A 72,089-nucleotide genomic window follows, 5' to 3' on the forward strand; every position below is an offset into this window, starting at 1 on the left:
ATTTGTTATGCATGACGTTGAATGATATTAATGTGATCCGGACCTAGAAGTACGTAAACCGGCTGTTGTTGTTGGAATTCTTATTGAAATTGATTTGTATGTAATGCTAGGATTTATGGTTTTCAAGTAAGCACATGAATGCCGGTGCATCAATTTTAGAAAAAAAAAAAAACCAATATCATTAAATTGGTGTACATCATGTATGTAATCAGATTTTTACATCGGTCAAATCATGTTATTGCATTCAATAGATTACTAATAAGTTGTCAGATCCACTATGTTAGTTTAATAGTAGTGTAGCTATTCAGATTGGTCCAATACTAGTAAAGCCTATGGAAAATGGCGGCTAGTATTGTCTTTAGTGTTTGTGTTTGTCAAGAAAAGTATATATAATTGTTTGGTTTGATGAAAAGTTCTGTTGATTGCTTTTGACGGTTACATGTTTGGGGGAGTTGATGTAACCATTGGTTCAAATGTTGGTCCAATCAAAATATTAGCACTTTATATCAAGGGTCAATTGCATGTATGATGGGATTAGGCCTAAGGTTGGTCCAATGACATTTTGAGGTCATGAGAATATAGAATATAAAAAAAAAAAGTTGGATGGTATAAGATTTGTCAGCTAGTTGCGTGTGATCACCTCATCAAATTTGACTAATTGTTCTTGTTAACATGTGAATTGTCAATGGGACATATGGGAGCTTGTATGTGTGCCACAAATTGTAATCGGATAATGTCCCATATGTATGCCGCATATTAATGACTCGCATGAATATTTAGGATATGATACAAACTGCTAGCGCTTCCATTTATCGAGAATTAGGGGTTCGGAATTGAAACTGTTGCTAAGATGATGAAGTTGCAGACGAAAACACAAGGTGTTTTCGCCAAACGTTATGTCCGACGAAAACCCTTTGGTTTTTGTCACATGTGTTTTCGCCGTGCATTGTGTTTTCGCCCAGTGTCCGTGTCAGTTAACTCAGTTAAGTTAGTTATTAACTTGGGTAGATATTAACTTTGTCAATTGTGTAACTCTATTATATATGGGAATTCTGTTAAATTTACCATGACTGCTAATGAATACTCTTGTTAGAGGAGACTGGGAAATCTACTAGGTGAAGTGTGAATTATGTGAACGTGATTAACTGTTTGCGCCTTACATGATGTTAATCGTCCAGTACACTTAGAGATCTGATTACATGTGAAACTTTACAATTATGTACTGATTGATTATACGTGCATACGATAGGACTCGATTGATTAATTGCAAGCACACAGTTAAGCATACCGAGCAAACCAAGGTGAGTTCACACAGCCAAGGCATGGGGTTCCCAGGGTGGGAATGGGATTGGATTACTTTATTGTACATACTCAGTTGATAGAACCTAACGATAAGAATACGACTAGACTAGTAACACTTATTGAACTGATCTTCGCACACCTGCCAAGGGTTGGCCGCGATATTATGACTGACTTCGCACACTTGCCTTTGGAAGGCCGCGAACTGGGATTTACTAATCTTCGCACACCTGCCTGGTAGGCCGCGATACAGATAAACCTAGTCTAGAATACACGGGACGAACATCCCCCTAATATCTTCGCATACCTGCCTAGGAGGCCGCGATGGAAACTAATACGATACATGACATAACGAACGAACATACTACTACTCACGCTATACTATTACTGAACTGTTAACTGTGAACTCGCTCAACTAGTTGTTGACCATCTGTTACATGCCTTGCAGGTCGTTAGATACTTATGGAGCTTGCACAGGGAGGAGCCGGTCGTTGTGGAGCATGGATCGTGGATGCCATGTTAAATCATTTAAACATTTGAACTTATGTTACACAATTGGGTTTTCACACTTAAGCTTCCGCTATACTTATAAACTATGATTATGTTTTGAACACCTATCGTATTGAATGATTGGTTTACATTTATTATAATTGATATTAATTACATGTTCGATATGATTGGTGGCTTGATCCTGGTCAGTCACGCTCCCAAGTGGTGATACTCCGCAGGTGGATTTTGGGGGTGTGACATTTATCAACAACAAGAATATGAGAAAATGCATATCAAACTCTCAGAAAGCCAATACCAGATTTACAATCATAACAACGTACAGACGAGGTATCTAGAACATCAAACCTTGATCTGACATGAACAAAGAACAAATCTTATCGGACTAGATGAGCAATCATACCTTGATCTGATCAAAGTGTCTGAAAACGGGATCATCTGGACCGAAGTATCTAGGATATCTAACCATGATCAGACAATAACAAAGAACGAATCGGATCGAACTAGATGAACAATCTTGCTTTCATCAAACAAAAATGAGACAGAAAGGAGAAAGGGGCGAAATATCTAGAAGACGTGCAAGTGTGTTAGGGTTAGGTTTTAGAAGTGCTTATATATTATCCATTTGTTAATTTGGGTGGCCAATATACGATCCGAACATTTCTTACCCATTTTGTATATGATGTTTTGTTTAATAAATTAAAAGCAAACATATTTTAAATGTCGATGTTTTAATATTAAACACTTAGCTTTTATTCAAAAAAAAATCTTTAATTGTTCTTATAATGAGGAACGATTATTTATATACATGAAAGACTAATATACTTTAGTGACTCTCATTGCAAGATAGATGAGATTGCAAATATATGGCTTTTGATTTTGGTTGTTATTGGACTATAATAAATTAATATTAGTTTTAGAATGTTTGTTTTTAGAATGAAAAAAAAACTTATGTCATTGTCATATGGATAAATATCCGTCCATCAAACAAGTAGATTTATCCAAAAATGGGACAGGGAATCGAAAAAAAATGGATGCAAATTAATGTTTCTTGTGTATTATGATTTTATAGGTTCATACAAGTCGAAAAGAGGCCATCTTTAAGGTTAAAGAGAACGATCCAAAAGCCGAAAAATTAAGGTCATCTTTGATTGTTATAACACTTTCCTCCAGTGTTGCCTACCGTTTACTTTTGCATTAAAATGACACAATTTCATTTTTTATCACGCTTTTGTTAATAATGTTGTTTAGACTTGTGTCCACTTAATGTGGGTGTTTAGGATTGCTTACTTTGAGCTCCTTTAAGTTTTTGACTTATTAAAAGTTAATAGGTCATTTTGTAGTGTTTGGATAATGTGTTGAGAATGAGTTTTTGTGGTTTGAAAAGAAGAAAATGAAAAGTTATATGGTTGTAACTTTTTCAAATAGGAGATGGAAAAGAAGAAAAGGATAAGCAAACCGAAACACCATCAATATACATTATCTTTGTTTGTTACGTTGTTAGTGTAACCCGTCCATTAGACGGGTATTAAACTAGTTTTTGGATTGTTAGTGATGAATTTACTTTTAATATGCGTTGCCTAATATACTTTGATGCAACTATTTTTATAGCATTCAATTATTTTACTTATGTTTAACAATAATGATAACTATTATTTAGTTATTTATGGGAAACGTTAATGATATTAAGATGGTTGTCGATTGATGTAAAATCCGTATCAATATCATTTTTAGCATATCATGACTTTGTTTTTTGCCTTTTATCTTTCAGTTGCTACCAAGTCCTAATACCATAATGAACCAAACTAATACCAACCGAATTTCCGTCGCAACGCGCGAAAAGATTCTGCTAGTTAAGTTTTAAAAATAACTATCAAAAACAACATAATATTAACATAACTATTTTTTTTACTAGGATTTCAAATTAGATTTCTTTCTTAAATATAATATCACCCTTTAACTAGGATTTTAAATTAGATTTCTTCATTAAACATAATATCACCCCAAATATTATTTTAATGAAGTAGCAAAAAAGTGAAGAAAAAAAAAGCAAAAACCATCACCATCGTCTTTTAAATAAACCTGTAACTATCATATAAGCGTTTTAACTCACTTCCCCTCTTTTTCCATCGTCACCACCACAAACCATCACCATAAGCCACCTTCATTTTCATAGAGGGAGAGAGACAAAAAGAAGACATAGTTAGAAATTCAAGAAGCCCCAAAAACTCACAAGACAGGGGGAGGCGGCGTGGTATTCATCGCTCCCCTGACCCTCCAACTCAACTCCCTAGATACCGTTTACAGAACCATAATAGTATAACACCTAACTTAGTGGTTGAATAAAATTCTAGTAACATTGTGTGATTCAATAAAATGTGAATTTAGTATAATGCAAAGGGATTTTTTTTCTTCTAAAGAAAAAGGCTTTACATGTGATGCATTTTCAAAGGTGTATAATTAGTCAAATTGTTAATTAAAGCACTTTTTAGAAATATTTTTTTTTTTGTGTTTTATTTATTTACTTTACTTTTATTATTTTGCTACTTATGGTGGGATAACTTAAAATAGTAAAAGAAAATAATTACATAGAAAGACATATTTAAAAAAGCAAAATATAAAAAAAACATGGAAGAAGAGATATATGATAAAAAGAAAAAAAAGTTGGAGTAAGAGAAATATTATTAATATAAGTGCAAAACTAAACCGAGAGAATATATTTAATAAAATAAGTTTATTAAAAAGAACTTTTTGTGCTTTGTTTATTTATTTTATTTTATTATTTTAATTATGGTGGAATAACTTAAAATAGTAAAAGAAAATAATTACATAGAAACACGTATGAAATATAAACAATATGGAAGAAGAGAAATATAATAAAAAGAAAAAGTAAAGTTGGATTAAGAGAAATATTAAAAAGTGCAAACATGGACCAAGAGAAACATATAAAACCGAGCAGCTAGATAAAGAGAAATAAAAATAATAAAAAGAAAAAAATAAAGTTTTTTTTTTGGGTAAAGGGTTACCCCGGTGAATTTTATTAAAAAGAATAAAGAATCACGCAAGTGTACCAAAGTAGCACACAAGAGCTAGACTTGGCATACCAAGACTAGCACAACCAAACAAACTCAAACATAACAACCAACCCACAAAAACCAAAAACACATCAACCAAAAACTAAACAACCCGAAGCCAAACCTTGGCAACTAAAAAACTCTAACGCGAAAAGACTCTAGCCCGGATTAAAAGTGCAAACATGGACCAAGAGAAATATATAAAACTGAGCAGCTGGATAAAGAGAAATAAAAAAAAGGTGGATGGCGAAAGATGTAAAAATAGAATATAATGAAAGAAAATAAATAAATAAGTAAAAAAAAAGCATTATAGACACTTATGAATGGTTACTTGGTTAGTGATGTTAGTGAAGTAGATAAGGTTTGGGATAGTAGGAGGTCATAGGTTCAATCTTGATGTGCAAGTTTAGCAATTTAAAAAAAAAAGTTTAAATTGAAAAGAATGTTGACATTTAGATTGAAACGGTTAAAAAACGAGACCGAATAAGGATTTGATTTGATTTCTTTAAAAGTCTAATTTTCTTTTTCTAAAAACATCTTAAACTTCCTTTTTACTGAAAGTGTTGGTGAACCTTATTTAGAAAAAGAAAAAAAAATTGAGTTTTCAGGAGAAAACAAGTGCTATCTGATTTTTAATTGCTCCTAAATCTACACTGTAGGGCCATAAAAAAAAAAAAAAAAAAACCGTTAGCTTTCGGACTTGAAAGTTTTTGGTTTTTGATGTGATTTCTGCTAAATAATAATAATCGTATTATTTTATATATTTATGTGTAACATGTTTATGCTGTAATACACTAGTCTACAAGCAAATATTCGTATTTGATGGGGTACAGTATTAGACCTGACCCGAGCGGTCGGACTTCCCGTTACTTGTTGCTTTTATATTAATTATTTATTATTGTTGCTTACTAACCCAACTGCGAGGCCCAACGCGATGTAGTTTACACTACTTTGGGTTGGGGCTTGTAGAGATAACCCCTAACTGGGCCTGGCCCATTGAGGTTAGGGGAGACCCATATCCCCTATATAAAGAGGTGTTCACCTCATTATTAGAGGGAGGAGATGGAGCCGCCCCACTTTTGTAGCTGGAAATAGGAGAATCTTCTTCTACCGGCGATCTCTACAGCTCCACTTTCTTCTCTTCTCCATTGCAGATCTAGGTTTAAGAGGAAGAATAAGGTGTGATTCTTCACCCCCTCAGAGAAAGCGGTCCAATCATCCCGACGGTGATTCCGTGTTTCTTCATTGACGCCCACCGAATATTTATACATTTGTTGATCACATCTGGTTCTCTCTTCTACTCTTCAGATCTGTATGCTTGAAATCACACTCTCGATCTTCAAATCGAGAAACCACACAGGTGTGTTCATTTAAACTTTAAAATACTTGATAACAGTCCGCTCAATGTAATTTTACACACAATATTTTGTCAAAAAAAAAAAAAAAAAAAAACTCAAGATTTGGGTTTCCCTCAAGATCTGGGTTTTCTTTTTTCGGTTGAACCCTTTTTTCTGTACGAAAATGAAAATCCAGAGATTACTTTTTCATCTCCCTATCTATTTCAATTATCAGATGTAGTTGAACAACTTAGGCATTATTCTTAAAGATGTTTTTGTTAAATAAAAAAATTGAAAATCTTGAGATACATTACATATCATATGGATGAACATTAATTCCATTTTTTATTGAAAAAAAAAAACAAAAAGGTGTTTTGACAGTTGTAAACATTTCCAAACAAAACATGCACTATGCTTTTAGAAAGTAATTTGCAGTGGGAAAAGTTACAATTAATAGTACACAAGGTATTATCCTTTTGCACATAAAATTGGGTGAAGGGAACACATCCTGACATGAGCCAGGAAAAGTGTACTATTTGTTCACAACGGTACATCTTCACACCCACCATTTTGTCGTCATGCAAATTTTCGATGCACTCCAAACATCCTCCATTAATGGTGGATAACCATCCTACTCAAGCAACTCCTGGCCTACAATCACCATTATGCGACGTCGCGCATCAACAACCACCATGCGCGTCGGGACATATCTCTGCACCGCGCGCACGCAGACACCTCATGGTGACAACCGCGCATCCTCAAAGATGAACTGCCTCCGCCAATGCGCACATACGGCATGACTGCCCGCCACCATGCGCATGCGGATATCTCAAGGAGACGCTCGTGCATCCTCATGAGAGCATTATCCCACGTCGTCGCAGGTATCGAAGACACCAATTCGCCTAGGAAACATTACAACTTACCGCCAACATGCGGCGCGAGTAAGCTTTGTGACAACCCTCACTAAACCAGGTATCCGTACGATTTAATTAATAATTAATTACTGCTTGATTACTGTGCTTAACTGAAATTACTGATGAACTGCTACTTGACTGTTGATACTTGTACATATCTGCATCATACTTTGATTTCCGTGACTACATTATTTACATACTGACCTCTAGTGACAAACATGATGCACAAAAGCACAGTAGCACTATGAACGGATAACCTATTGAACATGCTGATAAAGCCAGCATCAGGCAGATAATGCCTCTAAGGCCTGTATGAGCCAGAAATATTTTACTACACCCATAGTGAGTGTAGGGATACAAGGGTTGTAGAACTGCGTCTCTAGGAATAAGTTACGATGACTGGATGTGCCTAAAACGTACACTGAGCACAAAACACAGCACTTTAATCAAAGATTCAGCTTTTAGCTAACTGATAAAGTGCCAAAACATGAGGAAAATATTCCTGACACTTTGAAGAATAAGTTGTGTCACTAAAAATGTTATTAACGACACTTAAAAGCTTTGTTAAGCGCTTTAACGGATTACTATCCAACCGAACAACCGGACTTTACCCGGAACATGAAAATTTTGACATTAACATTATTGGTCTTTTTCTGAGCCAGTTAGGGTCCCTGAACACCCTAACACCCGCTTTAAATCACTACACACAACTAACCGAGTTAATCACTTAACTTAACTAGATTAACCAAACTAAACCCTAACTAGCTAGTTGGAAATGAACTAGTACCCCCCCCCCCTTCTAACAAGGCCGTCCCCTAGGGGACATACTTGGTACTAGTTGGATTATTTTAATGAAATATGTTTAATATCTAACCTACATATAATCCAATGGATCAAGAACTTTAGAATTGCCTATAAGTATGGAGCCTAAACACAAGAGATTATTCACTCAACTCATCACCACATCACAACTCTCTCTCTTTCTCTTGGTTCTCGGCCGAAGACACCCCACCCCCATCCATCATTGTTCGATCTTGATCATTCCATTCCAATCATCTACAAGTGTTACGGGTCACGCATTAGGAGTCTTGGAGCAAACGGAAGGCGAAGGACCTCTCTACCTAGCTTTTATCCACGCGTTTTTCGCATAGATTCTTCCCTAGCCTTGAGCTAGAGGTATGATACTTAAAACACACTCTCGAACCATTCTAAAGTGGTTAATAAGATATATGATGATTAAAACTCGGAATCTTGCATTTTGAAGCATTAAAGTCTACTAAAATTACAAATATTGTTGGTTAATAGCACATAAGGGGTGTAAAAGTTGTAGTAACTGAAATTTGTGGTTACCTAGACCCGATCTACGTTGTGGTAGCTCGGATCATCATTTAACCCGGTTTGGTTAAGATCATGGATCTTGACATAAGCTTGTTTTGAATGAGACAAGGGTTAAAAGGTGAAACTCTACCACACGAGAAACATGAACTTGTGTAAAAGTATTTTTACTTGTAAAATAGTGTTTGAAACTAGCGGATCTACATATGTACAAATGGTATTTTCAAAGAACCACATATCAAAGAAATCATGTTTTCTAAAAGACGGATTTTACACTAACAAGTATGATTTTTATAAACCACAAGTGTGTAAACACTTGCGAAATGAAAGGTTCGACAAAATAACAAACTTTGTAAAAGATGACGAGAAGTTGTAAAGATGGATTTACTTTAAAAACGAGGTTTTTACGAGATCGATCTACTTTATATAAAGATCCACAGAATATAATGGGATTTACACTATAGATTTCGGAAAAACTACAAGTTCATGCGATTATGCGATTTACATACTTGTCGACTAGTTTGATGTGTTGGAAATTGTTTGATTGAATAAAGAGGTTGTTGAAATTGATTTTGCAAAAGAAAATGATACGCTTGAAAGCGTGGCCACCTCCAGTTACAGAGGAAACTCTGGCGAAATTTTCCTAAAAACCTAACACTTAGAATTATTTACACTACAAGTGTTAGAATTATTTTTGACATGTTTTCGAAATATAAATTTCGCCATGACTTTATTTACAAAATATCGGAGGTGGGATTTTCACAAAACTAAACGTGATAAATATATGTTTAGTAAATATATTTTCACCACACTGTTTATGATTATTTTGTGAAAATACATAAATATTATTTTTTGGAGTAAAAATAATATTTACGAACGTTAACAGATCCAAATAATACGAACGCCTCTACGATGATTATATAAGTTACACCGGTAATTACTATTACCACACGAATGATAAAACGTAACTTACGCATTATACGGAAATATTCATGAACGCGTATTTTATCGACGTATTATTTTTGGAGAAAATTATGTGAAATGGAAATATAATATTTTTGAGAAAAATATTTATATTTTGGAATTGGAAATAAAAATATATTAAGTGAGACTTAATGATATAATTCGAACGCACATGTATTAAATCCCCCATCCTTGGGAAGGAGATTAACTACCAAGTACATACGAAAAGTAAACCCGAAATAGTTGTCTAACTATTTCCCAAAAACTTAAACTATAAAGCTAAGGCATGGCCGTCCGTCTAATAGAATTAGCACATGTAGGTCGTTGCACAGCCGCCTGATTTGGAGTACTTGGTAGAGACGCACCGACTGTGAGTTCATGTCCCCCTTTTCTCTTAACTGTTTTCGGTTTTCTAAACTGCGGGGGTGAAATACATGTTACTATGATTACGAGTACTTTTTACATGGTATGATTAGCGTAAGGAGGGTTACTACTTAGATCATGTGAGTGGGTAGGCGGGAACTGGAGGCCATTAATCCTCATTGTAGGACCGAGGGACGTAAGTGTCACACCCCGATTTCCACGTGTCTCACCAGTGGGCCCGGTGGGGGATTACCGTGACGTAGTTGGCAACAATATAGTCAAACCACACAATATGTGAATGCACGGCGGAAGCAAAAGATAAATATATTATATTCCGAATAAAAGTAATATCCAAGTATTACAACGGAAAGTAAGGGATCCACAGGCAGATCTATAAACATTGTTCTACAGACTTTAGACGCCTAGAATTTGCAAGATTCCTTATTAATGTCCTGAGCAGCTTCCAGCCTATTACGTACTTGTACCTGTCACTTAGACTTTTGAAAATACGTCAATTTTCACTGGTAAATACACCCAACTGACTCATTTGAAAAGAGTTTAGGAAAATTGGTTTAGATGCACCAGGCACAAATTATTTTGACACTTTGATTAAAATGCACAGAGGCAAAATTAATCTTTTATAACTTGAGACAATCATAATTATGATCTTGTATACAGATTTACATGTTCGTTGTACGTTCAGGGCCCGATATAGAAACCGAGTCATGATTAATAGACACATCACAAGTATAGGCCCACTGAGCGTGAGATACCGTTTCCCTTATGCAACTGTCAGGTGTATGCCTACACCCCGTGCATAAGACGTGACCATTTTATAATACAATGATGTCAAGGATATCCGGGACATGGTCATTAACCGCTAAAGGCTTTTATTTCAAACAATACAGATCAAACCGGGTTACCTCAATAACTTAATCACAATCCGATTAAATATTCAATACCCGACCAAGCGGTATTATTATACCGTATCCCAAGCCCGTATAGGGAAATAAGTTAAGAGTATTTACCTGAGCTAGCTCCTGTCTTAAAATAGCAAGAATAATAACTCAGCCGTATTCACTTAAGTAAGCGTAGGTACAATTTACCGGAAGGCTCTAGTCTGGAACGATGGTATAAATAACCAATTAGAATGCTAACGGGTCTTTAATTAAGCCTAAGCTTAGACCGGTTAGTCTTTAAAGAATTGTTACGGTTTAATCGCGTGAAAGGCGAAAACCGTGAATGGAGTGTGATTTTGACCCAACAAGTTTGAAGACTTGTTTCATATGGGTATAACAATCATACTCTGGATTTTGGGGTTAAAACAATATAGTTTGACCCGTTTCGGCTAAATTATGTAAACCAGTTACATAAGCCGAACCGTGCGCGCAATAGGCGCAACGGGTAACCGTGAGAGTCTTACGCTTATTTCCTAAGTCAATATGCCTTAAAGAGGTTGTGGTATCAGTAGGATACCTTCCGTGATGCCCGTAACGAGTTTAAGTTAATATTATGCCCCGTAGGGGTGTTTCGGTCATTTTAAAGACTTTTAAAAGGGCTTTTCGAGTTCTACAGGAAATCTGAGTTTCCCGAACAGTTTATAAAGTCTAAAATACTTTAATTATTATTTAAAATCAGTGGCAACTGGAATCGGGTCAAAAGACCTTGTAGAACTCATGTTTTGGCCGAAAAGGGCATATTCGGTATTTACCGAACCGTAGCCATAACCGCAAGTTATGAGCAAGGTAAAAATTATTAAAAATCTTTAAAATTCCCAAAATATTAATTTATAACAGTGGGTAAAAGTTTTGGTGACGAAATCTTGGTTTAGATGGGCGTTATGCTAATTGCGCCGTTTATTACAAAAGTTGATTTTAATTGCGCTAATTAGCATAACTCTCATTCTAGACCTCGGATTGACGTGAAACTTTAAGGACATGCTTATAATTTATTAAGCAAGGTTCTGGTCCGTTCACGTATCCGAAATACTCGTTTTAATTTCAAAAGGCCGTTACGGTCAACTTTTAGGCGAATGACGGGAATGCGCAAAAGACTCGGATAACTCATGAACCGATCACAGAGGTTCATTCCAATATGTGACCTGGTCCTAAGAGAGTCCTAAGGCATATCTATACCTCACTTAAAACGGGTCAGAACTGAAGTCAAAACAAAAGTCAAACTTTTGCGACATTCGGCTCCGAACCGGTTCAATATAGCAAATGGTCGATTCAAACGAGCGCAAACAAGTTTATATACTTATTATCATGTTTTATGATTATCAAAACAGGCTTCATATCATTTATATCATAGATTATGCAAGAATCGTTAAAATGGAATTCTGTTGACTTTTTATGCATTCGTTTGACTCGATTTTTGACATAGTTAGAGTGGTGATCGTGGGGAACCCTTTCAGAGGTTTATTACCCACATAAATACCAACTTATAACTACTTTTGATTCGAGATATGACTGAGCTATTTAGGAGTTATATCGAAGCCAAACCGTAGTTACGACGGTTGAATTTTTAGCTATATACTAAGCAAAAACTAAACTCCAAATGTTCTAAACAACTTACAGAAGTTTGAGCACGATTTAGATGGCTAGAAGAAGTCTTGGGAGCTTCAGAAATGATCAGAGAAGTTGTTTTGAGTTATGATTAAGTTGTGAACTTAATATGGCCTTTTATAGTAGTTTTCACCACAACTTTTTGACACACAAGTCCCCCAACTATCCACAACCTTCCAACATGAGTTCCTAATGCTTAGGGGTTGTTTAGGGACCAATTGGCAGGGTTTAAATGCATCTCATGGCGTTTAGAAGGCTGAACAGCCAATTTGAGCATGTTTCTGCATCTGGGCGCCTGACGCGGCCCGCATGGAAGATCCATGCACTTTGTACGCGGGTCGCCTGAGTTCAACATCAGACGCGTACAATTTAGGAGGCTCGCGGCCCGCCTCAACTTAACCCAAAACGCAACGCGGCCCGCGAGAGGGTTATTTTTCAAAGATTTTAAATCTTTTGTAATGATGACTAAATCTTTGTAATAAATAACAAAATCTTTAGTAATTATTAATGAAATCTTTAGTAATCATTAACTTGACCTTTCGGGTTTTGAAGGGGTAACAAAATCTTTAGTAATTAATAACGAAATCTTTAGTAATCATTAACTTGACCTTTCGGGTTTTGAAGGGGTAACTTTGCGATTTGGCCCTTGATTATTTACAACTAAGGGCCTCGTGTTATTTACTCGCTTAGTTAAGTCCCTGGTTAGTTTATTTAATTATTCTGAAAGCCTTAACTTTCATTATTGACGCTTTTAACCCTTCTCATACGAATTCGATCGAAATTTCTCGTTTTAAAGCGGAACTTCGCAGAATTTATACAATATATTCTAGTGAGTGTATAATACTGTTACAAAGCCTCGGGAGCGTTAAAGGGCCACTCAGAGGTATAATTAAACATGTTGACACGGTTAACCCCTGTAGCTTGTAATCTCTCACTTTCTTCCGCGTTTCGCTTCCGTACGATCCATGATTTATTACCCTTCGTTGACATTTATAACCCTCGAATTTACATACTTTCAAGGTTTGTCAACTTTAGTCCTTTATTTAATATTTAATGCCACATGTAAACTTATGACACGTGTTAACACATTATTGGACCCAAAATTTCGAGGTGTTACATCCTCACCCCCTTAAAATAAATCTCGACCCGAGATTTACTCAAACAAATTAGGGTATTTTTTCCTTTCATCGTGGCTTCAACTTCCCACGTGAATTCGGGACCTCTACGGGCATCCCATTTGACCTTTACTATCGGTACATGCTTCCTTCGAAGCTTCTTCACCCGTCGATCTTCAATCGACAAAGGTTTTTCCAAAAAAATTAAGCTCTCATCTATATGCACATCTGTGTGTGAGATCACCAATGATTCATCAGCGAAGCTCTTCTTTAGATTGCAGATGTGGAACACATTGTGAATTCCATTGAGCCCTTCTGGTAAGTTTAGCTTATAGGCAACTGATCCGACACGTTTGATAACCTCGAAAGGTCCTATGTATCTCGGGCTCAGTTTGCCCTTCTTACCGAAGCGCATCACCCCCTTCCAGGGTGATACTTTTAGTAGCACCTTTTCACCTACCTCGAAGTGAAAAGCTTTACGCTTTTGGGTCTGCGTAATTCTTCTGCCTATTTCGGGAACTTTGAGATGGTCACGAATCTGAACAATCTTGTTCATTGTTTCGAACACTATCTCTGGTCCGGATAATTGGACATTTCCGACTTCCGCCCAACAGACGGGCGCTCTACACTTTCTACCGTATAATGCCTCGAAAGGCGCAGCCTTAATGCTGGTATGGTAGCTATTGTCGTAGGAGAATTTAATTAACGGTAGGTTCTTATCCCAACTACCACCCAAATCGATCGCATATGCACGTAGCATGTCTTCCAACGTTTGAATAGTACGTTCACTCCGACCGTCTGTCTGAGGATGGTAAGCCGTACTAAAATTCAAACATGAGCCCAAAGATTTGCTGGAAACTCTTCCAGAAATACGACGTGTTTCTAGTGTCCCGATCAAAGATAATGGACACAGGCATGCCATGCAAGGCTACGATCTTATCAACGTATAACTGGGCTAACATGTCGGAGCTATAAGTCTCCTTGATGGGTAAGAAATGAGCTGACCTAGTCAGTCTGTCGACTATAACCCATATCGTGTCATTTCCTTTCCTCGTTTTGGGTAACTTGGTAATAAAATCCATTGTTACACATTTCCACTTCCATTCAGGAAGTTTAGGCTGTTGTAGCATGCCAGACGGCTTTTGATGCTCAGCTTTGACTTGCGTACAAGTCAAGCATTTGGCTACATAAGCGGCTACAGACTTTTTCAGGCCTATCCACCAACAATTTGCCTTTAGATCCTGGGCATCTTACGGCAATTCTTAGTTGTTGCTTAATTAGGGTTGCGGTCATTAATATATAAGCAATATGAACCGTCTTTCTTATTTAATAACATAAAACCTTCAGGATATTGAATCAGGCTATATGAGCCTATGTCTTAAAACTTACTTAATCAAGGTTTTGATTGTTCCATAAGCAGTATGGAGTTTTCGTAATACTCCAGCTCACAGCGGGATGTTAATATTAATTCTACCTGCCTTCCAGGAGGTAAGCAGGGAAACTTATGAGAAGATAATCTAGATACAGGGAGACTACAGAGATTTTTCATATCTCAGGCTCCAGTTCGTTCATTATTGTTTGTGCCAAACAAGTGACACATATAAGTCCACGAATTTCCAATTCGGGAACATTTACTTGGGCAATACCATTCTGGATATCTTCTTTGAATACTACTAGTCGACATTAGGACAATATGACCATTGGGATATCTCAGGGGTTCCATGTATTAAACCTCCATACTGATCAGGCATGGAAATAATCTATGGGACACATTAGGATACGCCAATCCTCATATGGTACTTTTATCAAACATAGTTTGGCATTCGCAGGCAATAGAAAAACAAATGAGAAAAATATATGAAAATAACATATGTTGTCGTATTCTATGAGAGGAAAGAGTACTCCTAGATTTTTCGGAAGGATTTCTTGCCGATACGAAAAGAATTGGGTACTAAGGTTCCCTTGGTAAATTATACCTTGCGGATAATATAAAAGTTTGCTAAGCTTATGGTTTATGAAGATTTATGATTGCCTGTATTAAATCAGGACACTTAGCGGAAATTATCATTGGCAAAAGAATGATGAACATACTTGATGACATCGTAAACTGCCTTTTGGTGTTCATTAGGTGAGTTCAGGCATTTCTTCCTTTAGCCCTTTCCAGGCTTAGAATGTATTCTCCAGGTCCCTACATTCCGGGGAAATGATGACCTGTTCCTTAGCAGATGTCACACTGCCTGGGTTTTGGTTCTATTCGACACTGCCCCTAATGTCTTTGCTAGTAATTCTTACATACAGGCTCTTACCGAACCTTCGTTGCTTTTTATTAAGCCTGTATTCGCTCTCTTTCTTAGATTTATGGGAGTTATCTTCCTCCTTTGGTTCGTCCTTCATATACGAAGTGTGAACCAAACTCTTTTCATGAGCAATTGGACATGGTTTTGAATGAAATTCAGAGCGAGGAGCATTCGGCCCTTGGATTGTTTCATGAACTTTCCATGGTCCTTTCAACTGCTGCGTCAACCACAGCCAGGAGATTAACTCCATTAATATTGAGGTTTACGTTTGTAGTTTTTATTAACTTTCGTCGCATTAATAGTATTGCGACTGTCGTCTACCTCATCCGAGTTTTCCATACTCGAAACTTGGTACTAATCACCCAGATTTAACAATTATTAGTCATCATTCTGATGACCTGACTTAGATTAGCCACGGCATTCATAAGCCGTATGGGTCATTCTGTTCTGAACATTCTTAGTGAATGCTGTTTGAATGCATACCTATTATATTTAACTTAGGTCATAAAGGACTATTAATAGCACTCCAGGTTTGGAGCGTGTCCAATACCTGCTTGACAGGGGACCCTAACATCGCAACTGTCCTTGCCACAAGGACGATCATGAATAGCTCAAAGGCTATCCTTACATGGCCTTGGCTATATATATGTATATACAAAGATGGCACAGAAAACTGTCGCGAGGGACGTAGAAGGATATGGCAATAAGCCCAGTCTTGAAGAATATAAGTAATCATATGGCACGAAGGCCTTGTCGTAATGACATTTAGGTGTGGCACAAATGGCCTTGTCTCTAGGATGTCTATAGGATATGGCACTAACACCTGTCACCAGTGATGTTAACATTTAATATGTTAACTTGTCACGAACGACGTATTAAAGCATGGAGGCTAGTCATAGGTGACTTGTAGTATAAATTGTGGGTTTGTCACAAGGACATCAATTCATAGGTTGCAACCTCATTAGATCAAGAGTCTTAAGGCTTGAACACAGTTCTTCACTTTTTGGACAGGGAGTCATAGACTACAACTGTCATCGTCTAGACAGGCGATTCTCTTGACAGGAAGGCAATACTAATTAACATCACTCGTGGATGTCTATCTATAATTATCGTATCTACTGATATTAGTCATGATCACTTCGATTGCATGGACTATTAGGTTTAGGTATCATTCTACCATTTTGAATAGGGGATCATAAGGATTGCCACTATTTTGTCTTATCGAAAATAGAGTAAAGTATAGCCCGTAGGGATTTCATCACTAGGGATGTCAATATCATGAATTTATGATCATCATATTGATGATATTAGTCAGGATCGCATTGATCATATAGATTATTAGGCTTGAGCGCAGCTCACTGCTTTTAACTGGGGATCATAGAGATCTTAATGTTTGTGTCACAAATGGACAATATGATATGGCCCGAAGACGAAGCATTATAAATGGATGTTTATAATGGGTTCATCCTATTAGATGTTATAAGTCATGATTGCATTAATCATTTTGACTATTTGGTTTGAGCATGGCTCACCACCTCAGACAAGTAATCATAAAGATAACAACATCAATGTCTCAAATGGACAATATATTATAGCCTGTAGGCGAAACATCACTAAAGGACGTTTAAATAATAAGATCATCGTATTAGATGATATTAGTCATGATCGCATTGATCATATAGACTATTATGTTTGGACTTAGTCCAACATTTTAGACAGGAGGTCAAAAGACCACCACTGTCGTTGTCTTATTGGGCAATAAGCTTAGCCCGTAGGTCTTCATCACCAGCGGATGTTTATAACATGATCATTTTATAGGATGATATAAGCCGTGATTTCTAAATCATTAGGCTAGATAAGGGAATTGGGAAGAATCCAATATAAGGATCTGAACCCCTTGAGTAGGTTTTACCATCTTGGCCGCATAGGCTAGGTTTTACCTTTAAGATTTCCTTTCAAATTTCATACTGGCAGGAAGAAGAAGGATATTTATTTTATTCAGGATTTTTATCATAAATCCTAATTTATAAGTTGATAATAGCACAAATGGCCTAGTCGCGTAGACAAGTTTAATTTATAAGCCATGATTTCGGAGAATCGAGGCATTAAGGTTTGAATCAAAGTTCATTACCTTTTCTTGACAGGGAGTTGTAGGCTACCACTGTCTTTAGTCTCAGAGGACATTAACTATAGCCCGTAGGTACTTCCCTTACAAGGGATGTTTGTTACGGAATTGCCCCATAAGGACATTTACTAACCATGGTAAGCAGAGACCATATTTGGTTAATTTATTAATCATATTTATTTAGGATTTCTATTTTAATTTATCCTAATCATAAAACATTAGCAGTTCTATTAGTGGCACCCATTGGCCTGGTCACAAGGACATATATAATTTATAAGCTATGATTTCAGAGAATCACAGCATGAAGGTATTATGGCACAATAGGCCTAGTCACTAGGACATTTATAATTTATAAGCTAGGATTTCAGAGAATCAAAGCCTTGAGGTTTGAACCTAGTTCATTACCCTTTTTTTTCTGACAGGGAGTCATAGACTACCACTGCCTTATATGACAATTAGTATGGCCCGTAGGCACTACATCACTATTGGATGTCTAATAAGTTTGGCCCGTAGGCACTACATCACTAATGGATGTTTAATAAGTTTGGCCCGTAGGCACTACATCACTAATGGATGTTTAATAAGTTTGGCCCGTAGGCACTACATCACTAATGGATGTTTAATAAGTTTGGCCCGTAGGCACTACATCACTAATGGATGTTTAATAAGTTTGGCCCGTAGGCACTACATCACTAATGGATGTTTAATAAGTTTGGCCCGTAGGCACTACATCACTAATGGATGTTTTAATAAGTTTGGCCCGTAGGCACTACATCACTAATGGATGTTTTAAAAATGATCATCTTTATTGACGATTTAACCCATGATTTATAAATCACTAATTTGGGGTTTTGGAATCCATAGAAGGATTCTCTTATAGGAATGACGCGTGCGATTTTTGACGAATCACATCTGCCATGGATGTTAACATGATCACAGAGGTTAACTGGAATTCTGAATCTTTTAATCAGGTCTTACCATCTTGGCCTGGTCTTATAATTGACCCAAAGGCTAGGTTTCACACTTAAGATTCTTAATTAATAATTATCGCAGATCAATTTTAAATTGAGGTGTTAAATATGGATCTGAATCTAATTATGGAACTACCATCTTGGCCCGATCTTTACAATGACACGTGGCTAGGTCTTGCCCTTTTTAGATTTTGCCATTTTATTATAATGGTAGATCCTACATTAGGAAATATTATTTTCTATTTATTTAATATTCTTGTTTAGAATGAAAGTTTAAATTTAATCATTCCACTATATGAAAATAAAAATATAAGGTTGCCCTAAGCGGGACTTGAAAATAATAATGTTGTCCTCGAAGGGACTGAAAGGTAAATTTGTTCTTATAAAGACTTATTAAGGAAACGATCTTCAGCAAGAGGAGTTTCTTCTTCATTCATTTCCTGAATGCTTTCTCCTTGGTTGCACGTTTCATCCTGGTCGCGGTACGAAGCTCTGCTGTCACACCCCGACCACGTAGAACATACAAAACGTGGCGGAAACGTCGGGGAGTGTTGTAACAGAATCAATTGTTTCAAATCCATGGCAAATGAAGTTTCGTTTTATAAATCAAACATGCATTGTCTAAACAAGAATCAAAGTGTACATAACATAAATTAACTAGTTCTTGTCTCGTTTTAAGTCACTAAGGCACAGGTCCGCCTAAGTATGTCTTGATAAGTCCTATGCATCATCTCCTGAAAACACATGTGAAAATAGGTACGTCAGCATAAAAATGCCTGTGAGATACATTGGTTTTGTGAAAACGGAATTCATGACTTGAGTTTGAGAAAATGTTTAGTCATGAACCTCGTATTTTGCTTTGTCTTGTAAATCATTTGAAAAACGGTAAGATCAAATGATATGTATAAATAAGAGAACAATGCATGGTTAACTGAATAGCCATGTAAAAAAAAGAGTTTGTATAAGATTTGTTGTTTGTAAATCAATGTCTTGTGAAAAGCGTGTTATTTGTATAAAATGTTCTATGTTTCAAATTGAAATGATTCAAATAACGCTACGATATGTAATACCATACAAACACTTATATATAGGAAGTACCAGCGGCGTATCCACCATGCTTGTATCATATTACACATGCCTCGTTACTTAAATCACTTACTCAAACCAAACCATCAAGATGAAATGTTTCACAACGGTAGAAATGTTCATGTATAGTCAAATGTCTATTGTCAAATGTAATCCATGTCAACGGATACAACTGGTTTACACGGTTCAATGGTTACAGACGGTTCATGAAATTGAAGGGTTAAAACGGTTCACATAGTCAAATGGTTACAACGGTTCAAAATGTAGTATAATGTGTTCATATGCTGGATGAGCATGTGCAACAGAAATGCAATGTGAAACAATGTACTACGTATGCACACAATGGGCGTACGTAGCATGAAATGTATTGTAGAGTACAACGGTTCAAAATGTAGTGTAATGTGTTCATATGCTGGATGAGCATATGCAACAGTAATGCAATGTGAAACAATGTACTACGTATGCACACAATGGGCGTACGTAGCATGAAATGTATTGTAGAGTACAACGGTTCAAAATGTAGAATAATGTGTTCATATGCTGGATGAGCATATGCAACAGATATGCAATGTGAAACAATGTACTAAGTACGCACACAATGGGCATACATAGCATAAACACAATGAGATCATGTACTATATATGTACTATCGAACATAGCAGTATATGATGTGAAAACCGGAAAGCATGAAAGTAGCAAGTAGGCACATGTGTTTCACCCCAAAACAGTTTGGAAAACAGTAAAAGAGGGGTTCAATGTACTCACCTGAGATTGCTTTGAATTCCTTGTATAATAACCAGATAATGCTAGAGGTCACGGGATATCAAACGGCACCTAATAGGTAGCTATATTAATATACCGGACCAAAATCGGAGGGATCGGACAGTACGCGGGTTCGAAAACCAAACGAGTATGGAGACTCGTGTAATATGGTTTAACAAAGCCTACATACTAAAATAAAACTTAACCTAGGTGCTTACGGTCCATCACGACCCGTTTAGGTAGCTTATGCCACCTTACGCGTCGTTCGCGTAGAACGCGTCTGGAACGCCTAACATCGTGACCACAAGGTATAACCTCGGAAGGTTATAGCTATGGCCACCTAATATGTTTGGTCAGGTCCTAATGACCGACCAAATGGGTCGGGTTCGAAAGTATAAGCGATGGTTTAGATCGCTCACCTTACGACCCTATATAAGCACTAAACTAAAAGTGACGAGCTAAGCATGTTAGAACATGCTTAACTAAGTTTAGAAACGGGTTTGACATCAAAACAAACGGCTTTGATGCCCACGAGTAGTTTGGTTACAAAATATGCAAGAATGCATATTTTGGCCGAAACTACGACTCGTCACTGAGCCTAGGTAACGTGGTGATCAGTAGGTATGGTCACTATGGACCATAACCATCGTGATCACGCTCACGTTATGAAGTTCCATGAACTTCGCATCGACCATAGGCTGGTCAATGCAGAAAGTCAACAAAACGTTGACTTTCGGACTCGAAAAGCGAATAAAAGAGCGAAAGAAGACTTACGGAGGGTCCCCGAGTGCTAATCAAGATCCAATAGCTCAGGTATGAAGCATAAGCATCAACTTAGAGCATTTAGATCTGATTTGTGGGTTTTTACACAAAAAGGGGGGGGTATTTATAGGAAAGGTGGAACCGTTAGGATCGTTTTATCGAATAACGTGCTTTGATCTCGTGCGTACACGTGTCCAGTGGATAAGTTCAGTGAACTTGGCCTTTGGCCCTTCATTGGGTGAAGAGGCATTGCCCTTTGATCGAACGAAAGGCCAGATTCTGCATTTATTGCAAAATCTTTCTGTCAGACATGTTCACGCGCCCCGCGTAAGGATTTGGCAAATCCTTACGCGCCCCGCCTAAGGTTCCCAGACCAGAATTTTCAATTTTGGTCCCTGCACTTCAGAAACACGTATTTTGGCCCATTTTTGGCACGTTTAAGCCCCGTTAACCTCATTTCAAGGCTCTAAGATGAAGTTAAAGTGTAGGGGACTTGAAATATGCTCAAAAATATTCCGGATGTCGGTTCGTTTGGCCGTACGATCGCGATGTTCGCTTAATTACGACGGAATGCGCATAAGCGTAAAAGACGATCCAAATGACGCGACGAATGGATTTTTCTCATGCCAAACACTAAGGCATAATATAAGGATGCTTACATAAATTTTTGGATGTCCGGATGTATTCAGAACGTAAGTTATGCGCGAAAGTGCAAACTTAGGCACTTTTTGACACTTTTAGTCCCTGAATGATCCAAAAGTTTGTTTTAGCATACCAAACACCTCAAAGCCTATTTCTAAGCTATGTAGAGGATATTTAGGGTATGTTTAACTTATGAACATGTTCTGGAATGTTCGTTACAGTTCAAATTGGCATACTTTCGCAGTTTGTCAAGTTTAGTCCCTGTAAGCGAATTAACTTGTTTTTGCTATACCCAAGCCTTCAAAACTTATTTCTAAGTTATGTAAAGGTTATTTAAGGTATGTTGAGTATATGTTGATGTTCCGGAGTATTTGTCGCATTAAACTTAGTACGTTTACGCACCAGTTTGCGTATAATGCTCTAGAAAGCAATGTAGAGTTTGAAATTGAACAATAATTGATATGTGCAAAACATACACATATTTATACAAGATCCCAAGTATGAAATACAAAATTTCATCGGCTTGGTATTTGTTTGATGGTCGCGGTGACACAGGTGTCACAGTCTCCCCTACTTTAGGAAATTTCGTCCCGAAATTTATTCGTAGGAGTCTATTTGTGAATTTGCCATATAACCACCAATGATATGTAAGGCAATATCTTGTCATTTCCTTAACGGTCATTCTTCCGAAACGAAAATGAACAGACGGGTCATTTTCAATGGTTGCTTCATCAGAATTGGAAATGAAGTATTACACAACGGATATTCATTTCCTCAACGGATAATCTTCAGAAACGAAAATGAACTAACGGAGTCATCTTCAACGGTTGCTTCCTCAGAGTTGGAAATGAAGGATTACACAACGGATATTCATTTCCTCAACGGATAATCTTCAGAAACGAAAATGAACAAACGGGGTCATCTTCAACGGTTGCTTCCTCAGAGTTGGAAATGAAGTATTACACAACGGATATTCATTTCCTCAACGGATAATCTTCAGAAACGAAAATGAACTAACGGAGTCATCTTCAACGGTTGCTTCCTCAGAGTTGGAAATGAAGGATTACACAACGGATATTCATTTCCTCAACGGATAAATCTTCAGAAACGAAAATGAGCTAACGGAGTCATCTTCAACGGTTGCTTCCTCAGAGTTGGAAATGAAGGATTAACGGATATTCATTTCCTCAACGGATAAATCTTCAGAACGAAAATGAACAAACGGAGTCATTTTCCTCGACGGGTATTCTTCAGATTTGGAAATGAAGGATAAACGGATATTCATTTCCTCAACGGATATTCTTCAGAAGTGAAAAATGAATAGCTAGTTCATTTTTCCTCAACGGATGCTTCATCAGAATTGGAAATGAATAGGGTTATCTCTAGACACATGACAGAACTTGCTGTGATTTCTGTGCACTAAATTCCATAATTATGTATGCATCCATAATTACGTAATCCCTTGCACAGTCCGCACAGTTTGTTTTGTAATGTTTTGGGGAAGGATATCAAACTTGTGACGAGGGTGACTAGACTTCCATCGGTTCCTTTTAATTAGATCGACAGGGGATCCTCTTGGTTAGGCCACCAAGGAGTCCTTTCAGCTATATCATCACATGATATCCCTAACCAGATTTTCGGATGAATCTGTTTAGCTAGACCACTCAAGGGGTCTAATTATGAAGTAGTACTTTATAATCCGAGGGACTTAACTATAACATAGAAGTCCATTGAGGATTTTAAGTAATACCTTTGGGCATCCTACTATGAATCTCTTGTACACGGATATGTAAGATTCTACGAAGATTTGGATAACATAATTTGGATCACACAACAATACATAAGGAAACACATAAGCACATAGTCACATAATTGTTTAATTTGATCATAATTTGTTATTAACTTGTTATTGATTGAATACGGATATGGAAACCTGTCGACGGATCTCAATGTTCACTGGAATCTATCTGAGAAGATAGAAAGATCTCCCAAAATTCGATTTTTGATTACAAGGAATCACCACATTCGAATGAAGGTATACAACAATTAAAGACTTACGGGAAATTCCTAGGTACCCTATTAAGGATTTATAGTGGTACCTTGGGTATTCGTCTTGTGTTGTAACCTGCGCCTTGTACTTCGTTTCCTTAGAATAAACGGGTACTTAGGAATTCCGTGGAAGACGCAAGCGATTATAGAATGGGAGAATTTTGGGGGTAGTTTGTTCCTCAAGGAATACGATTCCTTGATTGTCGGTATTGCAAGGGATATGTCGTTTATACATGCAACCATCGAAATACATTGCAATGTAAATGAAAGATTTATTTATAAACAACGATATCAACTGTTCCTTGGATCTTGACAACAAAAGAAACTTAATACATAAGACATGATTATTTCTAAACGATGTTGTCTTCTAGTCAGTCGGGTGATCATCCTTGTGCTGGATTTGCATTAGCAAGCTTTGGGCAATTTCTTCGGAAATGACCCATCTCGCCACAGTTGAAACAAGAACCTGGTAGGAAACGACCTTGAGCGGGATTGTTGCCAGCTTGGTTTGGTGCAGCTGCAGCTGGGCAGATTCTTGTTGTATGGCCTATGAGTCCACAAGTTTGGCATTTGCGGCACTGTACATTGGCGTGATGATGGAGGCTACATTGGTTGCACAAGGGTGCAGTTCCATTGTATGGTTTTCTAGCAGGGGGTTGAGCTGGTTGGTTGGGGACGGCTTGACCATTGTAAGCGACCACGGCGAAGTTCTGAGAAGCCTTTCGCTTCCTTGACTTCTTAGGAGATTCAGTCTGTTCATCCATGGTCTTTGATTCCTCGATTGGGTTCGATTCCCCGGCTGATTTCTTGTCACCTTTTCGAAAAAGTTTATGCTTTCTGATCTGCGATTCAGTCAAGGTTGCAGATAGCTCAATGGCCTGACGGAGTGTGGTAGGGTTGCTACCAGTGACAATGTCTTGTACCGAGTCAGGCAGGCCGTCGATGTACCTTTCGATAGCCTTGTCGAGTGGGGCGACCATAGTCGGGCAAAGTAGACTCAACTCCTCAAACCTATCAGTATATGCCCTGTGTTCGCCACTATCTTGTTTCAAATCATCAAACTCCTTCTCCAACGCTCGTTGTTCATGACGAGGACAAAACTCTCTCATCATAAGTGCTCTCAGTTCAGCCCATGTTTGTGCTAGAGCAACATCTGCACCACGGTCTCTCATTACCCCGTTCCACCATGTAAGAGCCCTCTTCTGAAACACACTCGAAGAAAACTCGACCTTGCGATTTTCCGGACACTGCACGTGGCGAAAGGTATTCTCGATGCTCTCGAACCATTGGAGAAGCCCAGTTGCTCCCTCAGAACCACTAAACTTGAGTGGTTTAGCCGAGTTAAAGTTCTTGAAATTGCATGTACCATTTTTGTTGTTGTTGGCTTGGTTCCATTGAGCAAAGAGATTTGGGAATTGAGCAGCCATCTGCTGCGCAATAATTTCTGCCAGCTCGGCAGTTGCTATCTGGTGTTCGCGTCGAGGAGGCATTCTAAAAGAGGGAAACATGAAAGGAAACAAATAAAATGGTATTGGGTAAGAATAGGATGTTACAATCACTGACCATAATCACGGTTGATGGTCACTTGTTTGAATCATGAAGCAAACAAACAACACCAGGGCTGAATCAAAGCAAATAGATCCTCATAGTGTATCGCGAAGACATGCTCGCCTATAAGTGGTCACTCACCCCAAGAGTTCCCAGGTAAGAGTGACTGGTCCGATTATGCGGATTTGTACGAACACTCTAACCTTAGACAGAAAACCCAGGGTACAGGCATTCACCCTTCCAGTTCGCACGTGTTCACACTATTTAGGACCCAAAACTTTGACGGGAGTTTTGAAAATTCAAAGGGGTTCAAAACCTTATAACAAAGGGTTCAAAACCTTACAATAGAGGGTTCAAAACCTAGTAATCAATCATCCTAGAACAGATGATTAGCTTTCAAGGAGGTTTTGAAATTTATGTTCTTGTTGTGGTCGTCGCCTAAGGGTAGGTGACGGTATTGTTTTGTGACTAAACGCAAGTAAACTCGCGTTAGGTTCCTAGGAAGGTTATAGACTAGGTCAAAGCATTACTAATAACCTAATTCCCTATAACCATTGGCTCTGAAACCATCTTTTCTGTCACACCCCGACCACGTAGAACATACAAAACGTGGCGGAAACGTCGGGGAGTGTTGTAACAGAATCAATTGTTTCAAATCCATGGCAAATGAAGTTTCGTTTTATAAATCAAACATGCATTGTCTAAACAAGAATCAAAGTGTACATAACATAAATTAACTAGTTCTTGTCTCGTTTTAAGTCACTAAGGCACAGGTCCGCCTAAGTATGTCTTGATAAGTCCTATGCATCATCTCCTGAAAACACATGTGAAAATAGGTACGTCAGCATAAAAATGCCTGTGAGATACATTGGTTTTGTGAAAACGGAATTCATGACTTGAGTTTGAGAAAATGTTTAGTCATGAACCTCGTATTTTGCTTTGTCTTGTAAATCATTTGAAAAACGGTAAGATCAAATGATATGTATAAATAAGAGAACAATGCATGGTTAACTGAATAGCCATGTAAAAAAAAGAGTTTGTATAAGATTTGTTGTTTGTAAATCAATGTCTTGTGAAAAGCGTGTTATTTGTATAAAATGTTCTATGTTTCAAATTGAAATGATTCAAATAACGCTACGATATGTAATACCATACAAACACTTATATATAGGAAGTACCAGCGGCGTATCCACCATGCTTGTATCATATTACACATGCCTCGTTACTTAAATCACTTACTCAAACCAAACCATCAAGATGAAATGTTTCACAACGGTAGAAATGTTCATGTATAGTCAAATGTCTATTGTCAAATGTAATCCATGTCAACGGATACAACTGGTTTACACGGTTCAATGGTTACAGACGGTTCATGAAATTGAAGGGTTAAAACGGTTCACATAGTCAAATGGTTACAACGGTTCAAAATGTAGTATAATGTGTTCATATGCTGGATGAGCATGTGCAACAGAAATGCAATGTGAAACAATGTACTACGTATGCACACAATGGGCGTACGTAGCATGAAATGTATTGTAGAGTACAACGGTTCAAAATGTAGTGTAATGTGTTCATATGCTGGATGAGCATATGCAACAGTAATGCAATGTGAAACAATGTACTACGTATGCACACAATGGGCGTACGTAGCATGAAATGTATTGTAGAGTACAACGGTTCAAAATGTAGAATAATGTGTTCATATGCTGGATGAGCATATGCAACAGATATGCAATGTGAAACAATGTACTAAGTACGCACACAATGGGCATACATAGCATAAACACAATGAGATCATGTACTATATATGTACTATCGAACATAGCAGTATATGATGTGAAAACCGGAAAGCATGAAAGTAGCAAGTAGGCACATGTGTTTCACCCCAAAACAGTTTGGAAAACAGTAAAAGAGGGGTTCAATGTACTCACCTGAGATTGCTTTGAATTCCTTGTATAATAACCAGGTAATGCTAGAGGTCACGGGATATCAAACGGCACCTAATAGGTAGCTATATTAATATACCGGACCAAAATCGGAGGGATCGGACAGTACGCGGGTTCGAAAACCAAACGAGTATGGAGACTCGTGTAATATGGTTTAACAAAGCCTACATACTAAAATAAAACTTAACCTAGGTGCTTACGGTCCATCACGACCCGTTTAGGTAGCTTATGCCACCTTACGCGTCGTTCGCGTAGAACGCGTCTGGAACGCCTAACATCGTGACCACAAGGTATAACCTCGGAAGGTTATAGCTATGGCCACCTAATATGTTTGGTCAGGTCCTAATGACCGACCAAATGGGTCGGGTTCGAAAGTATAAGCGATGGTTTAGATCGCTCACCTTACGACCCTATATAAGCACTAAACTAAAAGTGACGAGCTAAGCATGTTAGAACATGCTTAACTAAGTTTAGAAACGGGTTTGACATCAAAACAAACGGCTTTGATGCCCACGAGTAGTTTGGTTACAAAATATGCAAGAATGCATATTTTGGCCGAAACTACGACTCGTCACTGAGCCTAGGTAACGTGGTGATCAGTAGGTATGGTCACTATGGACCATAACCATCGTGATCACGCTCACGTTATGAAGTTCCATGAACTTCGCATCGACCATAGGCTGGTCAATGCAGAAAGTCAACAAAACGTTGACTTTCGGACTCGAAAAGCGAATAAAAGAGCGAAAGAAGACTTACGGAGGGTCCCCGAGTGCTAATCAAGATCCAATAGCTCAGGTATGAAGCATAAGCATCAACTTAGAGCATTTAGATCTGATTTGTGGGTTTTTACACAAAAAGGGGGGGGGTATTTATAGGAAAGGTGGAACCGTTAGGATCGTTTTATCGAATAACGTGCTTTGATCTCGTGCGTACACGTGTCCAGTGGATAAGTTCAGTGAACTTGGCCTTTGGCCCTTCATTGGGTGAAGAGGCATTGCCCTTTGATCGAACGAAAGGCCAGATTCTGCATTTATTGCAAAATCTTTCTGTCAGACATGTTCACGCGCCCCGCGTAAGGATTTGGCAAATCCTTACGCGCCCCGCCTAAGGTTCCCAGACCAGAATTTTCAATTTTGGTCCCTGCACTTCAGAAACACGTATTTTGGCCCATTTTTGGCACGTTTAAGCCCCGTTAACCTCATTTCAAGGCTCTAAGATGAAGTTAAAGTGTAGGGGACTTGAAATATGCTCAAAAATATTCCGGATGTCGGTTCGTTTGGCCGTACGATCGCGATGTTCGCTTAATTACGACGGAATGCGCATAAGCGTAAAAGACGATCCAAATGACGCGACGAATGGATTTTTCTCATGCCAAACACTAAGGCATAATATAAGGATGCTTACATAAATTTTTGGATGTCCGGATGTATTCAGAACGTAAGTTATGCGCGAAAGTGCAAACTTAGGCACTTTTTGACACTTTTAGTCCCTGAATGATCCAAAAGTTTGTTTTAGCATACCAAACACCTCAAAGCCTATTTCTAAGCTATGTAGAGGATATTTAGGGTATGTTTAACTTATGAACATGTTCTGGAATGTTCGTTACAGTTCAAATTGGCATACTTTCGCAGTTTGTCAAGTTTAGTCCCTGTAAGCGAATTAACTTGTTTTTGCTATACCCAAGCCTTCAAAACTTATTTCTAAGTTATGTAAAGGTTATTTAAGGTATGTTGAGTATATGTTGATGTTCCGGAGTATTTGTCGCATTAAACTTAGTACGTTTACGCACCAGTTTGCGTATAATGCTCTAGAAAGCAATGTAGAGTTTGAAATTGAACAATAATTGATATGTGCAAAACATACACATATTTATACAAGATCCCAAGTATGAAATACAAAATTTCATCGGCTTGGTATTTGTTTGATGGTCGCGGTGACACAGGTGTCACATCTGCAGTTCAAGACTCCGGATGTGGAGACTTCCTATTACAGCTCCTTCGCCTGGCGACGTATAAAAATTTGGAAGCAGAATTTCCAGATCAGAATTTAGAATATTCCTATGTTAAGTCTAGACTCGAATATGTGCAATTGTGTCATTGAGATTAAACACATAAGGATAGTGTTTAATTCACTCAATGTTGGCTCTGATACCAACCTGTCACACCCCGATTTCCACGTGTCTCACCAGTGGGCCCGGTGGGGGATTACCGTGACGTAGTTGGCAACAATATAGTCAAACCACACAATATGTGAATGCACAGCGGAAGCAAAAGATAAATATATTATATTCCGAATAAAAGTAATATCCAAGTATTACAACGGAAAGTAAGGGATCCACAGGCAGATCTATAAACATTGTTCTACAGACTTTAGATGCCTAGAATTTGCAAGATTCCTTATTAATGTCCTGAGCAGCTTCCAGCCTATTACGTACTTGTACCTGTCACTTAGACTTTTGAAAATACGTCAGTTTTCACTGGTAAATACACCCAACTGACTCATTTGAAAAGAGTTTAGGAAAATTGGTTTAGATGCACCAGGCACAAATTATTTTGACACTTTGATTAAAATGCACAGAGGCAAAATTAATCTTTTATAACTTGAGACAATCATAATTATGATCTTGTATACAGATTTACATGTTCGTTGTACGTTCAGGGCCCGATATAGAAACCGAGTCATGATTAATAGACACATCACAAGTATAGGCCCACTGAGCGTGAGATACCGTTTCCCTTATGCAACTGTCAGGTGTATGCCTACACCCCGTGCATAAGACGTGACCATTTTATAATACAATGATGTCAAGGATATCCGGGACATGGTCATTAACCCCTAAAGGCTTTTATTTCAAACAATACAGATCAAACCGGGTTACCTCAATAACTTAATCACAATCCGATTAAATATTCAATACCCGACCAAGCGGTATTATTATACCGTATCCCAAGCCCGTATAGGGAAATAAGTTAAGAGTATTTACCTGAGCTAGCTCCTGTCTTAAAATAGCAAGAATAATAACTCAGCCGTATTCACTTAAGTAAGCGTAGGTACAATTTACCGGAAGGCTCTAGTCTGGAACGATGGTATAAATAACCAATTAGAATGCTAACGGGTCTTTAATTAAGCCTAAGCTTAGACCGGTTAGTCTTTAAAGAATTGTTACGGTTTAATCGCGTGAAAGGCGAAAACCGTGAATGGAGTGTGATTTTGACCCAACAAGTTTGAAGACTTGTTTCATATGGGTATAACAATCATACTCTGGATTTTGGGGTTAAAACAATATAGTTTGACCCGTTTCGGCTAAATTATGTAAACCAGTTACATAAGCCGAACCGTGCGCGCAATAGGCGCAACGGGTAACCGTGAGAGTCTTACGCTTATTTCCTAAGTCAATATGCCTTAAAGAGGTTGTGGTATCAGTAGGATACCTTCCGTGATGCCCGTAACGAGTTTAAGTTAATATTATGCCCCGTAGGGGTGTTTCGGTCATTTTAAAGACTTTTAAAAGGGCTTTTCGAGTTCTACAGGAAATCTGAGTTTCCCGAACAGTTTATAAAGTCTAAAATACTTTAATTATTATTTAAAATCAGTGGCAACTGGAATCGGGTCAAAAGACCTTGTAGAACTCATGTTTTGGCCGAAAAGGGCATATTCGGTATTTACCGAACCGTAGCCATAACCGCAAGTTATGAGCAAGGTAAAAATTATTAAAAATCTTTAAAATTCCCAAAATATTAATTTATAACAGTGGGTAAAAGTTTTGGTGACGAAATCTTGGTTTAGATGGGCGTTATGCTAATTGCGCCGTTTATTACAAAAGTTGATTTTAATTGCGCTAATTAGCATAACTCTCATTCTAGACCTCGGATTGACGTGAAACTTTAAGGACATGCTTATAATTTATTAAGCAAGGTTCTGGTCCGTTCACGTATCCGAAATACTCGTTTTAATTTCAAAAGGCCGTTACGGTCAACTTTTAGGCGAATGACGGGAATGCGCAAAAGACTCGGATAACTCATGAACCGATCACAGAGGTTCATTCCAATATGTGACCTGGTCCTAAGAGAGTCCTAAGGCATATCTATACCTCACTTAAAACGGGTCAGAACTGAAGTCAAAACAAAAGTCAAACTTTTGCGACATTCGGCTCCGAACCGGTTCAATATAGCAAATGGTCGATTCAAACGAGCGCAAACAAGTTTATATACTTATTATCATGTTTTATGATTATCAAAACATGTTTCATATCATTTATATCATAGATTATGCAAGAATCGTTAAAATGGAATTCTGTTGACTTTTTATGCATTCGTTTGACTCGATTTTTGACATAGTTAGAGTGGTGATCGTGGGGAACCCTTTCAGAGGTTTATTACCCACATAAATACCAACTTATAACTACTTTTGATTCGAGATATGACTGAGCTATTTAGGAGTTATATCGAAGCCAAACCGTAGTTACGACGGTTGAATTTTTAGCTATATACTAAGCAAAAACTAAACTCCAAATGTTCTAAACAACTTACAGAAGTTTGAGCACGATTTAGATGGCTAGAAGAAGTCTTGGGAGCTTCAGAAATGATCAGAGAAGTTGTTTTGAGTTATGATTAAGTTGTGAACTTAATATGGCCTTTTATAGTAGTTTTCACCACAACTTTTTGACACACAAGTCCCCCAACTATCCACAACCTTCCAACATGAGTTCCTAATGCTTAGGGGTTGTTTAGGGACCAATTGGCAGGGTTTAAATGCATCTCATGGCGTTTAGAAGGCTGAACAGCCAATTTGAGCATGTTTCTGCATCTGGGCGCCTGACGCGGCCCGCATGGAAGATCCATGCACTTTGTACGCGGGTCGCCTGAGTTCAACATCAGACGCGTACAATTTAGGAGGCTCGCGGCCCGCCTCAACTTAACCCAAAACGCAACGCGGCCCGCGAGAGGGTTATTTTTCAAAGATTTTAAAACTTTTGTAATGATGACTAAATCTTTGTAATAAATAACAAGATCTTTAGTAATTATTAATGAAATCTTTAGTAATCATTAACTTGACCTTTCGGGTTTTGAAGGGGTAACAAAATCTTTAGTAATTAATAACGAAATCTTTAGTAATCATTAACTTGACCTTTCGGGTTTTGAAGGGGTAACTTTGCGATTTGGCCCTTGATTATTTACAACTAAGGGCCTCGTGTTATTTACTCGCTTAGTTAAGTCCCTGGTTAGTTTATTTAATTATTCTGAAAGCCTTAACTTTCATTATTGACGCTTTTAACCCTTCTCATACGAATTCGATCGAAATTTCTCGTTTTAAAGCGGAACTTCGCAGAATTTATACAATATATTCTAGTGAGTGTATAATACTGTTACAAAGCCTCGGGAGCGTTAAAGGGCCACTCAGAGGTATAATTAAACATGTTGACACGGTTAACCCCTGTAGCTTGTAATCTCTCACTTTCTTCCGCGTTTCGCTTCCGTACGATCCATGATTTATTACCCTTCGTTGACATTTATAACCCTCGAATTTACATACTTTCAAGGTTTGTCAACTTTAGTCCTTTATTTAATATTTAATGCCACATGTAAACTTATGACACGTGTTAACACATTATTGGACCCAAAATTTCGAGGTGTTACAGTAAGCGGTAGATCTATCTGGGTGTAGCGAGCCCAACCCCAGGTCCAGCATAACGGACCTCGGGGTGACTTTGTGCCCCGACGCAAAATCGCAAGGGTTGAGTCTTCCTACTTGCACTTCACACGTATCAATGGCCTTGCAAACCATTGGTGATCTCTTTTTCCTTATTTGCTACATACCAGGGTTTTGATAAATACAAAGGTTTATTTACTCACTTACACATGAACTCGCTCAACATTATTGTTGATTTTTCAACTTACATGTATTTCAGGGAATTAAAAGATCTGGCACGGTATGGCACGTTTTCCCGCTGCACTAGTTTCCGAGGTCATCCGGGGTTTAGGGAATGTGACTCTTTCCTGGACAAGTCACAGTCTTTAAACCATATTTATGTTTTGTTTGTATTATTGAACAAGGTTATGGTTGTTAGGGCATGTTCCCGTTAAAACAATGGTACTGTATTTGGTTTTTTTTTAAAACTTAATGGATGATTCTTGCATGTTTTTAATTCATATAGCTTTGTTATGATTAAGCTATGGTATTAAGAAGTCACACCAAATTAACCACGCTTTCGCAAAGCCAGGGTGTGACAGCTTGGTATCAGAGCTCTGATCATAGCGAACTAGGATTCCTTCTCGAGTCTAGACTATGATCACTAGGGCTCTCACGAAAACATTTTTACTGCATACCACTTAAGTCCAGATCCAAAACCTTTTTATAAACAAATGTTGAGCACATTTCATTTATTATTTTTAGGCTCAGTCTTGGAGGCTGAGGCTCGGTCTTGGAGACCGAGGCTCGATCTTAGAGATCGAGGTAGATGTTTATTGTTTTAGGCTCAGTCTTGGAGGCTGAGGCTCGGTCTTGGAGGCCGAGGCTCGATCTTAGAGATCGAGGTAGATGGCTAGTGAGACTAGGAAGAGTAGGCTCAGTCATGAAGGCTGAGGCTCGGTCATGGAGGCCGAGGCTCGATCTAGGAGGTCGAGGTGGATGATAGAGCAGTCTTAGAGACTGGGAGGAATTTGGCTAGTGGGACTAGGAATGTCAGTCTTAGAGACTGGGAAGAATTTGGCTAGTGGGACTAGGAATGTCAGTCTAAGAGACTGGGAGGCTAGTGGGACTAGGAGGATTATGTGATTTCTTACTTGGTGACTTATGTGATTACTTGATTGTATGACTGATTATTTGTGCTTATTTGTGATTATGTTACAGACTCATGGACTCGCCCGGTACCGGCGACTCGGACACCACTGGACCCATACCTGTAGTATCTGATGACCTCCCATCCTCGGAGCACGAGGTGCACACTTCTGACTACACCAGCACTGACGATGACGATTTCTAGCCCTTCGCACTACCCGAGGGTGCTGATGAGCCTGCAGATGGCCCTCCCGCTGAGTACCTACCTCTAGTAGTGATTCCGGCTCCTATACCCTTAGCCGTCTATCCAGCATATGACTTACTTCTTGACGCCGTGGCTGACGGCGATATTGATCTGTTTGAGGATGAGCCTATCGAGGATGAGATCCCGGACGCAGCCCTTCTTCCCGCTGGCGACTTTCTGATGATCGCTGGTGCTCCTGCCGAGGACTCACCCGCGCATTCACCGGTCCCAGACTCCTTTGAGTCTGTGGCATCCGCAACATCTCACGAGGTGAGCGCACAACACTTTGCACACGATTCGGATCCTGACCAGGCATCCTCTGCTGCACCTATTCCCAGCTTTGCGTTTGACCATGATGACATAGAGGATTCTGATCCTATCTTTCCCCCGGGATTCGACCCGGATCATGATATTGAGTTTATCCCGATGGACCAGCCCATGGAGGATCCCGCTGATCCAGTTGATCCTATTGACCCCGACTTCGATTTCGAGATGGCTTTTGATGACCCTGAGCCTGCCTTGGCTCCTGAGCAGGCAGCTGCTCTAGACCCTATGCCTGAGCATGACCCCGTACATGCAGGCATCCCTGTTGAGCCTGTTCTAGCTGACCCGCCTGTCGATGATCATCTGGAGGGTGATCATGTTATCGCTGCCGATTATGTCGATCCACCTCTTATTGCTGATATACCTATTGACCATCCTGTTGAGCACATTGCACCTGTTCACCCTTTTGTTGCTCCCCCACTTGATCCCGTTCCACTTGAGCCTGAGCACGCACTGTTTGCAGACCACATGGATCCACCGGATGAGCATGCACAGCACGGTTGGATACCTGCTGATGAGGATGTTCCACCTATTCCCCCACACCACATTGATACACGACATGTTGATTTCTCTTCTCAGGTTCCTCAGTTTGTACCTCCAGCGAGACCTGGAGAGGGTTCGTCGGCCCATCCCTTTGGGCATGTGCCGACATCAGTTCCTTTCATGCCACAGTTTCCACCTGTTGTACCCCCTGTCTCTCCTTTTCATGTGGCACCCTTTGATCCCACCAGTACGCCATTCCTCTGGTCCTCACCGCCTGTCATGCCACCTACTGATCCTTACCATCCGTTCCATGTGGGACATACTATTGAGGACGTTTTGATGTCCTTCGTTTTTCAGCACGAGTCACACACGCAGCGTATCCAGGAGCTTGAGAGAGCTCAGCTGCCACCTTGTTCGTGCCATGGTCAGACACACTCTCCCTTGCAGCCCTCTCGACCTGTACCCCCAGATTATGCTGCACGCCTCTTTGCTTTAGAGCAGCAGGTCGCTTCTTTCATCCGTACTCAGAGAGCCATGGAGGAGGACTGGCTCCAGTTACGTCGTTTGTTTTACACTCACTTTCCCCCTCCTCCACCGCTATCTGTATAGAGCTCATCAGTACTGTTAGGGTAGACGTTGGTGAGAGGACCGCGATTGCTTTCGACTGCACAGCCTTTTTGGAGACTACATGATGATTCTGACTTTTGTTGATGTATTTGATGTATTTGACACTGACTTGATATAGTTTTTGGACAGGGGTGATGTAGCCCCTAGTTGATTGATGATTGTATGACACAGTGATGTACTGATACACTTACTACGTGGTCTCGATATATAGCAATCGCAGTATTCTCATCATACTTGATTCGCTTGATTGCTTATTTATATTTTTATGACATGGGATGTTGTGTGTATAATATTTGTGACATGGGATGTTGTGTGATTAGTATTTGTGATGTATTGATAACATGAGATGTTATGTGCTATTACTATTACTATATACGTACGCTTTACTATGGCCTGACCGACGTAAACACATCTTTAGAAGATGCCGCCAAGATGTCAACAACAGCAAATGCCTACGACTCAGGAAGAACTACAGCAAGTCATTGCTGCTGCCATTGCTCAATATGCTGCCTCTCAAGGAGGAATGAGTGGAAGCAACTCTGGCAACACTGGCAACAATAACAATCCACCTCATGGTAACCCTAAGTCATTAAGACATACCATGACCTGAATGGATTCCCTTAGCAAGAATGCTAATGCCAAATGTATGTTATAATGTATGTGCAGGGTGCACCTACAAGCAGTTCTTGGACTGCAAGCCCGTAAACTTTGATGGCATAGGAGGTGCTGTCGCCTTTGTCCGCTGGGCTGAGAAAACAGAATCCGTTCTTCGCATGAGCAAATGCGCACTGGATCAGCAAGTCACCTATATCTCTGGGCTATTTTTGGATGGAGCCCTATCCTGGTGGAACTTGCAAGTACAAACACTTGGCGAAGCTGCTGCCTACGCGCTGACCTGGACCGAACTGAAGGAACTCATGCGCAAAAAGTACTGTTCCCGCGCTGAAATCCAGAGATTGGAGACCAAGTTCTGGCATTTGAAAATGGAAGGCCCAAAGATAGCAGAGTATGTTCAGAGATTCCACGACTTGTCGCATGTGGTACCCTACATGGTCACTCCTGAGTTCAAGAGAATTGAACGCTTCATTTGGGGATTAGCTCCTCAAATCATAAGCATGGTGACCTCCTCCAAACCTGCGACTATCACTGAAGCCATTGATTTGAGCGTGGCTCTCACAGAGGAGGCAATTCGTTTGAACAAGTTTGATGAAGTTGAGCCAAAGAAGAAAGAGACTCATGTGGAGTCATCTGGAGGGAACAAGCGAAAGTTTTCAAACTTCAAGCAAGGCACCGGGGTGGTGGTTAAGAAAGGGGAATCAAGTATGACGGCCCAGGATACAGCTAACGGTAGGAGGAAAGGTAAGGGATATATGGGTGCACATCCCAAGTGTAATTCTTGCCAACGCCATCACTCTGGTCGATGCGGGCCAAAAGTATGTGAAGCTTGTGGAAAGACTGGTCACTTGAAGGATTCCTGTTGGGCTAGTGCTGGCCGGGGAGGCCAAGGAGGATTTGGGAATAGAAATAATCGTGGTGGTATTGGGAATCGCCCACAAGGAAACAATGGAGGTGATGGGAATCGGGTCAATAATGCAAACCAAGCGGGCACTATGAATCGTAATCAGAGGAACGATCAAGCTGGAAACGGTGGTGGAAATGGGCAGAGGCCCGGATGTTTCAACTGTGGTGATCTTGGGCACTACAAGAAGAATTGCCCGGAATTAAACCAAGCCCGCGGAAGGGTCTTCAACATAGAAGCAAGGGAAGCGCGCCAGGATCCCAATGTTGTCACTGGTACGTTCCCTGTAAACCAACGCTATGCATCCGTTTTATTTGATACTGGCGCCGATTATAGCTTCGTGTCGTTAGAATTTAAGAATATGCTTGGTTTAGCCGCTAGTAAATTAGATGTTCCGTACTCGATCGAATTGGCGAATGGGAAGTTAGTAGAAGCTAATGGGGTGATTCGAGGTTGCGTAACCGAATTGGGAGAGCGTGAGTTCGCTCTAGATCTACTACCAGTCCAGTTGGGAAGCTTCGACGTGGTAGTAGGAATGGATTGGTTATCGAGTAACAAGGCTGAGATAGTTTGTCATGAGAAGGTCGTTCGTATCCCGACCGAAGATGGTGAGACCATTGTCGTTCACGGAGAGAAGCGTGAGACGCCGTTAAGAATTATTAGCTGTCTGAAAGCAAGAAAGTGTTTGCAGAAAGGATGTGCTGCCTTTCTGGCACACATTGTAGATAAGAAAGCTGAAGAACCAAAGATCGAAGACATCCCTGTCGTGAGGGAGTACCCAGAAGTCTTCCTAGAAGATTTGCCTGGCTTGCCGCCTCAAAGGCAAGTGGAGTTCCGCATTGACTTAGCTCCAGGCGCCGCGCCTGTGGCTAAGGCACCATACAGACTTGCTCCGTCTGAGATGCAGGAACTGTCGACACAACTTCAAGAGTTGTTAGACAAGGGATTCATCCGACCGAGCTTCTCGCCTTGGGGAGCTCCAGTTTTGTTTGTCAAGAAGAAGGACGGTAGTTTCCGTATGTGCATTGACTACAGAGAGTTGAACAAGCTGACGATCAAGAATAGGTATCCTCTGCCAAGGATTGATGATCTGTTTGACCAACTTCAAGGTTCAAGCTTCTATTCGAAGATCGATTTGAGATCTGGTTACCATCAGCTAAGGATACAGGAGGAGAGTATCCCAAAGACAGCCTTCAGAACTCGATATGGACACTACGAGTTTCTCGTTATGCCGTTTGGTCTGACAAACGCACATGCAATGTTCATGGATTTGATGAATCGAGTTTGTAAGCCGTATCTGGATAAGTTCGTGATTGTATTCATCGATGACATTTTGATTTACTCAAAGACGAAGGCTGAGCACGAGCAGCATTTGAGAGCCATTCTTGAGCTGCTAAAGAAGGAACAGTTGTATGCCAAGTTCTCTAAGTGCGAGTTTTGGCTACGAGAAGTACAATTCCTTGGACACGTGGTAAATGGAGATGGAATCCACGTGGATCCAACCAAGATAGAGGCGATCAAGGATTGGGAAACGCCAAAGACGCCAACCGAGATTCGGCAATTCTTGGGTTTGGCTGGCTATTACCGAAGATTCATTGAGAATTTTTCAAAGATCGCTAAACCATTGACGCTCCTCACGCAGAAGGATAAGAAGTTTGATTGGGGAATCAAACAGGATGAAGCGTTTCATGTATTGAAAGATAAGCTTTGCAACGCGCCAATCTTAGCCCTACCAGAAGGTACAGATGATTTTGTGGTATACTGCGACGCATCGCGTCAAGGATTGGGTTGTGTGTTGATGCAACGCCAAAAGGTTATTGCCTACGCATCACGACAGCTGAAAGTACACGAAAAGAACTATACCACGCATGATTTGGAGCTTGGCGCAGTGGTTTTCGCTTTAAAGATCTGGAGACACTACCTTTATGGTACGAAGTGTACAATCTTCACAGATCACAAGAGTCTCCAGCACATATTCAACCAGAAGGAGTTGAATATGAGACAAAGACGATGGGTAGAGCTGTTGAATGACTACGACTGCGAGATAAAGTATCATCCAGAGAAGGCGAATGTGGTCGCCGATGCCCTAAGTCGAAAAGAGAGGATCAAGCCCATAAGGGTTAGGGCTTTGGAAATGGTTATTCGAACCGATTTTCCTCTGCGCATTCATGCCGCGCAGAAAGAAGCTCTCAAGGAAAGAAACCTTGAAGAAGAGTATCTCCGTGGGATGGAGAAGTTATTGATACCAAACAAGGAAGGAACGTTGTGTTTTGAGAAAAGGATTTGGGTTCCTTTGTTTGGAGGATTAAGGAAGGTTATTTTCGATGAAGCTCACAAGTCGCGGTACTCTATCCACCCTGGAGCGGATAAGATGTACCAGGATCTTAAAGATTATTATTGGTGGCCTAGGATGAAAGGCGATGTGGCTGTTTATGTGAGCAAATGTTTAACTTGCGCCAAGGTTAAGGCGGAATACCAGAAGCCTTCAGGACTTCTGCAACAACCATAGATTCCCAAGTGGAAGTGGGAACAAATCTCCATGGATTTTGTTACAAAGTTGCCAAGAACGCCAAGAGGCCATGACACTATCTGGGTGATAGTGGACCGATTAACGAAGTCAGCACACTTCTTACCTATCAGAGAGAAGGATAATACGAGCAAGCTTGCTGAAATCTACATGAGGGAAATTGTTACACGCCATGGAGTACCTCTCTCGATCATCTCCGATAGAGACGGAAGGTTCGTATCAAGGATATGGCAATCCTTCCAAGAAGCTTTTGGCTCGAAGTTGAATATGAGCACCGCGTTTCACCCGCAGACCGACGGTCAAAGCGAGCGGACGATACAGACGTTGGAGGACATGCTGAGAGCATGTGTTATGGATTTGGGCGGTAGCTGGGACAAGCTTTTGCCTCTAGTTGAGTTTTCATACAACAACAGCTACCACACCAGTATTGGTGCCGCGCCATTCGAAGCTTTATATGGGCGCAAGTGCAGATCACCGCTTTGTTGGTCTGACGCCGGTGATAGACAGTTGGTTGGCCCTGATGTAGTCCAGGAAACCACTGATAAGATTGCACAGATACGAGATCGCATCAGTGCGGCTCGTGACCGGCAGAAAGCCTACGCGGATCGAAGCAGGAAACCTCTAAAGTTTGAGGTTGGAGATATGGTTTTGTTGAAGGTATCACCCTGGAAGGGTGTGGCACGCTTTGGGAAGCGTGGAAAGTTGAATCCGCGGTATATTGGTCCGTTCAGGATTCTGGAAAGAATCGGGACCGTAGCATACAAGTTGGACTTACCTGCTGAACTCCATTTGGTTCACGATACATTTCATGTATCCAATCTGAAGAGGAGTCCAACACAAGATACCATTGTCATACCTACCGACGAAATTCATGTTGACGACACGCTCCATTTCGTTGAAGAACCTGTTGAGGTCACGGATTGGAAAGTGAACAAGACCCGCCGGAGCAGTGTCAAGCTCGTCAAAGTTCGTTGGAATGCCCGCCATGGTCCTGAATTCACCTGGGAGCGTGAGGACCGAATGAAAGAGAAATACCCCCACTTATTTCCTAAGAATCCTGCTTCTACAAGCAGAGCTTAAAATTTCGGGACGAAATTTTTCTAACGGGGGGAGAATGTGACAACCCTCACTAAACCAAGTATCCGTACGATTTAATTAATAATTAGTTACTGCTTGATTACTGTGCTTAACTGAAATTACTGATGAACTGCTACTTGACTGTTGATACTTGTACATATCTGCATCATACTTTGATTTCCGTCACTACATTATTTACATACTGAACTCTAGTGACAAACATGATGCACAAAAGCACAGTAGCACTATGAACGGATAACCTATTGAACATGCTGATAAAGCCAGCATCAGGCAGATAATGCCTCTAAGGCCTGTATGAGCCAGAAATATTTTACTACACCCATAGTGAGTGTAGGGATACAAGGGTTGTAGAACTGCGTCTCTAGGAACAAGTTACGATGACTGGATGTGCCTAAAACGTACACTGAGCACAAAACACAGCACTTTAATCAAAGATTCAGCTTTTAGCTAACTGATAAAGTGCCAAAACATGAGGAAAATATTCCTGACACTTTGAAGAATAAGTTGTGTCACTAAAAATGTTATTAACGACACTTAAAAGCTTTGTTAAGCGCTTTAACGGATTACTATCCAACCGAACAACCGGACTTTACCCGGAACATGAAAATTTTGACATTAACATTATTGGTCTTTTTCTGAGCCAGTTAGGGTCCCTGAACACCCTAACACCCGCTTTAAATCACTACACGCAACTAACCGAGTTAATCACTTAACTTAACTAGATTAACCAAACTAAACCCTAACTAGCTAGTTGGAAATGAACTAGTACCCCCCCCCCCTCTAACAAGGCCGTCCCCTAGGGGACATACTTGGTACTAGTTGGATTATTTTAATGAAATATGTTTAATATCTAACCTACATATAATCCAATGGATCAAGAACTTTAGAATTGCCTATAAGTATGGAGCCTAAACACAAGAGATTATTCACTCAACTCATCACCACATCACAACTCTCTCTCTTTCTCTTGGTTCTCGGCCGAAGACACCCCACCCCCATCCATCATTGTTCGATCTTGATCATTCCATTCCAATCATCTACAAGTGTTACGGGTCACGCATTAGGAGTCTTGGAGCAAACGGAAGGCGAAGGACCTCTCTACCTAGCTTTTATCCACGCGTTTTTCGCATAGATTCTTCCCTAGCCTTGAGCTAGAGGTATGATACTTAAAACACACTCTCGAACCATTCTAAAGTGGTTAATAAGATATATGATGATTAAAACTCGGAATCTTGCATTTTGAAGCATTAAAGTCTACTAAAATTACAAATATTGTTGGTTAATAGCACATAAGGGGTGTAAAAGTTGTAGTAACTGAAATTTGTGGTTACCTAGACCCGATCTACGTTGTGGTAGCTCGGATCATCATTTAACCCGGTTTGGTTAAGATCATGGATCTTGACATAAGCTTGTTTTGAATGAGACAAGGGTTAAAAGGTGAAACTCTACCACACGAGAAACATGAACTTGTGTAAAAGTATTTTTACTTGTAAAATAGTGTTTGAAACTAGCGGATCTACATATGTACAAATGGTATTTTCAAAGAACCACATATCAAAGAAATCATGTTTTCTAAAAGACGGATCTTACACTAACAAGTATGATTTTTATAAACCACAAGTGTGTAAACACTTGCGAAATGAAAGGTTCGACAAAATAACAAACTTTGTAAAAGATGACGAGAAGTTGTAAAGATGGATTTACTTTAAAAACGAGGTTTTTACGAGATCGATCTACTTTATATAAAGATCCACAGAATATAATGGGATTTACACTATAGATTTCGGAAAAACTACAAGTTCATGCGATTATGCGATTTACATACTTGTCGACTAGTTTGATGTGTTGGAAATTGTTTGATTGAATAAAGAGGTTGTTGAAATTGATTTTGCAAAAGAAAATGATACGCTTGAAAGCGTGGCCACCTCCAGTTACAGAGGAAACTCTGGCGAAATTTTCCTAAAAACCTAACACTTAGAATTATTTACACTACAAGTGTTAGAATTATTTTTGACATGTTTTCGAAATATAAATTTCGCCATGACTTTATTTACAAAATATCGGAGGTGGGATTTTCACAAAACTAAACGTGATAAATATATGTTTAGTAAATATATTTTCACCACACTATTTATGATTATTTTGTGAAAATACATAAATATTATTTTTTGGAGTAAAAATAATATTTACGAACGTTAACAGATCCAAATAATACGAACGCCTCTACGATGATTATATAAGTTACACCGGTAATTACTATTACCACACGAATGATAAAACGTAACTTACGCATTATACGGAAATATTCATGAACGCGTATTTTATCGACGTATTATTTTTGGAGAAAATTATGTGAAATGGAAATGTAATATTTTTGAGAAAAATATTTATATTTTGGAATTGGAAATAAAAATATATTAAGTGAGACTTAATGATATAATTCGAACACACATGTATTAAATCCCTCATCCTTGGGAAGGAGATTAACTACCAAGTACATACGAAAAGTAAACCCGAAATAGTTGTCTAACTATTTCCCAAAAACTTAAACTATAAAGCTAAGGCACGGCCGTCCGTCTAATAGAATTAGCACATGTAGGTCGTTGCACAACCGCCTGATTTGGAGTACTTGGTAGAGACGCACCGACTGTGAGTTCATGTCCCCCTTTTCTCTTAACTGTTTTCGGTTTTCTAAACTGCGTGGGTGAAATACATGTTACTATGATTACGAGTACTTTTTACATGGTATGAATAGCGTAAGGAGGGTTACTACTTAGATCATGTGAGTGGGTAGGCGGGAACTGGAGGCCATTAATCCTCATTGTAGGACCGAGGGACGTAAGCGGTAGATCTATCTGGGTGTAGCGAGCCCAACCCCAGGTCCAGCATAACGGACCTCGGGGTGACTTTGTGCCCCGACGCAAAATCGCAAGGGTTGAGTCTTCCTACTTGCACTTCACACGTATCAATGGCCTTGCAAACCATTAGTGATCTCTTTTTCCTTATTTGTTACATACCAGGGTTTTGATAAATACAAAGGTTTATTTACTCACTTACACATGAACTCGCTCAACATTATTGTTGATTTTTCAACTTACATGTATTTCAGGGAATTAAAAGATCTGGCACGGTATGGCACGTTTTCCCGCTGCACTAGTTTCCGAGGTCATCCGGGGTTTAGGGAATGTGACTCTTTCCTGGACAAGTCACAGTCTTTAAACCATATTTATGTTTTGTTTGTATTATTGAACAAGGTTATGGTTGTTAGGGCATGTTCCCGTTAAAACAATGGTACTGTATTTGGTTTTTTTTTTTTAAAACTTAATGGATGATTCTTGCATGTTTTTAATTCATATAGCTTTGTTATGATTAAGCTATGGTATTAAGAAGTCACACCAAATTAACCACGCTTCCGCAAAGCCAGGGTGTGACAAGCTTTACACAAGGTACAACCTTTGCCTTTATCTTTGATATATGTCTATGTATAACATACTCATACAAATATATGCGCTCACGTTATACTTGGAAATGCCCATACACTGATGGATGTGTAGATCTAATGTAGTGCATAGAATTGAGTATCCAAACACACAGGGTCCCTGCGCCACTTCAAAAAGTTTTACAACTTACCTTTTCGTGTACCTGCGCATGTAACACACACTCTATCACCCGTGCGCCGGAGGCACCTGCTTGTTGGAGTCTCGCGCACCCCGGAAAGACCCAACTCCCTGCTAGCAACGCCGGAGGCACCTACTTGTTGGAGTCTCGCGCACCCCGGAAAGACCCAACTCCCCGCGAGCAACTCCACATTGTCGGTAAAGCTCCGCTCGCGGGCACATTGCGCATGCGCAAGGTTCCGCCATGTTTTCTAAACACAACACTATAACAACCCTTATATTTTTTATCGGCAAATTTGTGACAAATTTCAGACTATTAACAACATGTAACATTTCTGAGCGGGAGCTTTAAAATTTAAATGTCTCATCTTGCATTAAACAAGTGAAGTAAAGCATGCACTAAACCTTGCATGCCAACTACAATTAAAAGCATTGGAAATTCGTGACATTCTCACCATAATATAATAACCACAATTCCGAGACACCTGTCATCAAAAATGAGTTTTACAATCTTGTTGGATAAAAACCCACTTACAATTTTGTTAAATAGAGCTATCATTTTCATTAAAAAGGATATTGTCGTTTTGTACAATCCGTCAAAACACAAACGTGTCCCGCCCTTGCCAGACCATCTACGCCGTGCGGACAATGTTCGCCTCCTTTGGACAAGCTCAGCAGCCGCGAGTAATCTCCGTGGCGCGAGCATACTCCGCCGCGCGGGTAACCTCTATAACACAAGCATACTTTGCCGCGCGAGTACTCCGTCACGCGGGTAAACTCCGTTACACGAGTACACCCGCCTCGTGGGTAACCTCTATAACACAATCATACTTCACGCGCGAGTACTCTGTCACGCGAGTAAACTCCCACCTCTTGCAACAATACGGTGCGAGAGCAACTATACCTACGCTGGCACATCATTTAAAATGCTAGACTTAAATTTTTGAAGTGATAAATCGATAAATCACTTTGAAAAGTCAAAAAGCACTCATGATCCACATTTTGGTGGTAGAAATACATGTAAATTAGAATTACTAGCTCGTGACTCCTCTGACATGCCATTGTCTAACATATGGACCCCATTTACATGAATTCCCTGTTTGGTAACACCTGAATTATCTAGTAAGGTATAATTATAGTACAATGTCTCCAATAACAAGGTGGCTAAAGCCTAGCACATGAAATCAATTTAACGACGAGATTAGTAGTTAAATGTTTTAGCAATTCATAACCATATGATATTTATTACACATACATGTATCATTGCTTATTATTATTCAAGTTCAATATTACTAACATTTGTTCAGCAGTAATAAACCGTCATAGCGTAACCCCCAATACAATCAAGACCGGTCATCTACTTCAAAAATAGACATGCGACGAACGTCCAACCGGGGGATATTACAGGTATTATCTTCTGATACAACCTTTTACATACGAGCACGCAGGAGGTCTCCATACGAGTCTGCTGCTCTACATACGAGCATCTCAGTCTCCATGCAAGCCTGCTGCTCCACATACGAGCACGTAAGTCGCCATACACACATGCTCCTTTACATATGAGCACGTAAGTCGTCATACACGCATGCTCCTTTACTTATGAGCACATAAGCCGCTATACGCGCATGCTCCTTTACTTACGAGCACGCAAGTCTCCACGCGAGCCTGCTGCTCTACATACGAGCATGTAAGTCGCTATACGCGCATGCTCCTTTACTTACGAGCACGCAAGTCTCCACGCGAGCCTGCTGCTCTACACACGAGCACGTAAGTCGCCACGCGCGCAGGCTCTTTTACATACGAGCACGTAAGCCGCCACGCGCGCATGCTCCTTTACATACGAGCACGTAAGTCGCTACGCGCGCTTGCTCCTTTACATACGAGCACGTAAGTCGCCACGCGCGCTTGCTCCTTTACATACGAGCACGTAAGGCGCCACGTGCACATGCTCCTTTACATACGAGCACGTAAGCCGCCACGCGCGTATGCTCCTTTACAAACAAGCACGTAAGTCGCCACGCGCGCAGGCTTCTTTACATACGAGCACATAAGCCGCCACGCGCGCATGCTCTCTTACAAACGAGCACGTAAGTCGCCACGCGCGCATGCTCCTTTACTTACGAGCATCTCAGCTTCCACGTGAGCCTGCTGCTCCACATACGAGCACGTAAGACGCCATACGCGCATGCTCATTTACTTACAAGCGAGCACGTAAGTCGCCACGCGCGCATGCTCCTTTACATTCGAGCACGTAAGTCACCACGCACGCATGCACATTTAATTACAAGCGAGCACGTAAGTCGCCACGCGCGCATGCTTATTTACATACTAGCATCTCAGCCTCCATGCGAGCCTGCTACTCTACATATGAGCACATAAGTCGTCATCCGCGCATGCTCCTTTACACGAGCACATATGTCGCCACGTGCGCATGCTCATTTACTTACAAGCGAGCACGTAAGTCGCCACGCGCGCATGTTCCTTTACTTACGAGCACATAAGCCGCCACACGCGCATGCTCCTTTACTTATGAGTACGTAAGTCGCCACGCGCACATGCTCCTTTACTTACGAGCACGTAAGTCGCCATACGAGCAGGCTCTTTTACATTTGAGCACGCCAGTCTCCAGGCGAGCTTGCTGCTACACATGCAAGCACGCTAATCTCCATACGACCCTGCTGCTTTACATACGAGCGTGTGTGTCGCCCGCGCGCGCATGCTTAGCCATATATGAAAACACTTACAAAACGTAAACTGTGCTACAAATGCACGCACCACTTTGGGTATACGCAAAAACACATTGGCTAAAAAAAGTTTCGCTTACACCTACAATCTTCAAGACAAGCCACATCTCCTTGCTTCACGCCACCTTGTTGTTGTGGCACAACGGAGGATTAACACAGGCTCGGGTTTCCACTTCATTATCCTGACGCAACTTTATGCCAATTCTCATTCGTGATAACCTGCTCAAAGTGGATTAACACGTGCAAATATTGTAGACAACAATTTACACAGATTCAAAAACTATATATATACGTATGCTTCATGGCCTAACACACGCGCACCATGCGAAGTCACCAAAAGGTGAATATTTTAGAGTAGCCACACGACTGTGTGCGCACTGCTAAAGCTGGGCCACACTTGAAAATCATCCGAAGGGAAGACACTCATCTAGTCCAGAATTCCACCCACTTGCCATCCACGCGTGGGAGCAACACTGGACTAGGGGGGACCTGAAGGGGTATGGTCCCAAATGCTGCATCAGTCATACGCACGTTGGGCCCTTACCACACTCAACCGTCAAAAACTCAGCCAATTCCAAGACTCATGCACAAGACCTAACCACGTACGCGCAACCATGGCAAGCTAATGGTAATGTGCCAGTACAAATAGTAACTGCCTGCAACCAATCAGCGTGCGCCAGGTTTGCCCAACCAAGATCATGTAATATTCACCGCTCCACTATCTCTACTCACAGCGAAAGACAGACGCAACAAGCATGGCCAACAACTTTCTCGCACCCGGGCGACAGGTAAGCCTAAAACTCAATCTTTACTTTCGAGCACTCCTAACAAGTCTAGTACTCCTACCACGCTTGCATGCGGGAGCAGCACTAGACTGGGGGACTTGATGGGGTACGGTATTAGACCCGACCCGAGCGGTCGGACTTCCCGTTACTTGTTTCTTTTATATTAATTATTTATTATTGTTGCTTACTAACCCAACCGCGAGGCCCAACGCGATGCAGTTTACACTACTTTGGGCTGGGGCTTGTAGAGATAACCCCTAACTGGGTCTGGCCCATTGAGATTAAGGGAGGCCCATATCCCCTATATAAAGAGGTGTTCACCTCATTATTAGGGGGAGGAGATGGAGCCGCCAGACTTTTGTAGCTGGAAATAGGAGAATCTTCTTCTACCGGCAATCTCTACAACTCCACTTTCTTCTCTTCTCCATTGCAGATCTAGGTTTAAGATGAAGAACAAGGTGTGATTCTTCACCCCCTCAGATAAAGCGGTCCAATCATCCCGGCGGTGATTCCGTGTTTCTTCAGTATTAAAATATTGTGTAGAGAAACATTGACTGTCATTAAAATATGTATATGATTAAATTTATTTATATAGTTGAAAAATATGTTAAGTTATATAAGTTATATGGCGAATACTTGCTTACCGTTGGTTGATTTTTAATATGTTACATGTCCTTAAATAATTTTAACAAAGATAGTTAAAGTAATCCTTTAAGTTTTTATTGATATTTATATAGTAACATCTGGACACTAATATAAATGTATGAATTATAAATAGAAATTACATTAAAATAATTACTTTATATTTCTTGTTATCATATCGTGATAAATACGACGCTCATGATGAATTAGGCTTAGTCTAAATGTACCAGATTTCCTATTAGACCATGCGTAGTGGGGCGTTTTTTTTTAAATTGCCCAATCACGCCCAATAACGCCCCTTCCCCACTACACCTGCGCGTTATTAGGCGTTATCTTGCAAAAAATGCTCCTTGACGTGGTTTGAAAAAGGCCGAATGGGGAAAAGGTTGGCCAATCACATTAGAAATTCCATTTGCTTGGCCAATAAGATTTTTAGGTGTTTTTTTTTAATTTTATTTTACTACAAAATATATTGCCCAATAATGCCCCATCCCCACTACACCCATTTTAAAAAACGCCCAATAATGCTATAACCACCCTAAAGAAAACCGACACCCTCATAAATTTTCCGACACCCTAATATATTTTAAAATATCTCAATATGTCCTAAAATACACCCCATACGTGAAAACGGGCCCCGAATACCTTAAATATTATTAAAACTAATTAAAAATTGAATTTTTGGGGTTTAAGCGGGCCGCATAAGCCACCCCTTAAGTTTACGCGGGCCGCGACAACTTAAAACCTGGCAAAGCCCTGGGCCGCCACGTGGCCCAACACACGGCGAAGCTAGTTGCTGACCCGGACAAGCTAGGACGTTGACCGGAGTTGACGCGGGCCGCGTAGGCCCTTGTCTTCTCTTACGCGGGCCGCGTAGAACCCGAACTCAGCCCCTATAAAGCTGGAGCTCGGGCCTTCAGTCGAATTCGTTCAAAAATTTCTTTCTTTCTCTCAATTTTACGTAGTGTTCACTATACTCGGGTATTATACCCCCATAAATAACGAAGTTCTGCTCCGTTGTAAGTATCATAACCCCTGGATACGTATTAGATACTCTGCCCGATTGATCTAGGGTTCCGTAACGGTTGTCGTGGTTCTGCCCGGCGTAGTCGTTGGAATGCCGTCTCGGGGAGGGTATTATTAATGTTAAAATGGGTTATTATACTAACACGCGTGCATTTGTGTAATTTATAGATTGTCACCAGGAAACCCTAAAGGATAATCTAAGACAACAATGTGAGTAATCTCCTTTTTGCAAATTGTTTTTACAAAACCTCACTTAATTAATTATACATTAAGCAGTCATTTAGTATTTGTAAGGATACAATTACAGTCGGTAAATTTGGGGTTTTGTATACAAAATTTGTTACTACCTTGCGAGGAGTAACATAACCATAAGTCGGAACGACAGTACCGTGGGTGGTAATTGATATGACTTGGAAACAAATGTAATTGCGGAAGCGCCCTCGATACTGTACAATGGTTTTTATTAAAACTTGATTAACCTAGGATTCACTCACCAATATTTCCCACTGACAAAACGTTTTTAATACGCATTTCAGGTAACAATATGTGAAAGCCAAATAGAAGCCAGCTGGACAGCACTGAAGGCTTGTAAAAGTGGCAATAAAGTTACCTAAAAGAAATAGATGTTTTTACTAAATAAAAAAATAGGATTTATTTCTATGAAAAAGTGTGTACTGAAAACTTGGGTCTTATCCCATGTGTTTAATATTATGAAAGTTTAGTATTTTACTCTGATCAAATATTTTCTAACTACGGTCATGATGTAAAATCCGCTGCCAAATTAGACAAAAACATGATACCACCGAAACTGACCGCGGCCGCCCGTTCCCGGGTTTGTATAAAGGGACGGGGGTTGTGACAGAAGGTGGTATCAGAGCTAAGCCACTGATTCAGCCACATAAGTGTTCTGCTGACACCAAAACTCAAAGTGTTAGGAAATAAATTATGGAAATATGTGCATAATTGTATTTTCTTGTTATCTGTTATTTGACTATTTGCTAGTTTACAGTATGAGCGACCAATGACCATCTGACGCGTACCGTCAATTGTCTGGTTCGCCTAGAAGCGAAGGTGCCTCTTCTCAGCCTGCCCTCTCTGGGTACTCTGCTGATACGAAAGAAGGAATATTCGTATTTAAGACTCAATCTGAAGAGCCATTTCCTCAGAAAAAGAGGGGATGGTTCAGTAGGGGAGCACATGAGCGTAGGAAGCGTATGAAAAAGTTGCAAGAATAAAGAGTGTTAGCCGCAGGTAAAAGAGAAACCGATGCTTATGCCCAGGATATGCTTAATAGGGGTATAGCCAATATCCACATTTTAGCAACCACTGCAGCTAACCCAAACCTGGAGCAAATGTTAGCACCCCAACCACAACCACCAATTTCTGACCAACCAATGGAAATAGAAAACCCTGAAAATCAAGTAGAAATGCATAATTTCAATCCGGAGGAAATACCTAGGGTACCTGCACCAAATCCCTTAGACCGAAATTATGACCCGTGGTGGGACGATAATAGGGACTATGTGCAACGTTACCCGATACACGAAGACATGCCCATGCAAAACCTATGAGCCTACCTAGGGTTAGACCCCCTAGATCCCTATTATGATAATGATGTATTCATTAGGGAGATTCTAGAAAATCCTTACCCATACCAGGCCCCTCTACCTCCATACCAGGAACCCGCACCCCAGATTCCGAACCCAGTCCTAGAACCTGCACCCCCAATGAGTGCAGAAAACGTGCAAGAACTTAGGACATTTGGTGAGGAAATTTTAGAAAGTAGTGAGAGAATGCAACAGGTGGGAGAGCGACTCGTCTGGAAGTACGACGAGCGCAATATGGATTTCTGGATGAATCTGTCACACCCTGACTTTTGCGGAAGCGTGATTATGGTGTGACTTTCTTAATATCATTGCATTCAATCATAACAACAACTATATGATAAAACCATAGGTTTGTCATCCATCGAATAGTTTAAAACATAACAACATTGTTTAAAAACGTAGACTTCAAATTCAAGTTTTACAATCATACCAAAATGTTTATGAGTTCACTAAGGACTCATCGAAAGATATTAAATAGCACCAAGGGTTGGGAGACGTGTCTCGTCCAGGAATAAGACACACCGACCAAACCCCAAAGACCATGGATGACATCTTTATTTCAAACGCAGCATAAAAACTTCCAACGCCCGCCAGATCTACTTACTAGTTCCCTGAAAGACATGTAGTTTGAAAACATCAACAAACGTTGAGCGAGTTCATGTGTTTAGTATGTGTGCACGAATCATCCTTGAAAACCTTTGTATGTATGTATGTATGTATGTACTTGTAAACTGGTATGAAGCAATAAGGAAAAACAGATCAATTAATGTGTAGCTAATACATAAATATAAGTGACATGGCATAGGAAGCACTCAATCCTGTATGCGTATTTCATACCGGCCCCTCCGGCGGAACAACATAGTCACTACATGCGGCCAACTCGCAGGCCCTTGGGTGGGGCTCGCAACACCCAACAGATCTATCACTCATGCCCCTTAGTCCTTATACAAGGATTAATGGTCTTAAGCTAATGGCCTACCAATTCACGTGATCTAGCAGTACATTCCTTAGCTAATCATACCATTTGTAATTGTTTGTAATCAGTATGTAACATGTATTTCACCCCCGAGAGTTATAAAACTGAAAACAGCTAAAAGAAAAGGGGGACATGAACTCACAGTTTTGCATTCCTTGTATCCGATGTAACTCAAAGCTTCCTCTAGAACGCATGACTACCTACATGCGTACTACGGTCCGTTAGACGAGCGGGTTATGTGTGACACTTCGGGTTTTCCCGAGCAACCTTCTTGTTTTAGCATGGTGTGTGCATATATTATTAAATGGAAATTTGTGAATTATATTGGTGTGCTATGTGATCCTTGTATTAAACTATGTGCATGTAATACATATATATATATATACGATTATAATAGTGAACCGAGACCAACGAACCCGACTCGAGACCACCCGGTCTCGAGTAAACAGGAAACAGTTGGGCCGGTTGGGCTGCAAACCCCCTTTTGAGCCCACTCGGAACCATTGTAGGGTGCACCACCCAAACCGAGTATAAAATCCATGCCCAAGCCAACTTTCCCTTACTTCCATCATTCTCCCACACTCACTCCCACACACACACTCCTTCACTCTCTCTCTCACTTAAACCCCAACAAGCAAGCTCATCTCTCTCTCTCTCTCTCGGATTCAATCGGCGACAACAAGGAGCCTCGGTCAAGCTCATCATCATCACTCGGACACTTCATTTCTCACTTTCTTCCTTGACTTGGTGCTTTCTCACAACCGGTTAGCATTTTTGGTATTCACTAGGTGTTTATGTGTATAATGGTGCTATTTGCTTTGAATGATTGAAATGATGGATGAAATATGTGAACTCTTGATATTTGAATAATGAATGATTGATAGTGTAGGGTGTTTATGATCATCCGATTTATGTTGATATTATAGGTCAAATGTGTCATAGTGTTTAGAATAAATGTTACATAATTGTTGCTTGTGAAATGCATGTTTGGGTGTGTTGAAGGTTTATTGATTTGCTTCTAAGTCCACATGAATAAATCTGAGAATCATAGTGAATGTGTTGGTTGAATAATCAAGTTATAAAAACCCTAAAATGATGAACATATGATGAATATGTGTTGAATGTGTTTGAATGTTGTTATAAAAATTTGAAATCTGGTTATTTGATCCATTTGATTAGGGTTTTAGACAAGAAAACATGTTGGTGTGATTTAATTGGTTAGTACACGAAAATCATGGAAACAAATTCTGTTGGATAGTACAATACGGACAAATGCACCAGAATCAGCAGGTAAATGAGTCGAGACCTCTGGTTTCGACTCGAGACAATGGAGCTACAACTCGAGACCGCAACGGTTGCGACTCGAGACCTAGACCAAGCAACTTCAAAACGGACTTCAGGGACTCGAGACCATCAAGGTCTCGACTCGAGACCACATCATGACAACTCGATACGGGACTCGAGACCTCTGAGGTTGCGAGTCATGCCTGCACCACTCGAGACCAGCCATTACAACTCGAGACCTCCTGGTTGCGACTCGAGACCGCATGTTCTCGAGTCGAGATCACCTTGTCTCGACTGGGCTGCTTACTTGAGTTATTGGGCCACAACGTGACTTATTTGGGTTGCCTGTTTAACTGAACTATGTGTTAGTTGTTACTGTTGACTGATCCAATAGTAGAGCAGGCCCAATAACTCAACATGTAACTGTATGCATGCTATGTGTTAGATTATGTGTAAAATATACGTGACATTCTCTGTACCCAAACCTGACCTATACTGGTAACCATGTTAGGACGTGGTGACCAGCGTGCTTGACAAGTAACCTAATCTGCCGAGCAACCCAAGGTGAGTTCACACACTAAAATCATGCGTCCCAGGGAGGGACACGGACAACTGCCAACTTTGGGAAAAATACTTTTGAACTATTATTTCCGGGGGAAATCCAAATGGGTATTTACTATCTCCGGGGGAGATACGTTTGGATATTATTTATAAATCACAACTAGCCAAGCTAAACGAAACTCTATCACCTTAAGTCCCTGCTTACAGTACCGATTAATCGCCGGGGGCGAACGGGTTATTAGTTGATAGCGCTATTAGGTTTGACAACCTCACACCGTGACCGGGGGAGATCGGGCGTGAACTAGTAGACCTTGCATCTTGGTCAATGACGATAGACATTGACTCGGGGCACAACAACTTTCCGTCAACAGTTTCGGTATCTACAGTTTAGTGAGCTTACAGATGGGGTAGCTCCCCATAACGTGATTATAAATGCTTTATCTAAACAACATACGTTTTCGAAAACTAAAACTTGACACCTCGTGGACTCGCCAACATTATGTTGATACCCTACTGCATGCTTTGCAGCTACCCAGTAATTCAGGAGCTTGCAGCTTGCGGATGCGTAGTGATCGTCTAACCCGTGCGTTGGGTTCTAAACAAACTTGAACTAAGAACTTTGTTTTAATCCATTTTGTCTATGCTTCCGCTACTTATCTGAACTATTGCTTAAACTTAAAACTTTTGAACTTTGACTATGATATTTGCTAACCTTGTGGTTGGTGAGTATTACTTATGTTATTTATTATATCGCTCAGTATAATTGGTGGCTGGATCCTGGTCAGTCACGCCTCCAAGCGGTGGTGTTCCGCATGTGGATTTTGGGGGTGTGACATTGTGCCTTGTCTTAGTATTGATTAGTGCCCTTGAGTTACGTTTTAAAGTGTCTTCGGTAGTATTCCAAGTATATAATTATTTGTTAAAATAATAAATATCTTAACTTTAAATTATATTTAATTTTTGGAATAATCGCTAAACAATATTTTTGTAACAATACTTCTCAAGTATTTATATTCGTATTTCCTTCCCAATGATGGGGGTATCTCATACATGTATTTTCATATTCTTGTGTTTGTATATCTCGCCATGTATTGGCGTTGTATTCAGGTGTGTACGTATTTCCTTAATAAACATCCAATGTATATTTCCAAAACAATATATTTCCAAGTCTCACTTTAGAAAATATATAACTCATTTTGTCCAAGAATAATGTATTTCAAGAATATATATATTTTTCTCAAAAATCATATATCTTCCAAATATTCTAAGAAAATATATTTTTACTTCCCAAAAATAATATATTTTTACTTCCCAAAATAATATATTTTCTCCTTGTGTCAAAGTATGATATAACTTGTAATAATAATAAAAATCATACTTTCATTCTTTTTGTATCCAAAACAATATTTACCAAAAATATATTTATGACAGTATTTTCCGGAATATTTTGTAAGTTACGTTCTTGTGTTCGGTTCCACCATATTAAGCGTGTAACTTATATATTTATTCCTTGTGATTTTCGGTATTATTTTGGATTGTAAATCTCTTGGTATTTGTTAAGTTATATTATTTTATCCCTAAAATAACATAGTTAATACACAAAGTATACAAGTATTCGCACACATCATGTCTTTAATGTAAATATATACTCTAAATACATATTTATCCATTTTTATTTGTAAAAACCAACCTCCTAATACTTGTAGTTTTGTAACATATATATGGAAAAGTTTATATTGAAAACCATAGTTTAAACATACTTGTAAATATTTGTTTAGAAAATATTTTTGTAAGTGTTTATATTTTTAGAAACTTTTGCCATAGTTTCCCTAAAAATGGAGGTGTCAATGCTATCAAAGCATATCATTTTCTTTTTAAAATCATCATAACAATCAACAATCTAACTAACACTTACCAAGTGCCAAAGTAATGCTACTTACATAACAACATGAACTTAAACTTTCATAAAAGCTTGTAGTAACTTGGTAGTGTGTTTAGTAGGTTTAGTTACCCCTTAAAATGCATTTACTTCTTTAAAAACTTCATTTTTAAAGAAGTTGGGTGTTTACAACTTCCAAGCACATTTTCTAAAAATGCTTCTTTGTGCAACCTTCTTGTTACACAAGTGTTTCTACACTTGTTTATCCATTAAAAATAGTGTTTGTTTATGTAAGAACCAAGATCTACTAAAACTCATATTCCAAGCTTGGTTCTTTTGGAAAACCATTCGTAAATTTTTGATCTATATGATTATTAACCAACTTTGATTATTATTTTTCAAGAAAACAATATATTCTTTCAAGTTCATGTCTTTCATGAGGATGCTTTATAAATCTCTAACATTTTCATCCTCTCATCTTGCTAGATTATGTTTTTAATCATGATCTAGCAAGATCATATAATGATTTACATCATTTACACAAACCAACAATCATCAAGCATCATAACATCACTAAACAACATGATTTCTTTAAGATTTCTTATAGTTTTATGCTTATGTTCATGTTTCATCTTCAAGTTTCTTAGTGTTCTTCATGATATTCATCTTGTATCATCTATTAACCACTTGAAATAGATGTAAAATGAAGAGTAGAAGATCTTATTACTAGCTCAAGGCTAGGGATGATTCAAGTGAAGATAACAAGTGGATAAAAGCAAACGGTGAAGGTCCTTCAACTTCCGAAAGCTCCAAGCTTCCTAACTTAGCTCCTTACACCTTTGTAGCACCTTAGAATGGATGAATGGAAGCTTGAAAGTGATGGTGGTGGTGTGGTGTTCACGACCGTAGGTAAGCAAGAGGGAGAGAGAGGATTTGTGTTGGTGAAATGTGATGAAGATGATGATGGGGTCTTGATCTTATAACCATGTTAAGGTACTAACCAATGTATAAAGTGTTCTTTAAGTACTAGACAAGATCTTCTACATATCAAATGAGATCAAGGTGAATCAAATAAAATCAAGGTGTGGGGCCACCTATCCAAACCGTTTCCGGGGGGGTATTGGTTGGAGTTTAATGGTAAGTTAGATAATTTAGTTGGAAGTTAAGTGTAAAGTTTAGTGTTTAAGTATATCATGTGTTATACAGTGTGTTAGGGTGTTCGGGGATCATAACTAACTCAGAAATATTAAAACAATGCTTCTAGAAAAAAAATCTGTATTTCGGGTAGTGTCCGGTTGTTCGGTTAGATACCGGTTCGTTAAAGTGTCAAACTATACCGTTTAGTGTTCTTTATGTACCCTTTTGTGACACTTTTAATTCCCGACACTTAGGAAAGTATCCAGGACCATTTAGTCATATTTTTACATGTTACCAACTCGTTAAAATGCTGAAATATGCAGAATTCTGCACTTTATGTGGGTTTTAGGCACTTTCCGGCACGTTATCTATCACTTAGAAAAGCAGTTTTGTGGTCCTTACTTCCCTACACACTATACTAGTGTAGAACTTGGTTTCTGGCTCATACTGGGTCTCAAAACAACGTCTGTCTATGTACTGAACCCCGTCAGCATATTCCTGATTTATCCGCTAACTGTGCTAACTGGGATTTGTGCATCGTTTATGTCACTAAAGTTTGTATGTAAAAATGATGTGACAGTATGAAATGTGATGCACATGTAAGTATAATGCGGTAATCAGAAAACAATTCAAGTCATAAATTATGAATCAGCATTGTCACTAAGTACTAATCAACATTTAATAATTGTACGGATGCATGCAAATTTGACAGTTGTCACATAATCCATATCCATGAATGGGATGGTAAAAATGATAGTAATAATATAATAATAAAATATGTGTGTATGTGTATGAAAAAAAACTACGGATGCCTACTACTAGTAGTGTAACTTTAAACTTCAGTCGGTATTGTAATTTTAATTTCAATACTGGTGTGTAATAGATGCATATTATATGAATAGAGTAAAGTCGGAATGATCGACGCTTTTGACCAAAGTGCGTGACATGTGATTGGCTATGTTAAATATTATTTTGTGATATTAATAAGTGGTAAATGTTTAAAATTCAGATGGCCGACGAAGGAAATCAAGGAAATCTGAATAACGATAACCAGAGTAATATTAACTTGGTTAATGAGAATCCAAACAACAATAACAATGGAAACCAAGTGGATAATAGTGTCATCTAACACATAGTGGCACAAGGAATCATAGATGCAATGCCATTTATTATCCAAAATGTTAAGGAAGCAGAAAATAAAAGTAAGCATAGTAGTAAGCGACCAACTGAACCGGAACACGACATAAACAATGGACTCGTACTTCAAGTGCCCATTCCCAAAAGAAGAAGAACCATGCCTTATGGTTGTTCTTATAAAGAATTCTGGTCCTGCAAACCAATAGAATTCTCGGGCAATGAAGGACCCATTGCAGCTCTACGCTGGATAGAAAAGACTGAGGCTGTTTAAAAATAAGTAAGTGTGCGGAAGAAGATAAGATCATGTTTGCTTCTAATCTGTTTAAGAACTCAGCCGTAGAATGGTGGAACACTATCCTCCAGTCAAGAGGAAGTGATAGGATATACAACATGGAATGGGAGGAATTTAAAAATATGGTAGAAAGGAAATTCTGCCCTCCCAATGAAATGGAACAGATAGCAAATAAATTTCTGAACCTTAGGATGATCGGGATAGATAGTAAGGGTTATACTACTACATTCTTTGAATATGCTAGAATAGTACCAACCCTTGCATCACCTGAACCGGTATTAATCTCCCGTTACATCTGGGGATTAATTGGAGAAATTAGGTATGTAGTCAAGGCAACTAGACCCCAAACTATAGAAGAAGCTGTAGAACTAGCCAATATCTGACAGATGAATTAATCTGTACTAGAGAAGAAGACCAGAGGAGAAACCTAACCCAAAGGCTTACTCAAGAATTCCGTTTTGGAAATTCCAACCGTAGGAACATAGGTTCTACCTCTGCACCATACTGCAAGGCCTGCAAAAAGAAGCATTCTGGAAGATGCTCCACTTACTGCAATTTCTGCAAAGTACCAGGACACAAGGAAGAAACCTGCAGAAGGAAACCAACTAATGGATTGTGCTTCAACTATGGAGAAAAAGGTCATATCAAGCCAAACTGTCCAAAATTAGCTCCACCTAAAAACAACAAGAACACTAAAAATGCTAGAGCATTTGTTCTGACTGCAGATGAAGCCAAAATGACTCCAGACGTCATAGCTGGTATGTTTTTAGTTAATGATGTTTTTGCTAAAGTATTATTTGACTCTGGTGCAAACCAAAGTTTTATTAATACTTCGTTTTGCAAAGTTCTAAATCAATCATTAACTAAGCTCCCACAAGAATGTCTAGTAGAGACAGCAAATGGAGAAACCGTTAGGATTACTGAAATCTTGCAGGGAGCAAGAATAGAAATTTTAAACCAAAAGTTTATTGCAAACCTTTACCCAATGAATCTGGCAAGATTTGACATTGTATTAGGAATGGATTGGTTAATAGCCAATAAAGCCAGTATTTTATGTGATCAAAAGTCAATTCAAGTAAATTCACCAAGGGATGAAAAGATCACAATTAAGGGAGATAAACCATCTAGATCCACTAACTTCATCTCTGTGATGAAAACTGCAAGTTGTATAAGAAAAGGATCTATAATGTATTTGATTTCTATAATCACTAACCCTAAAGGAAAATTACTAAAAGACATTCTAGTAGTGTCTCAGTTTTCAGATGTTTTTCCAGAAGAATTGTCAGGACTACCGCCAGACAGGGAAGTTGAATTCAGAATTCATCTGCTACCAGGAACGGCACCGATTGCCAAAGCACCTTATCGTTTGGCACCCGCCGAAATGCAGGAACTAAAGAAACAGTTAGATGAATTATTGGAGAAAGGATTCATACAACCAAGCTCATCACCATGGGGAGCACCGATCTTATTCGTCAAAAAGAAGGACGGATCAATGCGTATGTGTATTGACTACCGTGAATTGAACAAGGTCACGATTAAGAATCGGTACCCATTACCAAGAATCAATGATCTGTTCGATCAACTTCAAGGGGCTCGATTTTTCTCTAAAATCGATTTAAGATCGGGATATCATCAATTAAAGGTACAGGAAGAGGACATTCCTAAAACCGCATTCAGAACAAGGTATGGTCATTATGAATTTACTGTCATGCCATTTGGTTTAACCAATGCCCCAGCTGCATTTATGGACATGATGAACTGAATATGTAAGCCATATTTGGATAAATTCATTATTGTTTTTATTGATGATATTCTAATTTACTCTAAGAGCAAAAGGGATCATGCAAAGCATTTGCACTTAATTTTAAGTCTATTAAGAAAGGAAAAGTTTTATGCTAAGTTTTCAAAGTTCGAATTTTGGTTAGAACAGGTACAGTTTCTTGGACACTTAGTTGATCATGAAGGAATTCATGTGGATCCAACAAAGATCGAAGCAATTACCAATTGGAAAATCCCTGAATCACCAACCGAGGTTAGAAGTTTTTTAGGATTGGCCGGTTATTATAGAAGATTTATTCGAGATTTTTCTAGAATAGCCATTCCCTTAACCAAGTTAACCTATAAATCCATTAAGTTTGAATGGGGACCAAAACAGGAAGAAGCCTTTAGAATCCTTAAGCAAAGATTAACTCATGCACCCATATTAGCGTTACCAGAAGGAACTGAAGTCTTTGTAGTCTATTGTGACGCTTCTAAGTTAGGTTATGGATATGTACTGATGCAACGTCAAAAGGTTATAGCTTATGCCTCCAGACAACTTAAGAATCATGAAGAAAATTATTCAACCTATGATCTAGAATTAGGAGCCACAATTTTTGCCCTTAAGATTTGGAGACATTACCTTTATGGTAGTAAGTTTACCATATTCACAGATCATAAAAGTTTAAGGTATGTTTTCGGGCAAAAAGAGCTGAATATGAGACAAAGACGCTGGATGGAGATACTTAGTGATTATGATTGTAATATCCAGTATCATGCAGGGAAAGCCAATGTAGTGGCTGATGCTTTAAGTCGAAAGTATCACGAAAAGCCAAGAAGGGTACGTTCTCTGAAATTAAATCTACAAGTAGATTTAAATGATCAAATTAGAAAAGCACAAGAATCAGTAATCAAGGAAGATACTAAAAAAATAAAAGGAATGATTAAGGAATTAGAACAAGGAACAGATGGAATTTGGAGATTCCATAAAAAGAGAATATGGATACCTAAATTGGGAAACCTGCGTCACCGTATATTAGAAGAAGCCCATAAGTCTAAATATACGATGCATCCAGGAAATGATAAAATGTACCAGGATTTAAGGAAAAATTTCTGGTGGATAGGAATGAAGAAGGATATAGCAGCTTATGTTTCTAAATGTTTAACATGTTCACAAGTCAAAGCTGAACATCAGAAACCCTTAGGATTATTACAACAATTAGAAATGCCAGTTTAGAAATGGGAATTGATAACAATGGATTTTGTTACCAAATTACCCAAAACAGAAGAGGTAATGATACAATCTGGGTGATTGTAGACAGGCTAACCAAGTCAGCTCATTTCCTACCAATGAAGGAAACTTTCAGTATGGAACAATTAGCCAAATTGTATGTAAATGAAATCATTTCATTACATGGAATTCCTTTATCAATTGTTTCTGATAGGGATAGCCGTTTTACCTCTCATTTTTGGGCAAGTTTCCAAAGAGCAATGGGAACCAAGCTAAATCTAAGCACAGCTTATCATCCTCAAACAGACGGACAAAGCGAAAGGACAATTTAGACAATGGAAGATATGCTTAGAGCTTGTGTAATTGATTTCGGAGGTAATTGGGACGATCACTTACCTTTAATAGAATTTTCTTATAATAACAGTTATCACACAAGTATCAATGCTGCACCATTTGAAGCACTTTATGGACGAAAGTGCCGAACCCCAGTCTGTTGGGCAGAAATTGGGGAAAAACAACTATCTGGACCTGAGATAGTGTAGGAAACAACCGACAAGATCATTCAAGTCAAGGAACGACTGAAAGCAGCACGTGATCGACAGAAGAGCTACGCTGATAACAAACGTAAGCCGTTACAATTCCAGGTAGGTGACAAAGTATTGTTAAAGGTCTCTCCTTGGAAAGGAGTGGTAAGATTTATCAAAAGAGGAAAGCTAAGTCCTAGGTATGTTGGACCTTTTGAGATTATTAGAAAAATAGGACCTGTAGCCTATCAGCTACAACTGCCAGAGGAAATGGCAGGAATACATGATGTATTTTATGTATCTAATCTCAAGAAATGCTTAGCTGATGAATCACTTGTAGTGCCTCTTAAGGATATAGAGGTAAATGAGCAACTCAAATTTGTAGAAAGGTCTCTATAGATTGAGACAGGAAAATCAAGAATCTCAAGCATAAGAGATTAGTTCCGATCAAAGTGAAGTGGGACTCCAAAAGAGGACCTGAGTACACATGGGAGCTTGAATCAGAAATGCAAAGGAAATATCCACACTTGTTCCAGTAGATCTCGAGGACGAGCTCTAAAACAAGGTGGGGAGGATATAACAACCCTAAAGAAAACCGACACCCTCATAAATTTTCCGACACCCTAATATATTTTAAAATATCCCAATATGTCCTAAAATACACTCCATACGTGAAAACGGGCCCCGAAGCTAGTTGCTGACCCGGACAAGCTAGGACGTTGACCAGAGTTGACGCGGGCCGCGTAGGCCCTTGTCTTCTCTTACGCGGGCCGCGTAGAACCCGAACTCAGCCCCTATAAAGCTGGAGCTCGGGCCTTCAGTCGAATTCGTTCAAAACTTTCTTTCTTTCTCTCAATTTTACGTAGTGTTCACTATACTCGGGTATTATACCCCCCCTGAATAAGGAAGTTCTGCTCCGTTGTAAGTATCATAACCCCTGGATACGTATTAGATACTCTGCCCGATTGATCTAGGGTTCTGTAACGGCTGTCGTGGTTCTGCCCGACGTAGTCGTTGGAATGCCGTCTCGGGGAGGGTATTACTAATGCTAAAATGGGTTATTATACTAACACGCGTGCATTTGTGTAATTTATAGATTGTCACTAGGAAACCCTAAAGGATAATCTAAGACAGCAATGTGAGTAATCTCCTTTTTGCAAATTGTTTTTACAAAACTTCACTTAATTAATTATACATTAAGCAGTCATTTAGTATTTGTAAGGATACAATTACAATCGGTAAATTTGGGGTTTTGTATACAAAATTTGTTACTACCTTGCGAGGAGTAACATGACCATAAGTCAGAACGACAGTACCATGGGTGGTAATTGATATGACTTGGAAGCAAATGTAATTGCGGAAGCACCCTCAATACTGTACAATGGTTTTTATTAAAAACTTGATTAAACTGGGATTCACTCACCAGTATTTCCCACTGACAAAAAGTTTTCAAAACGCGTTTCAGGTAACAATATGTGAAAGCCAAATAGAAGCCAGCTGGAAAGCACTGAAGGTTTAGAAAAGTGGCAATAAAGTTACCTAAAAGAAATAGATGTTTTTACTAAATAAAAAAATAGGATTTATTCCTATGAAAAAGTGTGTACTGAAAACTTGGGTCTTATCCCATGTGTTTAATATTATGAAAGTGTGGTATTTTACTCTGATCAAATATTTCCTAACTACGGTCCTGATGAAAAATCCGCTGCCAAATTAGACAAAAACAGGATACCACCGAAACTGACCGCGGCCACCCGTTCTCGGGTTTGTATAAAGGGACGGGGGTTGCGACAAATGCCTCATTGCTGACTGGGCTACCACATGGCGCAAAACGCCCAAGGGTGAATATTGCCCCACTACGCATGGTCTTAGTTGTACCCTTTAGTCAGAGAAAAAGTGACGGGTCTAACCCGTAAGTATGTGAGAGAAATGGAAAGAGGGGATGCATTTAGTAGCACCCTAAAATTATTGTTGTGGATATGATTTTTTTATAATTTAAAATAATAATTTGGCAATCACTCGATGAGGGGTCCATAATTTTTTTACATGTTATTCTATGAAGATATTTCGTGTGTCGATTTTATTTAATCAAATAATACGGGTGTCAAATACTATATACCATGTAATTTTATTTATCAGCATGACATTGGTTCATCTACTACTTCTAATAAAGCAAAATAAACTTATGCCACATGGCATGTTCTTACACCACTTATTGCCACCTGGCATCCCTACAGCTTCTAACTTTACAAAATCCCGCTCAAACAAAAACCCTAAATCAAATAATGCGTAGATGACTCCATTCCTTCTCCTACAATCTTCTTTCTTTTTTTCTTGATATTTTTCTTTTACTCTTCACATCTTTCGTTGTTTCTCTCTGCAACTCTTCACCTCTTTTCCCCCTTTTTTTCTTTCATCATTCAATCAGATTTAGAAACCCTATCAATCATCTTATTCACGATTCATTTTATTCTTCGATTCATATTATACTCCAATCCATCACCATCTTCAATTGAATACTGGCAATCAAAATCGATGAAGGAATACGCGGGGTTGTGGTGGTGCAGATCTGGTCGGAAAAACGTTTTCAGATATCAGAATCATGTTGGTGGTGGTTACATGTGTTTTCTCTCGATCTTTCTATCTATGATTATTCAACCTTAAATCATGGAAGCGATTATTCAACCCTAAATCATAACCAGATGATCTGGATCAGGTATGTAAGCGTCTCTCTCAATTGTGAAGGGTTTTTGTATAATGATGTTTATCTGTAGTCAAATTTAGTCGTATCATTTTCATCTCCGATCTGTATTTCGTATTTCCTTATTTTATTATTTCCGTTCTGTATCTCTGGGATAAATGTGAATTGCAGGTTACATAGAAATGAGCTTATATATCAAGTTACAGGTTTTGGTATGTTTCTTCAACCCTAAATCAATGATAAACTTATCATTGATTCTGCTGGTACCATCAATTATCATGAGGTTTGTGGGTGATTGCATCATGGGTTTTCTTTATTTGTTCTTGATTTTGGAATTTAATTTACTTTTGAGTTTTGATGGGTTTGTTATCTTTGTTTGGGTAGAAAAGTTATTATTTTTAGAAGAATGTAAGAGTACCCATTTGTGATTTGATCTTCAGTTGTTAAAAATTTCTCATTGACTCTGAATGTACCATCAATTATCATGAGGTTTGTGGGTCATTACATCATGGGTTTTCTTTATTTGTTCTTGAATTTGGAATTACATTTACTTTTGATGGTGTTTGTTATGCTTATTTGGGTAAAAAAGTTTTGATTTTTAAAAGAATTTAACTGTACCCTTTTATTTGATCTTCAATTTCTCATTGATTGTGTCTGTACTATCAATTATCATGAGCTTTGTGGATGACTGCATCATGGGTTTCCTTTGTTTGTTCCTGGTCTTGGAACTTAATTTACTTTGATGTTGTTTGTTATGCACAAACATGTATCTGTTTATCAGGTTTAGGGAGCGGTTTTTGATCTTCCAGAAGAGATTGCGAAAGAGCTACTGAACAAGGACTTGCCACCTGGCAACACGGTTATAAAAATCACAAAGGTTACTCATTTCTTTTTTATAGATTTGGTTCAAATGGCTGATAAAAGAATAGAAACTTTAATTGAAAAAAGAATGAACTTTTCATTAAGATTTATGGGATGCCTCAAATGAAAGGAAGATTGATTGCCTGTTGATGTGCTTTTGTATATGTTTTTTTATGATTTAAGTTCATGTAAGATTTGATGATATGATATTGAGTGATATAAATAGGATGTGTTTCAATTGAGCCCTAGCGATGTTTATTTAGGGAAATCTGAGGAGATATACTGGAACACAACTTTAGAAGCTTACTTGAATGATAACTTGATAAGGATATTTGCAATGAGGTTAGGAAAGTTCAATAAAAGTTGTGACAAAGTTTGAGGTGTAATATGGAAATTTTAGTTTGACCGTGTGAGTGTTCTAGAATTGGATTACGGTTTGCCTATTGATTTGCTCACAAAAAGTTTGAATTGGATTACGGTGGGGACAAATCTGAATCGTATTAATGCTTGGTGATAATGGCATTGGGAAGACAACATTTATGCATATGCTGGTGAGACAATATCTGTATCTATACATATTAATAAAAGTGTATTTATTTCTGCTTATTTTGTTAATATATTGAACCCTACCCATATGTATGTTTATGTGTAATGGTAGGATCCGATACCTTTGTTAATCAACTGGAAATCACGATATATTTTGGTTTTTGTTTTTGTTAGTATCATAAACGCTAAAAGTATTTATATTTTTTTAATTACTGAATGCAGATTTTTCATGATTTTCAAGATTTTGGTTTATTGTTTCAGGTTAAAGTTGGCAATTCTCCTACATACATCCAGGTTAGAAAGAAAACTTGGTAAAGAAGGCTTTTGTCAAGTTTATGTAGGAAGAAAGGTGATTGGTAGTTGGGGAAACACAGGCCCTGTTGAGGTACAAAAGTTTAACAGTTATTATTGTATATGTATTTCAACGGTTTATTTTATCAACATATTGGGATGCAGGTTGCTTTGAAATTGGAGCATAGAAATGGCAAGGGATGTGGTTATTGTCCTCCATATAAGTGGCAAGTCTACAAGTTAGCGTTTTTCTAATTTGTTTTATAAAATACATACAATGCATTCTCAAATGGTAATTAATTTCTTAATATTTTCGTTTGAAGTACCCTTAATGGGTGTTATGGAGTTCCAATGGTCCATCACAAAGGACGCCAAGGAGATTATTATATCTATGTGAGCTTTCTTGATTTACCCTTCTTGGGTTGGCTCTTTATTGTTCAACCTATTTTTATCAATCGGAGTTGGGTTTATCGTTTCTAACATAGGGTTTACGTAAAGCTCAGTGGATTTTAATTATTGCAATCTTTAAAGTTTGGTGCTTTTAGTTAGTTATCTTGGGTTTTATACTTTTATTGAACTTCTAAAAAAATTCTTACTTGGGTTTGAAGATTATAAAGGCTAAAATATTGTGTGAACTCTATCAACTTTTAAATTTTCAATTTGTTTCTTTCGTAGGTAATCGTACTTTATCGTTTCATTATCTTTGAAATTATCTATATTAATCAAATTGGGTTTTGCTCTCCGTTTTATAAATTTTGTAATCACATTCTTTCAATTTCACATGATTAAAAAGAGGAGGTGTTTACTTGCTTCCTAAAAGTAGCATCTACACTGAACTTGTGAATAGATAAATGCAAAAAGAGGTAAACATCTGAGACCACCAGACCTTCTATCCCAGTGTTGTTTATTTTCGGATCAAAAGCTTCAACTGAAACCCTCGATCTATCTCTTAAATCGAACAATCACAACTCTCTGACTCAAAACATGACCATATGTTCAAGGGGCCCGGGGTGCCCCGACCCCCGCCGACGCTTCGGTTAGTAGTGTTAATTTTTTGATTTTTCGTCCGAAATTTTTATAAATATAGAGGTCGGCCCCCACCAATTATTTAGGTCTTTGTTTGTTAAACAATATTAGTTTTCTTTATGTGTAAGAACGATCATTGGAAGTCTGAATGAATGAAGATTAATTAGATATTATTGTTTGACCCGACCCGACCCGAACCGAACCGAATCACCGACCCGAACATATAACCCGAAACATAGCGATAAGGGAAAAAAATTGGGTCCGATGACTTTTGGCTCCCACGAAACTTTTGGCCAAGCTCCGCCACTGCATATGTTGGTGGTAGGGTTTTTTCACAATTTTGAACATTAAGCGTAGATTTTAACATTAATCGTGCATTTTTTTGCGCTATTTTGAACATTAATACAACATTTTTTTGTCATTTTATAGAGGCTCTATCTAGATTGGATGTTTTCATAACACGTCCCGATGCATTACACCCGGATAATGTAAAGTAATGGCTAATGACAATGCTATTTTGAAGGGAAAACTTACTGATAGAACTCCAGCTTTGAGAGGGGCGACTCAATTGAATCCGAGCTTCATTTTATCATACCTCTGAGAACTGCCTGTATTTTGTTGGAAAATGACCTCTTTGTCCTCAACCACAGGTAAAGCATGTGTCGCTTTTATAAACTTCGTTGCCTATTGTTGGACCGATTTCCGACCCTAAACAGTCAGTATAAGGCAGTTCATATCCAAATACAAAGGCGGAATCAATGTAGATGAAGTAACACAGCTGTTCCTTTCAATTCCTTCTCTTTTTATGCTTTCTGAATCAATTTTGACAGAGTTTGGTTACACAAAGTGTCACACCCCAACCAATGGCGGAAACATCGGGATGAGACGAAGTGTGAAGATTGCTAGAGACATCATAACGCTATTTGTGACAATATTTAATAAACCGATTTCATTTCATATTTGTCAACATTTCAAAGAAATCAAATAACGTCAAGTTCAAAGGAAATACAATACAACATAATCAAAATTCATACAACGATTAAACCTAAACGTCTATATGTGTATCTAGGCATCAACGCTACTTCATTTCTTAGCATCATCATCCTCAACCTGTAACATGTTTAAAATAAAGTTCAATGCAAAAGCAAAGGCGAGTATACAAGTTTAAGCATAAGTATAAGTATAAGTATAAGTATAAAAGTTTAAAACGAATCCACATGGCAACTTAGTTTATACGAGATCAACCTATCATGGCATGCAATATTTCTAGCCAACCTCTGTTTACGCAAGAAAGTTTAATTAATTCAACATGACCCAAGTTTAAGGGGGGCGGTGCGTTACTCCTATAGCGTTATACATGTCGAAGGGAGGCTCGTGAGAGCTAATGACTAAAACATATCACATAAGTATGGTCCACGTAAGCATCAAGTATCATAGCATAGTATTCATGTATAAGGATTGTTTTGTGCATTGCATAAAGAATAAGTTTAAGTGTAGTTTAATAGTAAAACATGTTACACCCCAAAAAGTGGTAAACATAAAAAGGGGGGTTGCGAGTATACTCACAAATTTGCATATGCTTTCCGATTATCTAATGTGACGAAGTTGATGAGGTTAGAAGGTTGAATGTGTTTGTTTAGGGATTTAGGAAGTTAAAACACAAGAATATAAGTATTTAAAAGTAATCATCTTTTAACACTAAGTACTTGTTCTTGACACTATGAAACCTCAAGGGTTAATGTTTTCATGAGTAATATACTCATTAGAATCGTAACAAGTCTTATGCCTTAGATGATGTTATTCTAATATCTTGACAAATGAACACAAGTCCACCATCAAGAGTTCGAATAGTATGTATAGGTATAAGTATTATAGGTATTATTTAGTCCATTAATCAAGCAGGAGGTAGAAGATTAGAATCTTCATTTAGGCACCTCGTGTTATCATAGATGTCATGTATGGGGTAGGAAGGACATGCTTCCATTTAGGAACCCCTTGAATGTTCACCACTTCACTTGGTGTAACAACAACCAAGGAGGGTCACGAACTAGGATTTGCACAATAACATAAACAACCTAACTATAGAGAAATCATCAAATCACGTGAGGATTGTATGTAGGACAACCCAAGTTGTTCCCTAATCACTCATTCATCAAGACCTAAGCTTGACATGATTTGTGGGTTGAAACCCTAGACAAAACACCAAGTTTATGAGGTTTAATCCTCTGATTTTAAATGTCTCAACCTTGTTTTTAAGCTTAACCAACCATGGGATAAGTTGTAAGCATTAGGACATAGGTATGAGATGTGTTGAACACAAGTTACATAGGTTTAAACAAGTTTTTGATGAACATAAAAACAAACAGAAAGTTTATGAACGATTTCGGGGCATTTCCAGGTCTGATTTCTCCAAGGAGAAGTCTAGGAATCGAACCCCATGATTATCCAAGTAAGTAGGAAAAAGAATCAAGTGATTTCGTTAAGAAATGAGTGAGTTATGCTCATTTTCGTGAAGGGGTGTCAATCTGCTCGAACCTTTGCTTTCAGCTACGGTTTGGAGGATGTTTTGAGAGTTTTTAGTGTTGCAAAAGTGGTAGAGAGGCTGGTTATAAGTGGTATTTATAGGGGAAAGGATTAGGGTTTCAATGGGTTGGGCTTTGGAAGTGTTTAGAAGGGGTTACACCTTGAAACTAGCCCACAAAACCCAACTATATGGGGCTGAATTTTGCTGAATTGGGGCTGCCATATTTCTTTATTTTTTTTATTTTTTAAGACATTATACTGAGTAATTTTGTTAGTTAAGTTGTGTAATAATATACAACAATGTTTCCCCTAACTTGTAACAAGGTGAAATATGAAATAAAACATGATTTAACTAGGTAAAAAGTGTAATGTACAAGTATGTAACATGTTTGTAAGTGACAAGTATATGTCACATATTAGATGATTAACCGTTGTATAAATAAGCATATTATTAGGGGTTTTTAGGTATCAACAATTTAAGGACAAGCATGGACATGCATCGTGAATAAGTATCGTATAAGTATGAATTACAAATAAGGATTCGATGTACAATGAATTCGAACGTATGAACATGTATGAATATGTAGATGGTGAATTTAAAGAAATACGAATTTTATTTATGATCCAAGTCTCGGATTTACAATGATTACAAGGAAAGAACGATTACAAGTTACAAAGTTTCCAAAAATAGTTTTACAAACGATGGTTTCTAAATATTGAAAGTATGAAAACGCGGGGCGTTACAGTCTCCCCTCCTTTAGGAAATTTCGTCCTGAAATTTATTCAAGAGGTAGACTTGAAGAGTTCTAGTAAAAATTTTGAGACTTGAAAATTTTGAAATGTTTCGAAAGGCACAAAACTTTGGGAAAATAAGTTTGTAAAATGATTTGTCGGGATAAAATGGTTTTGAGGCATAAGCAGGGGTAAACGTGGATAGGTAAAAATGATTTGAAATGGCTAAAATTAGAAAATCGGTTCTAAAGGTAATAAGGTAAGTTAGGATTCGAATGCTTGAGTGAGCTTGATTGTGACCGAGGCTTGTATGACAGGAAGGAAATAGGAGCATGGGGCGAACAATTGACACCAAAAGAACTCAAGTATATGAGTGATATGGGTATTAGATAGATGAAAGTTGCATGTTAAAGATGAAGTCTCGTCAGGACGTAATGTGTTTGTGAGTTGTTTAAAGCTTGTATTAGGTCCAAGAGGTCTGTAAAACACTGAATTTCTCATGGCACGTTTTACGAAAGTTTGGTAATATGGTGAAAACACTTATATATAGGAAGTACCAGCGGCGTATCCACCGTGTTTTGACCATGTTACATCCGTTTCGTCTTCGGTGTCATGTCACGTTCCGTGCATTACCATACGCAGTAGCACACTCTATGGTTCTCATACGCCTATCACTATAATCCCGTGTGCACCCGTGATTATTTTGATCGTCGCATGATCCGCATAGCTTGTACTAGTTGTGTATGAATCAGGGTATACAAAAAAAAAATTAGAATGTGCACGTACAAGGATATAGTATATAAGCAAGTCCATGCTTAAGTATGTGTGGGACCCACGTAAGCGAATCCCTCGGATTCCGCTCGCGTACGGGTACGAATGTATGAATCATGAGTATAAGCAAAATTATGAGCATAAGTATAAGTTTAAGTATGAATATACACGTAAGTATGGGTA

The sequence above is a fragment of the Helianthus annuus genome, chromosome 8 (genome assembly GCF_002127325.2).
Source record: "Helianthus annuus cultivar XRQ/B chromosome 8, HanXRQr2.0-SUNRISE, whole genome shotgun sequence".
NCBI classification, from domain to species: Eukaryota; Viridiplantae; Streptophyta; class Magnoliopsida; order Asterales; family Asteraceae; genus Helianthus; species Helianthus annuus.